General features: G+C 54.3%; 3 protein-coding genes and 1 pseudogene across 9 annotated transcripts in view; 2 read left to right on the top strand and 2 right to left on the bottom strand.

Moving 5' to 3' along the window:
- Positions 1-3,392, bottom strand: part of GGA1 (golgi associated, gamma adaptin ear containing, ARF binding protein 1) — a 19,298-nt gene extending 15,906 nt beyond the window's left edge. For 3 of the 4 annotated variants that reach the window (XM_054719498.1, XM_054719499.1, XM_008144651.3), the window contains exon 1: positions 3,291-3,392. In XM_054719498.1, coding sequence (XP_054575473.1) covers positions 3,291-3,333 — 43 coding nt within the window. In that variant the 5' untranslated portion in view covers positions 3,334-3,392. Of the gene's footprint in view, positions 1-2,314; positions 2,499-3,290 lie in introns of those variants that run through there. The other variant, XM_054719500.1, reaches the window with a different exon arrangement.
- A 15,095-nt stretch (positions 3,393-18,487) lies between these two features.
- Positions 18,488-23,622, top strand: LGALS2 (galectin 2). Its single transcript, XM_054718642.1, is given in 8 exon segments — positions 18,488-18,492; positions 18,697-18,767; positions 19,334-19,391; positions 22,110-22,162; positions 22,165-22,211; positions 22,214-22,267; positions 22,431-22,822; positions 23,586-23,622. Coding segments are annotated over 8 exon segments (717 nt in total).
- On the bottom strand, positions 23,381-46,073 carry CDC42EP1 (CDC42 effector protein 1). 4 transcript variants are annotated; one of them, XM_054719497.1, is made up of 3 exons: positions 46,050-46,073; positions 25,536-26,275; positions 23,381-24,626 (listed from the first exon to the last, which is right to left on the bottom strand). In XM_054719497.1, the coding sequence occupies exons 2-3, from the start codon at positions 25,996-25,998 to the stop codon at positions 23,941-23,943; spliced, it is 1,149 nt and encodes a 382-aa protein (XP_054575472.1). In that variant the 5' UTR covers positions 25,999-26,275; positions 46,050-46,073; the 3' UTR covers positions 23,381-23,940. The 4 variants fall into 4 exon arrangements, with proteins under 4 accessions (XP_054575472.1, XP_008142877.2, XP_054575470.1 ...); XM_008144655.3 differs by lacking the exon at positions 46,050-46,073 and adding an exon at positions 30,903-31,080; XM_054719495.1 differs by lacking the exon at positions 46,050-46,073 and adding an exon at positions 27,365-27,678.
- Positions 35,181-49,961, top strand: LOC103289084 (U2 small nuclear ribonucleoprotein A'-like; annotated as a pseudogene).
- Positions 49,962-69,500: the final 19,539 nt, after the last annotated feature.

Genomic DNA, 69,500 nt, shown 5'->3' with positions numbered 1-69,500 from the left:
TGCTCCCTGAAGAGCCCCCACTTTTAGAGACTGTCCTACTCCCCACTGCCCCGCCCCTACAGCTGTATGTCTGCCATGCCCACACTCCTGATTCTGCTCCTGGAAATAGTGTCCCCACGATTCTCATGAAATGTATGCTCAGAGGAGATCCAGAAGCAGGAGAAAAAGAAACACCTAGTTCCTCCCTCAGGAGCCTCCCTTGCTGGCAAGTGGGCCAACGGAACTAGGTTCTCAAACAAGGAGACAGAGGGAGGCAAAGGAGCCGCAGGAACTGGAGAGGGGACTCGGTAGAGCCCGGGGCCAGGGGAGGCTGCCTGGGAGAGGCAACACAAAGCAGGGAGTGGAGGGAGTTACCAGGCTGGGTATGCACGCCTCCGAACAGCCCCAGGGCCGTGGGAGAAGAGATGTAGGTAACTGAGCACCGGGCAGAGAATGACGGGCCTTGGTAAGGAGTATGGCTGAGGTATCACCTCCTCCAGGAAGTCTTTGCTAGCTCCCCCTCATCCTCAAGTTGGTATTGCTGCGTCGGCTCTTTCTCCTGTGTCCCTCAGCCCTGACCTTCACCATCGGCCCAAGCCTGCCACTGCACCACATCCAGCTACTTGTGTCCATGCCCATCTCCTCTGGGAAACGAATGAATGAGGGCTCAGCTGTAGGCAGGCAGGAGTGGTAAACAAGGCCACACAGTCACCTCCCTTAACGCCAACATCGGTTACACAACCACCAAGTAGGTCACAGAACTTCCCCAGGCCTCCGTTTCCCCATTTGTAAAGCTGGACTGAAATACAGACTGATTTGGGATGACGAAATGCTTTCCACAGGACAAAGCTATGGGGCAGCCAGAGGCAGATCTTCACTACTTCCCCAGAGCCTGTCTCCAAGCTTCACCCTGTCCTGGCCAGTTCTGCCCAAGCCTGAGCCAGAGCTGTGGAGGGAACAGAGTCCAGGAGGTGGGCAGGGCAGGAGCTGTGGACAGGAGGCTGGAGACCCAGCCCGTGGCAGCTGCCCACGGGGGCTCCTATGCTGTGGGAGGTGGAGCCCTGGGGGCCTAGTGACTGGCAGCCATTCATTCAATTCATATTTATTCGATAAACACTCTGCGTGCTGGGGCCACAGCAGTGAACACGACAAAGCTCCTGCCCTCCTGGAGTGCACAGGCCAGCAAGAGACACTGACTACTCAGATAACAGCCCACACAGAATACTGTATACTGCTGTAAGTGCTATGAAGAAACACAGCACAGAGAAGGTATAGAAAGGGGGGTGGGTGGGAGGCTACTCTCTGGTACAGCTGAGCAGGTATCTGAAGCACTTTCTCTCTGGGTATAAATCTGTTCCAGGAGCCCTCCAGTCCCTTAGAGAAATGAAGTCCTGCTGACCACCCAGGGTACCAGGAAGAGACACCCCCCCCCCATAAGTGTGGCCATCTACTCTGCCTCCTAGCCCCCCAACATGGCCAGAGGCTGGGGAACACCAGTCTGAGAGAACTGGGCTGGCTATTACCCACTCAATGACACCCGGCTGGGGGGGAGAGAGGGGCCCTGAAACAGGAAGTCCCTTCCAGTGTCAGACATGTGAGTCTGAGTGTGGACAGACAGGCGGGTTCTAGAGACGGCTCCTGAGTCAGAAGCCAGCAAGGAAGCTGTGCAATCATGAGACATCAGCTTTCTCCCCTGCATCTTTCTCAGAGCGAGGGCCTCTGGGTCCGAGGAGATCTGACCAACTTCTCTGGCCCTGGCCCCACCCCCAGGCCTATTACCTCTGGGAGGAAGGAGAGGGCACCTTCCCTGGCAGGAAGCAGGGAAGAACACCTCCAGGGAGGTGTGACTTTACCCTGTCACTCCAGTGGCGATAAATGTCATCATTTACCCATCGGAAGCTACTTTTAACCTCTAATCAGCCCAAGGGAAGAGCTTACAATTTTGCTAGGGCACAAAGGGAATGAAATAGAGGAAACAACGTAGGTCCCAATTTATTGGGGTCCAGCCTACTGCCAAAGCAGGTGTCCTGATTCCTCTCTGTTTCTCAGGTCAGACTCTTTGGTCTCCCAGAAAATTCCCATTGTTGCTAAACCTGACATTGTTTCATATCATCAGACCTCAAGTCCTTCAGCCTGTCACATCTGTCAGCCAGGGGCCTGCCCATCCCCCCAAGTTGCTGCCGCGACCTGGACACTTGTGGCGTTCTGGAACAGTCTCCATGGTGGCTGAGTGCCTCCTTTCCACTCCCTCCCTTTCCCCCTGCCAGACTGACACTGAAACTTCCCACAGGATGGTGTGGTTCTGGGGCTAACCTCAGGGGTCAACTCTGCTCACCCCTCGAAGCTTCCTGCTGTGCCCGAGGCCAAGGCGCTGAGCTGAGCGTAGACCCAGAGGCCTCCCTGAGGCCCTGGCACAGACATGGGTCCAACACTAGCCCAGGGAGAAGCAACCCACAGCTTTCTGGGGCAGAGTCCAGGAGCGGGGCTGTGAGAGCCAAGGATGTCAGCAATGTAGGGTAGGGAGCTCAGTGGAGAGCTCAAGTGTGAGGGGCTCAGAAGCCTGAGCAGTAGGAAGCAGTGTCTGAAGCTTCAGAGAAAGGGGTGCAGGGACCTTTGGAGGAAGTTCAGCAACAGCTGGGAAAGGAGTCTTGGGTGGAGGTGCAGAGGCTGAGGGGCTGGGCTGAGGGTAGTGATAGAAAACTCGAAATTACTTCTGGACTACGAGATGGGCCCTTTCAAGCCTGTAGGGTTTGGGGGTTTCTTACTGTGTGGCCAGAGCTTGGGGGATCAGATGAATCAGTGGGTCCTCCCTTCCTAGGCGAGGGAACCAGCAAATCTGAGAAGTTGCAAGCTCAAGGAAAGGACAGGAGGGAGTCAGGGCATGCAGGACCAGAGAGTGGAGGATTCGGGCCCCAAAGCGAGCAGGGTCCTTTCCTCCCGGGTGTGAGGTGCAGCCCTGCGCTCGCTTGCTCCCTCCCGGGACCCAAGGAGATGACTCGGTGGAGAAGTCTGGGCCTGAGTGGGTCGGAGGCTGCTTTCTCCGTCCCGGGGCTGCTGGGCGCAGAGTCGGGCGCAGTTCACTCTTCCCCGAGGGTTGCTGCCCAGGGATCGGGTGGGTAGTCAGTCCACCCAGTTGGTGGGGTCTTCCTTCATCTCAGGGTCGGAGGCACCGGTTCGGGGTACCGCCCCTCCCGGGACCGGGGCGGGGCGTGAGGAGGGGGCGCCCCGTACCCCGCCCCCGCCGGGAAGGGACCCGCCTCGGGCCCCCGGTTCCGGTTCCGGCCCGGCCCGCGCCCCTCCCGGACACTCACTGATTCGCGCCTCCAGAGTCTCCGGCTCCATCTCGGCCTCCATCCGCCACGGGCCCCCAGCCTCGGCACCGCCCCCCGCCCCCCTCGGCTCTCGCGGGACCTCCTCGGTACCACCCTCCGCCGATTAAAGGGGCAACGTCCGCCCCGACGCGCAGGAGCGGCGCATACGAGCGCTCGGTAGCATAGAGATCCGCGCGAGCTCCGCTAGAGCGTCACCTGCCCTTAACCCCTCCCCCAAGGGGCGTGACGTCACGGCGGACCCGCCGCCTGCCTTCTTGTTCGCGCGGCGCTCAAGCGGGAGAGAAAGCGGAGGAACTGGGGACTGAGGGCGGCACCATGGAAACCCCCCGGGACGCTCTAACTCGTCCTGCGTCACGGAGATGCCTGTGACCGCGTCCAAAAGAACGTCCTGCGGCCATGTTTCTGAGGGGCTCCGAGGTCACTTCCGGGACTCTGAAGTCACACCGGGAGCCCTGAGCGTGTACTTCCGCTTATTGCCAAAGTGGGCGTGTCCCTTAAAGGAGCCAAGTCGCTCGTTGGCTGCCAGACTACTGTGAAAGTCAGGAGAAAGCAAAGTTTGTTGATTGCTTGCAGTGGTCCAGGCATTGTTCTAAGCTTTTTTTTTGCATATGAATGCATTCACTTCTCCCAACAAACTCATGAGCCAGATAGTTTGCCTGCAGTCACACAAGTGGCGGAGCCTGACCTCAGCACTATTTCCTGCATTAATTCTGCAATCATTTGTTGCACTCTGCATTTCCTTTGCTCTGTGACGGACGTTGGAAAGGCAAGGCCAGGTATTTATTACACAGTGTGATGGGGGAAGCCCACGAGGTATAGGTAACACTGGAGGAGCCTCTATCCCAACTGGGGGTGGGGGATGAGGGGAGTCTTGTCTGGGGAGGGTTCACAGAGAAGCTTATATTTAACTTCAAGACAGATTTAACATATTCCAGGCAGGCCAAACCAAACGTTTCAGGGCACACAGGGAGAAAGTATGGATAATTCAGGGAATTGAAACTATTTCAATACGGCTCCAAAGGATGTTGGAGGTCCTGTGTTTAGATTTTTTTTTTTTTTTTTGGTAAGCTATGTGGAGGTGTCACAGGTGGTGACAAAATCAGGCTTTTGTTTTAGAGATGTCCTTGTGGCAACAGTGAGCGGAAGACCCTGGTGGGAGCTAGTCTGAAATCAGGTAGGCAGAATAGCAGACTTCCCAGCCTCGGTGCCTTTTCTCCCTCCACTGACGACCTCCTCATCTGCTTTCCCACCCGAGGCCGGGACGTCCGGGGACGTCACGCCCAGGGGCGTCCGGTGCCTGGCTCTCCTGGGTCTGGTTGCAGTTGGTCGCTCCCTGGCGGCCCAGCGGGGAAGCGGCCCGGCCCGTGATGCCCTCTCCAGCCACGCTGTGCTCTAGAGGGTTGGAGAATCTGGCCAGTCCAGTTCTGCTCGGCTGCGGCTTTGAGAACGACCTCGATTCACCTTGCAGAACGGCAGACCTCAGCTGGGAGATGGGGAGGGGGCGGAAGGGCGGGGTTTGTGATGGGTCAGTTTTTTCCCTAAACTCAACCATTCAGCTGACTAGGATGGTTTTTTCATTTCTTCTCCTCAGGCCATTGAAGTTACACAGGAAAGTAATATGTAAGTTTATTGCATTTCTCAATAAAAGTTGTAACATCTTATGAACTTAGAGCACTTTTCGTTTGTTTCTTTTTTTTTTTAAGTATATTTTCATTGATTTCAGAGAGGAAGGAAGAGGGAGAGATAGAAACATCAATGATGAGAATCATTGATTGGCTGCCTCCTGCATGTCCCCTACTGCACAACCCCAGCATGTGCCCTGACCAGGAATCCAACCGTGGGTGACCTCCTGGTTCATAGGTCCATGCTCAACCACTGAGCTCACCAGCCAGGCATCGTTTTCTTTTCTTACTAACATGAATTATTACAGAAATAAAACAACCACAATTACTGCATTGGTTTGGGGCATAGACACTGTCAGGAGTCACTTTTTGAAAACAGCAGAGATTTCATTTCACCTGCGTTCAAATTCTGCCTTCACTGCTGTCTAAATCCAATGGCCCAGGGCAAGCCACTCTCAACCGCCCTGTCTCTCAAGCTTCTCATCTGAAACCTGGTCGTGAGACTTCAATGGGAGGGTGTCTGCAACACACGATCCCTACTCACTCTCTCTGCTGAACTTTTCCCCTTAGCACGTACCTCCGCCTTTCATCTTCGTGTTTTTATCTCTCTCCCCAACCAGAATGAAAGCTCCATGAGGATAAGGCATTTCACCTGTTTGGTTCGCTGACGTGTCTTCTTTTTGCTTCTTCTTTAATTGTTATTTATTGATGAGAGAGAGAGAGATCAGTTTGTTGTTCCACTTATTTATGCATTCATCGGTTGATTCTTGAATGTGCCCTGACCGAGGATTGAACCTCAACCTTGGCATAACGCACCACACTCTAACGAACTGAACTACCTGGCCAGGGCCCGTACAGGTATATTCCAAGTGCTGCAGAGGAGGGCAAGATCAGTCACCGTTGGGGCAGCGGGAGGGGTGAGAGAGAGGAGGCGCCCTGGAGCAGGGAACTAAAGAAAAAGGAAGAGGAATTTGCTCCCTAAGATGAAGGGACAGTGTGTGGGAACCCAGGAAGTATGACATGCTGGAGGGGAAGGTGTGCGTGGCAAGAGAGAGCCGAACTCTGTGACCTTGGGCAAGTCACTTCACCTCTTGAGTCTTAGTTGGCGGAGGATTAGGGCTAACATGTAGAACACCTAGTATACAGGTGCGAAAAGATCTCTATAGCTTTTACTAGTATACAGTAAGCACTCAATACAGGCTAAATAAAGAAAGCTCCAAATGGCGATTACTATTGTTATATTGGGAGAGGTTCTCAATTCTATTCCCTAGGTTTGGGGCTTTGGTTCGACTCCTTTCTCTGCTCCTGTCCTCATTTCTCCCCTGGGAACTCTGCACACTGGCGCGTTGTCTTCCTGTCTTCCCGAGGGAAAAGGACTCCAAGTACAGCAGGAAAGACTTGGATAAGCTCCAAGAAAGGACTTCCTTGGGAGGAAGGGGACAGGGCGTGTTTCCCGAAGTTATGAGAATTCCGGAGCTGGAAGGAGTCTTGGCGATCACTTATCTAGTCCAGAGCTTTTCAGTGCACGGGCATCCAACGGAGGAAAGGGCTTTACATCTCGACCAGGGAAACTCAAGTTTCCTGGGGCCTGCATCACACAGGCAAAGTCCCCTATTGATTAGAGTGGGAAAAGAAATTCCTGTAAATTACAAACTTTAAAAAGCTGACAAGTGCCACAATCATAAAATCAGAACAATAAGACATTTTTACTTAACTACTTGACAGGCCACTAGAATGCATTTTTCCCTACAATTTGGGCTGCATACTCTTCATATAGCAGTGATTACACTATCTTTTCTCTAAGGAGGAAAAAAAAGTCAGACTTCTAGCCTGTTTAATCAAAAAGATGTTTGGCTCAGTGGGTAGAGCGTGGGCCTGTAAACTGAAGGGTCCCGGGTTCAATTCCAGTCAAAGGCACATGCCCGGGTTGCAGGCTCTATCCCCAGTGGGGGGCGTGCAGGAGGCAGCTGATCAATGATTCTCTTTCATCATTGATGTTTCTATCTCCCTGTCCCTTTCTCTCTGAAATCAGAAAAAAACAACAACATACGTACATATATGTATGTGATATTTTAAAAATGTTTTCAACTTTAGAAAGGTTTTTCTCAGCTTCATAATCTGTTACTAACAATGTCATGTAAACCTTAAATTTTTAATGTCAAATTGGGGAAAGCCACATTTTCTGTGCGGTTTCCTCAGGAGCTGCCGATTCTGTCAAGACAGAATGTGTTGTACGCTGACACACAACCCCGTGTCGTGACCTAGAAAACATTCGACGTCACGCACAGGCAGCCTTTCTCTTTGCGGTACTGCTACCGGCCCCTGTCCTACACAGAGGCATCTGCTCAATTGTTTTGCACATGATCCCCAACGAAAAGAACCTACTGTGTGGTGCATTGATAGCGACATCTGCTGTGTTACTGATCGTCTTCCCAGTGGCGTGGAGTTCCGTGGTAACGAGGCGCCAGCGGGAGCTGAGTCCGCCACCTGTAGTTTTCCGTGTCCGAGACTAGCTTCCGGCTCCATGCAACGCAGACCTTGCTTCTCCTCCACGGGCCACATTCTTCCCATGTCGGGAGCCTAGGATGTATGTTGTGCTGACATAGTGATGTGACCTCTGTCCCTGCACCTTTATGTCAGGACACCAGGTGAATCAGCAGAGGGGGTGCGAGTGATTAGACTCTCAGGTTGAGAACCGTTAGCAGGGTCGCCTAAGACCATCGGAAAACACAGATATTTACATTACGATTCATTAACAGTAGCAAAATTACAGTTATGAAGTAGCAACGAAAATAATTTTATGGTTGGGGGTCACCACAACATGAGGAAATGTATTAAAGGGTCGCGGCATTAGAAAGGTTGAGAACCACTGGATTAGAGTATTTCTGGAAACCATTCTTTATTATTTTTTTAAAATATATATTTTTATTGATTTTAGAGAGGAAAGGAGAGGGAGAGAGAGTCATTGATTGGCTGTCTCCTGCACGCTCCCTACTGGGGATCAAGTCTGCAACCAGGGCATGTGCCCTGATGGGGAATCGAACCATGACCTTCTGGTTCATAGGTCAGTGCTCAACCACTGAGCCACACTGGCCAGGTTGGAAACTATTCTTTAGATTAGGAACCACCTAACTATTCCTAGAAGCAACTACACCCCAAACTCAAACTAAATGTGTGTCCAACTCCACTTCCCATTCGTTGGATCTCAGATCAATGGGACCCAGGCTTCAGAAAGACAGAAGTGCTTTGCCGATATGGAACAATGTGGTGAGCTGGCACGGCCATGGCATACTCAGCCCCAGGGCACCTCATGTGCCGCACCAGCTCAGCCAGGTTCAGTGAGCCTGAGAGGGGGCGGTGAAGGATTGAGAAAAGACAGACAAGAGAAGAAAGCTGGGTCTGGGTGGGATGCTGCTCTCTCTGATGGAGAGCTAGCGACAGCCATGTCTTTATTTTATAGCAGATACCACGAGGCAAAGTAAGGGCGTGGTCAAGATGTTTACAACATTCTCGTAAGTTTTGATCCTACTCAACTACATGCACCTGATCTCTATCACGCCCACATCACTCAGGCACGTGGGGCCACGTGTTTGGATCACAGGTTCAAGCTTACAACTACAGCTGTTGGCTATAATTGTGCTGGGAGGGCTCTGCCCTCCAAGCTGGGACTTGCACGTGGCCATGAGAGGACTGTGCCCTCTCATCAGTCCAAGGCTTGAACCTGTCCAAACACTGTAGCCGCTCTCCACAGAACAACCTCCAAGACAGATGGTTCCGAAAAGAAAACAGGGCACGAACCGTGTGTTCGGCATGCTCGCACCGTGAGCCACATGGAATGCTTGGAAAGAAGCGTGAGCAGGGGCTTGCCTCTGGGCGGCTGGGCGGCTGGGGGAGACTAGCTGTTCCTGCAAAAGCCTTCTGACTTTTGTGAAGTGTCTTTTTAGTCACGTGCACCTTAATTTTTCACTTTTTTGAGGCAGATGCCTCGCAATTGACAAGCTGTTTTTCTTCCTGATTTAGACTGTTCTCTTAGTGGCCAGCAGGAGGCAGCAAAGGCTTTCTCTCTTGGAGGGAGGTTACCCCTGCCACAACCTCCTGGACACACGGTGGCCGCACCTGTGGCTGGCACTGACTCCAGAAGGGGCTTACGGAAAACAAGTGAAGTAAGCTGGCGTTGGGAACTCCAGGGAAGCTCTGACTTTTAAAAGAGCTTTAATGAAATATAATCCACGCAACAGAGGACTCACCCATTTAAAGCGTACAATTCAATGTTTCTTGGTAAGTGTGTGAGAGGTGCCATGGGTCAGCCCTGACTCCTGACCACCCTATGAATGAGTGACGTCCACCGTGTCCAGTCCTCAGCAGCCCTGCTCAGCGCCTGTGCACTCGTGCCGATGGCTTCTCTTCTGGAGTCCATCATCTCATCTCTGGTCTCCCTCTGGTTCTGTTTTTCCCGGCGTTATTACCCTCCCCAAAGGACCCTGCCTCCTCAGGATGTGGCCGACGTAGGGCAGCTTCAGTTCTGTCATTTTTGTCTCCACGATGTTTCAAGTTGCTCTGGGACCCACCTGTCCATCTTCCTGACAGTCCAGGGTGTCGTAGAGCTCTCCTCCAACACTATACACTGAGTGGCCAGATTATTATGATCTCTGAACGCATAATAATATGGCCACTCAGTGTATGTCCTATAATAAAAGGCTAATATGCAAATTGTCCCCTCAACCAGGAGTTCGACCAGCAGGCAGGCCGGCCAACCGCCCATGACCCCTCCCGCTGGCCAGGCGGGCCGGACCCCCCCACCCATGCACGAACTCATGCACCGGGCCTCTAATATATACTGAGTGGCCAGATTATTATGCGTTCAGAGATCATAATAACCTGGCCACTCGGTGTATATTTAAATGAGCTGTTTTTTTTCTATCAGCCTTCTTCACTGTCATGGTATCCATACATGGTCATTAGGAATAGGTATATCACACTATTAATTTTTTACAGGTGTAGCAAAATCAAATAGCCTAGCATTTTCTGCTTTAACCATTTTCAAGCGCGCTATTCAGTGGCATTCATTACATTCACACTGTTGTGCAACCATCACCATCTATTTCCAAAAGTTTTTCATCATCCCAAACAGAACGTCTGTGCTCACAAGACCATAGCTGCCCATCGCATCGCCCCCAGCCCCCGGTAACCTCTAACCTACTTTCTGTCTCTGTGAACATTCCTACTGTAGATGTTTCATGAGAGTGGAAGCGTACGGTAGGTGGCTTTTTGTGTCTTCCTTCTTTCACTGAGCATAATGTTTGCAAGGTTCATCGATGTTGTGGCATGCATGAGCCCTTTTTAGGGCTGCACACTGTTCCATCGTGTGTGTGTACCACCTTTTGTTATGGGTCCGTCTGTTGGCAGACACTTTTCCCATCTTCTGTCACTGTGAATGACAAGGCTATGAACACCGGTGGACAAGTATTTGTTCGAGTCCCTCTTTTCAGTTCCGTTCAACTCCCTTTCGGAGTGAAAGTGCTGGGTCATATCGTAATTCTAAGTTTAGCTTTTTGAGGAACTGTCAGATTACTTTCCGTAATGGCCACACCATTTTACATCCCACCAGCAACGTGTGAGGGTTGAGAAAGCAAGCAGGTGTCGGCTGCTTGCCGGGAAATGGACACACTCCGGTGAGCTGATGGTGCGACCTCTAATCCTGGTAGGCTGGGCTGAGGACATCGGGTCTGAAGAATGGGGAGGGAGAGAGGAGAGGGGCCTCACCGTGGCCCAATGCTTGGGAAACGCCCAGCAAATGCCAGTCGTTAGCTATGAACTACAGAGTAATAATACTGGTGCACCTACCATGTGCCAGACTCTGTATGCCACGCCCAGAAGAGACCATAATGTTCTGTGTTCTGCTTTTTATAAGCGGCCAGAGGAATGTTTTCCATAGAGAACACCTCTCTAAAAATTAAACAAGTAAAGCAAGCCCTTTAAAAAATATATATTTTTTTATTGATTTCAGAGAGGAAGGGAGAGGGAGAGAGAGAGAGAAACATCAATGATGAGAGAGAATCATTGATCACCTGCCCCCTGCACACCCCTTACTGGGGATCGAGCCCGAAACCCAGGCATGTGCCCTGACCTGGAATTGAACCGTGACCTCCTTCTGGGTTTATAGGTCGACGCTCAACCACTGAGCCACACCAGCTGGGCAAGAAGCTCTTTCTGTTTTGTGATGGTCCTGGAGTGCCCTTCCTCAGGAGGGCAGACCCCAGCCCTGGGCCTGGTTCCTCCTCCCAAGCCTGGGCCACCCAGTCTTCCTGTGGGCAACAGTCTGCTGCACCTGGATGGCTGCTCACAGTTGATGGGCTAATCTATGGGGTGGAAACATCTGGATTGCAACCCAGGGCAGGACCATGTCCTCCTCAGGGCACACGGGTGTTTCTTCTGCACATCCACCCAGCACCCAGTGTGTGTGCAGGTAGGTGTGACCCTGAGAATGAGACTCCTGGTTCAAAGGGCCCTCATAATATGCTGGGGGGTGGGGTGGGGGCGTGGGGCGAGAAGAAGTGATGGGGCTCTGAGTCCTTAGATTAGAGCATCTGAAGATACCCACCCTCTGGGCTCTCTGATGAGTGCTCCCTGCTGCTGATCTCAATCCAACCCCCCAGGCATCCATCCATCCATCCATCCATCCATCCATCTATCCATCCATCCATCCACCCACCTTTGTGTTAGGACCAACATGAGCAGGCCCAGCCAAGAGCTGGGGAAGAGTTCTCAGTGGCGAGAACAAGGACACAGGGTTGAGGCTGGAATGAGCTTGGTGAATTCAAGAGACAGAGGGGTCAGCTTGGCTAGGGGGCAGGTGGGGTCAGAGGCTGCAAGGGGGACAGGACAGATCAGGTGGGCCTCGTCAGACAGATGGGGGGTTTGGGTTTTATTCTAAGGAGAGAAGAAGCTACCGGAGGGAGGGTTTAGAGCAGGAGAGCAGGTGTTGCCATTTCCACTTCACAAAGACCTCAGCAGGTGGTGGAAGGGTTGTGGGGGCAGGAGTGGAGAAAGGGGACAGCTAAGGGGCTGTGGCCCATCCCCTCCTCCTCCTCCAAATTCCTTCCTCCCTCAAGGCCTCCCTTCAGTCCTAGGGAAGGCGAGGATGACCCAAGAGCTCCAGGGGACCTAGCGATCCTGGAGAAACGCCAGCTGGGAGTGCAGCCAGCAGCCAGGGTTCAAAGTGGGGCCACGGAACTTGGAGATCAGGTTCAACAAGGAAGATCCCTGGGCTGCGTGAAGCCAGGGCTCTGTGGAAGTGCCCAGGACAGATGGTCATCTGGGCAGAGCTGGAGCAGCAGGGCTGGGCATCCGCTCTGGCGGCCTGAACGTTCAACCAGGCTTAAACATAATATTTAATAACAGCAAACATTTATTCAGCACTGAGCGTGGGTCGGCGGAGTGCTCAGAGCCGCACACACATTCTCCCCTAGGGTTCACATCTACCCCGTCTGGTGTGACAGTCCAGTTCCGTTCCCAATTTTCAGGAGGCAAACAGAAGCCCAGAGAGGTTGGGTGAATTGCCCTCGAGCAGTGGTCAGCAAACTCATTAGTCAACAGAGCCAAATATCAACAGTACAACGATTGAAATTTCTTTTGAGAGCCAAATTTTTTAAACTTAAACTTCTTCTAACGCCACTTCTTCAAAATAGACTCGCCCAGGCCGTGGTATTTTGTGGAAGAGCCACACTCAAGGGGCCAAAGAGCCGCATGTGGCTCGCAAGCCGCGGTTTGCCGACCACTGCCCTAGAGAAAGGCCCCCCAGGGCCTGAGGCTAACACACCTGAAGAAGGACTTTGGGGACAGGAGGGATTTGACCTGCATGGAGACTGGACAGCGCAGATCATGAGCCCCAGCTCTGTCCAGGAGAGACAGGGCCCCGAACTTGCTGGTGTGAGTATCTGGCCCCCTTGTCATCAGCATCTTCTCGCTCCCCCATGATCTGGTCCTAGGCCCCCCGGGCTCTGGGAAGAGGGACACTGGCTTCCCAAGAAGACTTGTGCTCCAGGGGCAGGGGAAGGAGTGTGCTCGCCGGCCGGAGCTCAGGCCATTGGATGCTGGTCCCGTCTGCTGCTCATTGCAAATTCACCTGAGTGTCCGCATGGACACCTGCCTTCACACCTCAGGTCACCCATTTAGAAATTCTCTCCCAAGGGACGGAAGCAAGGAATAATACATTTTATTTACTTATTGTTGAGAATCTATTATGTGCCCTTAGGTTACATAAGTTAACTTTTTAAATAAAAAAAATTCTCACCCCCTCCCCCCACATAAGGAAGGTAATATTAGCTACCTTTCACAGATGAAGAAACTGAGGTTCCAAGTACTTGCCATGGCTACTCAGCTTGTAGGCAACAGAGCCAGGACTTGACTTCACCATTTTGATGTCCAAAACTCAGGGCTCTTTCTTTAAAATGTATTTTTTATTGATTTCAGAGAGGAAGGGAGAGGGAGAGAGAGAGAGAGAAACATCAATGATGAGAGAGAATCACTGATTGGCTGCCTCCTGCATGCCCCCTACTGGGGATTGAGCTCACAATCCGGCCATGTGCCCTGACCGGAAATCGAACCCTGACCTCCTGGTTCATAGGTTGACACTCAACCCCTGAGCCATGCCGGCCAGGCAAAACTCAGTGCTTTCCATGCCCCTGTTCCCTGTCATCTCTGAAAGAGGATGTTGGGGAGGGGTGAGCCGGGGTGTGCTGGGAGGGGTGAGCAGGGAGGGAAGCGGATGTGACTGATGTGTTGATCTGTTTGTTCTTTGGAAGGAAAAGGACAGGAGAGGAGATAGGCAGGGGTCTGAGAGGCCTCAGGACCAAAGTCCCCCAACAGCAGGAGGCCAGTGGGCAACAGATACCAGAAACCACAGCCTGAGGGACCCGTTAGGCACAGCAGGTGGGCACAATACCTGGGACCCAGGACCCTTTAGGGGCCACTGAAGTGTTTTAAGGTCTCGTAAAATTGGAAAGAGAAAATGAACTGAATTTGGAGGTTGAAGAAAATGTCTTCATATGTAACCATTATATATTCATTTGATGCAGGTGTAAAGTATAATTACATATATGTGTATGCATGTATGTGCATGTAGAATATATAAATAGTTTTTAATGTAGGGGCCCCCAAATGCAGAAGTACCTCAGGCACAGGAAAGTCACACTGGGGGGTTGTGAGAAGAACATGCCACAGGCCTGAGGGCTCGATGCAGTGCCAGGTGGGGGTGACTGCCTCCCGCCCAGCCAACACAGGGGGGACACGGGGCTCCTGATAGTGATAACAAATAACATCTGTTAACGAGGGACAAAATGCCAGCTTTACCTCCTTCGCCCTCACAAACACTTATTGTTCTCAGTTTAAGCAGGAGGCCGGACTCAGAGAGGTTAACTAACGGGCCTGAGGTCACGCAGCTGGTGAGTGGAGGAGCGAAGATTCCAGTCCTATTTCGTCCCTGCGAGGATTCCCTCCTGCCCCGGGAGCCTGGCCCTTTCTGGAGCCTCCACTGGGGTGCAGTGGATTGTTTTCTAGTTGTTTCCTGTGCCCAAGCTTGTCTGCCCCCCTGGACGTGGTCTCTTTAAGGCATGCCTGCCTGTATTTTATACTTTTCTACTATGGCGGCCCTCAAGCCCATGCATTTGAATAAAGTCAAAGTGTTTGTGTTACATGAGGGAGACCCTGTGTGGCCAGCTAGGGGATGCCTTTCCTGGCGCCCAGAGGTGTCCACGCCGGCAGCTTTGTTCTGGCTGCTCCTCACCACTGCCTCTTAGTGCAGCCTGGTGGCTCAGGAACAGTCAGTGCGGGCCCAGCACGAAGTCCTGCTTCTGTAGCTGCTTTATTCGCTTCACACTGTACCATGAGCAAGGAACACGACCACAGAGGGCAAAAAATGTGACTAAAAATTGTATTACTTATTGATTTTTTTTTTAAAGAGAGAGAGGAAGGGAAAGAAAGAGAAACACTGATTTGTTGTTCCACTTACCTACGCATTCATTGGTTGCCTCCTGTGTGTGACCGGACCTGAGATCGAACCCACAACCTTGGTGTATCAGGACGATGCTCCAACCAACTGAACTACCTGGCTAGGGCCCCCAAATGTGATTTTTGATGGCTGCATAATAGTTCGTTTATATTTTCGTAGCATCATTAGCTTCGCCAATCCTGTATTATTGATGTTTCATTTTCCAACTTTGCCCCAAAGACTATTAATATTATTATTTTTTGCTGGTTGGTATTGATTTATTAAGCACTTACTGTGTTCTGAGAACAACTTTCTGATCATCTGGCTTGATTCAAGGGTAACATTTGGAATACTGATGAGAACATCCCAAAACCTATCAGAAGTGGCCAAGGTGGTAGTCAGAGGAAAATGTATAGCCTTAAATGCACTTATTAGAAAAAAAGAGAAGATGAAAAATGAACGAACAAAACATTCAGCTTGAGAAACTGGAAAAAGAGCAATAAAATAAATGAAACACTAAAATAAAAAGTTAGTGAGCATAAAGGAAGGAAATAAAACCAATAGCTGGTTCTTTAAAAAGATCAACATAGTAGAATGTCTAAGGACATGCGCAGATTGCACATTCTTCATGAATATTATTTCTCCCACCAAGCTTCCGATACCAATTGCCTGGCAAAGTGTATTAGTTACTTGCTGCTGTGTATTTGCTAAATTAACCAGAACAGAGGGACTTAAAATAAGAACATGTTTCTCACAGTTTCTGTGGGTTAGAAATCCAGGTGGGACTTAGCCCGGTGTCTTCTGGGTCAGGGTCTCCATAAGGCTGCAATCATGGTGTTGGCTACACCAGCCACCCCAAAGCTTCAGTGTGGGAGATCCATTGCCAAGTTCACTCACATGGCTGTTGGCAGGCCTCAGGTCTTCATTGGCAATTGGCTGGAGACATCAATTTTCTTGGCACATGGACCTTTCCATAGCACTAGTCATGACATGGCTTGCTTCCTCCAGAGCTAGAGAAAAGAGAGAGAGAGAGAGAGAGAGAGAGAGAGAGAGAGAGAGAGAGAGAGTCTTTTTATCACCTAATCTCAGAAGGGTCATCCCATCACTTTTGCCATAGTCTAATATTCTATTAGTTAGAATAGAGTCATTGAGTTCAGCCACACTCAAGGGGAGCCAGTCATACAAGGGTGTGAACACCAGGGATGTCATCTCAGAGGCTGCCACTACCGAAAAGGTTTAGGTCCTTTCCCTAAGTGAGGGCAGTGTGACATGCCTTGATAGTCATCTGAGCAATGGGTTGGTAGACAAGGCAAGTTCTGCTACTTACTAGTTGTATACGTCCTGGGAACCTTTGTTCCCCATCTGAAAAATGGTTCAGAGGTAGGCATTATTAAGAGAATAAGGTTGGAGATGTGAGGGTAAATGATTTTCTTTCTTTTTTAAAAAAGAATATTTTTATTGATTTCAGAGAGGAAGGGAGCGGGAGAGAGAGATAGAAACATCAATGATGAGAGAGAATCATGGGTTGGCTGCCTCCTGCACACTCCCTACTGAGGACCGAGCCCGCAACCCGGGCATGTGCCCTGACCAGGAATCAAACTGTGACCTCCTGGTTCATAGATCAAAGCTCAACCACTGAGCCACGCCGGCCAGGACTAGATGATTTCCTTCCTTCCCTTCTTTCTTCCCTCCTCCCTTCCTCCCTCCCTCCCTCCCTCCCTCCCTTCCTTCCTTCCTTCCTTCCTTCCTTCCTTCCTTCCTTCCTTCCTCCCTTCTCTCTCTCTCTCTCTCTCTCTCTCCCTCTCCTTAAATACCATTCATTGATGTAAAACTTACACACAGAAAAGTACACAATTCAGAAATGTGTCCTTTGTCTTTAAACATTTTTTCTGAAACAAGTGACCTCTTACGTGTTTTTACTTTGTGCACTTTCCAAAAGCTTCTCCAGTGAGCTAGAATTACTCTTCTAATCAGAAAACACCAGCTTTACAAGGTGTAGTTTCTGTTGATCCGACAGTTTCTGTGTAGAAAGCATTTGAACACTCCTTATCTTGCTTGGGCTTCCCCATGGCCCTGGGAGAAAGGCCGAGAAGGAATTAATTTCCTTGTGGAGAAAATGAGGAAACCGCTCTCCTCTCTGGAGGGCAAGGGACTGCAGGTGGTGTCCTATGTAAGCACCGGGCAGCCAGCCACCCTTCAGCGGCTGGCACAGGAGGGCCCTGCATGGGCCAGCCTCCCGGCACCCCGCCCAGGGGCCAGCGCCAGCTCTCATGGAAAAGGCTCTGGCTCGCCAAACCAGGGCTCTCGAAAAATCCTACTCTGGGAACCCGCCCTAAATAAGTTGTCATGATGCGGCCAACCTTTGTGTGCAAATAGATTTTATGCAGCAGCAGATTTAATAGCCAACACTTAGGATTAATGTAAGTATTGAGCAGAAGGAAACTGGCTGAATAAATCTAGGCATTGGGAGGTGGCCGATCGCACTGCCGTGAACGTATAGCTCTGGAATATAGATTTGTGGGCTTCCGTGTTTGCTGAATGAAGTGGGATCAGCTAGAGGGGAGTCTAGGGTGTCAATCCGTGGCAAACCACCAAGGCCAGCAGAGTAAGCGGGTTTCTCCCGGTGGGGGGGTGACCAGCGCTGTTTTTCTTCTTAATTAATGGCTCTTACTGCCTGTGGTGAGCATGTCGATAAGTAATAGAAGATAAAAAAGCAAGAATAGACGTGGAGAGCAAAGCATGTAAATCCCTAGCAACCCCCAGCCTCAGCCCTCCCTCTCCCTTCTCCATTTTTCAACACTTTGTTGTAGATACTTCTAGATGTGTGTGTTTTTTTTACATCTACTGGGTATTGCTTTTATTGTATTTATTTATTTATTTTAATATATTTTATTGATTTTTTACAGAGAGGAAGGGAGAGGGAGAGAGAGTTAGAAACATCGATGAGAGAGAAACATCCATCAGCTGCCTCCTGCACACCCCTTACTGGGGATGTGCTCGCAACCAAGGTACATGCCCTTGACCAGAATTGAACCCGGGACCCTTCAGTCTGCAGGCCGACGCTCTATCCACTGAGCCAAACTGGCCAGGGCTATTCATTTATTTTTAAATATATTTTTATTGATTTCAGAGAGGAAGGGAGAGGGAGAGAGAGATAGAAACATCAATGATGAGAGAATCATTGATCAGCTGCTTCCTGCATGCCCCCCTACTGGGGATTGAGCTCGCAACCCGGGCATGTGCTCTAAACCGGAATCGAACCCGAGACCCTTCAGTCCGCAGGCTGACGCTCTATCCACTGAGCCACACCGGCCAGGGCCACTGGGCATTGCTTTTAAAACTTTCATGCACAGCCCTGGCCGGTGTGGCTCTGGTGGTGGAGTGTCGTCCTATGTACCAAGAGGCTGCTGGTTCTATTCCTGGTCAGGGCACATGCCCAGTTGTCGGCTTGCTCCCCAGTAGTGGGGTGCAGGAGGGAGCCTATTGATGTTTCTCTCTCTCTCCCCTCCTCTAAAAAAAATCAATAAAAACATTTTTAAAAACTTACATGTACAATCAGAAAAGTCATGGGGTAAGGGGAGGAAACAACAAAAGTCTTTAACGTGAATGTTGACGTCATAGAAAACGAGAAGCATAGAGTGTTTGACAAAGCGTAGCTCTGCAGCTCTGTGTAAGGATGAGGAACAGGGCTCAGGGACGCTGGCTGGCCTGCCCAGCTCACAGCCTGTGTGATTGGCTCCTGACACCCAGACCGGCTCTGTCCCCGCATCCTCAGGCTCCTGGAGGAGGCAGGAGGCTGGGCTGGAGGGAACCTGGAGGATGCTCTGGGCTGGGGGGCTGGGCCCGGTGAGGAGCCTTCTGGCTGCTTGTTCTGGGGACCTGGGAAGAGGGGACCAAAGTCCCCATTTATGGATTTGGGGGAGTTAGTGTGTAATATTCTAGGAGATAAGCTGGACCGGGAGGTGAGACCCTGAGCCCAGGCCTCCAGCACTGAGAGCCGCCTGTGGGAGCTGCTGCCATGTCGGTGAGGATGCTGGCTTCTCCGCCATCCGCACCTTCACCTGATGGGGATGGGGATGGGGTTGCGAGGGGAAAGTGTGACGGTCTCTCTCCAGGCCTCAGTTGCCCCATCTGTAGAGTGAGGAAGTTGGACAGATGGTCTCCAAAGCCCTTTAGCACCCAAGCTCTCTGCTTCCTCCAGCACCGTGCTGAGCCTGTCTCTTCCCCTCTCTAGCCTTAGTTTGCTCATCAGTAATACATTTCTTTTTAAAAATACATTTTTATTGATTTCAGAGCAGAAGCAGGAGGGAGAAAGAGATAGAAACATCAATGATGAGAGAGAATCATTGATTGGCAAGCCCCTACTCGGGACCAAGCCTGCAACCCGGGCATGTGCCCTTGACCAGAATCGAACCTGGGACCCTTCAGTCAGCAGGCCAACGCTCTATCCACTGAGCCAAACCAGCTAGAGTGAGTAATACATTTTTCCATTTTCTTTTTAAAAATTTTATTTATTGATTTGAGGGGGGGGGTGTGAAGGGGAAAGAGAGAGAGAGAGAGAGAGAGAGAGAGAGATCTGTTGTTCCACTTATTTATTCATTTATACTTTCATTATGCTCCTTGTTTGAGCCCTGACAGGGGACTGAACCTGCAACCTTGGCATATCAGGACGATGCTCTAACCAACTGAGCTACCTGGCTAGGGCTGCTCATCAGTCATACCAATAGCAGTAATAACAATAACTGCTAACATCTACTGAGCTTTATAAAGATGAAGAAACTGAGGCTCGGAGATTAAGTTGTCCAAGGTTATAATCTGTCAAGTGCAGGGGGTTGAGTGGAGGAATACTCTTTGAGGTTCCTGACTCTTTGATTTCAAACCTGGCGGTGCCTTAGCTTGCTGTGTGGCCTTGGATGAGTCACTGCCCCTCTCTGAGCTGCAGTATCCTGTGTTTGGGGAATTGGATCACAGACCACCCCTTCCGAGCTCTAGATGGTGTGTGAGTTTCCGTGTCGGCCATCACACATGCATTCTTTTGCAGTTTTGGAGGCCAGAGGTCTGACAGTGAGGTGTTGGCAGGGCCACACGCTCTCTGAGGTCTCTAGAGGAGGATCCTTTCTGATCTCCTCCAGCTTCTGGTGGTGGCGTCCTTGGCTTGTAGCTAAACTCTGTCTCTGCCTCCGTCTTCGTAAGGTCAATAGTCCTATTGGATTTAGGCCTCACCCTAACCAATAGCACTTGGTCTTAACTTGCTTAAGCAGCCAAGACCCAATTTCCAAATAGGCTCCATTCACTGGGTCCAGCTGGACCTGATGTTTGGGAAACCTATTCAAGCCAGTACAGGTGGGGTGAGAGTGTGTGTGACTGGAGGGATGCTCTCTGCCTCTCAGGGAGGACCTTCGGGCCCAGACTCTTTCCCGACTTTCTTCTTCTCCTGGTCATCTCGCCCGCTCCCTCTCTTTTCTCCCTCTCCAAAGACCTCCTAGGCCAAGTCTCTTATATTATAGACTAGAGGCCCAGTGCATGAAATTTGTGCACGGGGGTGTGTGTGTGTCCCTCAGCCCAGCCTGCACCCTCTCCAATCTGGGACATCCCTCTCACAATCCAGGACTGCTTGCCCCTAACCGCTTATGCCTGCCAGCCTGATCACCCCCTAACCACTCCCCTGCCAGCCTGATCGATGCCTAACTGCTCCCCTGCCAGCCCAGTCACCCCTAACTTCCCTCCCTTGCCAGCCTGATCGCCCCTAATTGCCCTCCCTTACCGGCCTGGTCACCCCTAACTGCCCTCCCTTGCCAGCCTGATCGCCCCTAATTGCCCTCCCTTACCGGCCTGGTCACCCCCAACTGCCCTCCCCTGCAGGCCCGGTCACCCCTAACTGCCCTCCCCTGCTGGCCTGATCGCCCACAACTGCCCTTCCCTGCCAGCCATCTTGTGGTGGCCATCTTTGACCACATGGGGGCGGCCATCTTGTGTGTTGGAGTGATGGTCAATTTGCATATTACCTCTTTATTATATAGGATTATAGATGGGGCAACCGAGGACCAGAAAGGGGCACAGCTGGCCTCAGGTCACTCAGCCAGTTAGGGACAAAGCGGGCACTAGACCTGGACCACCCACACCCCACCCCAGCTTCGCCTCCCAGTCTCTCTCTGGGCCTCAGACTTTGTTGAGTGTAGACAGGGGTGCTGGGCCTGTACAATCCCACAGCATCCCTATTGTCCAGCTGCACCCCCTGAGCCTGGCTAACAGTAAGTAACCATAATGAAGGTCACCCCTCAGTTTGCTTAGTCTGTGCCAGACCCTATCTCTGCATGCGGCTTCACACACACGATCTCGAATTCTCCCAACCAGCTTGAAGGTGGATGCGCTGCCTGTACTGAAAGCTAAACCCCAGGACACCACCCTCCTTACCCAGCTGAGGGGCTGGAGGCCAGCCTTTCACCACGTTAAACCAGAGGCAGCCACCAGGGGGCGCCAAGTGGCTTCGTTTGCATCCTCTCCATTAGAAGCAGACATTGATCCACCGGGAGGGTTGCAGCTCAGCAGGAGGCTCCTGTGTGTGTAGAACAGCGTCAGAATTTCCTGGCCCTGACCAGCATCACCTTTTGGTTGGGGAGCGGACAGGCAGGTGCACGGGAAAGGAGCCAAGAGAAAACTCACCCCTTTCTCCTACTTGGGTCCCTCAAGGTTGCAGGAAAGTGGGATACCTCTGGCCTGAGACCTCCCACTCAGGGAACTCCTAAGGTCTAACCCAGGCTTGTGAGTGATTGTCCCCAGAAGTCACACACCCCTGATCGCACACCCCTAAGGACAGGGAGCTCCCCGCCTTAGGTTCACAACGGTTTATGGCCAAACGTGATAGGTCTTCAGCAGCAAGGACAATTCTCTCCCTCACAATAGACACTCTCAGCTCCTGACGCCGTCACTGCTAGTGACCCTTCTGTAGAGAACCGCAGTCCTGTGCTTCTAGTGCATGTGGCACCCGCTGCCAAGTCTGACCGTGTTGTCACCTCCCTTCTTAAGGCACAGACCTCAACAAACAACTTTCTTTGGTGATTCTTCCAGCTTGTGGTTTACTAAGAGCCTGCAAGCCGAGCTGTGTTACCGGGGACTGGCCCCTAATCCTCACCCGTCCCCCGCCCTGTCCTCCCCTCCTCCCTTCCCCCCCACCCCCGTCCCCTGCAGCTTTGTGATTAATCTGGGCCAGGGGACAGAGAAGCCAGACCTCCATTTCAACCCACCATTGTCTGCAACTCGCTGGAGGGCTACAACTGGGGGCAGGAGCAATGGGGCAGGAGCAATGGGAAGATCACCTGTGCTTCAGCCCAGGGTCAGAGGTCAAGGTGAGGTCAAAGGGGAAAGGGGCCTGAGGACAATGTCAGAGGGAGAGCCCAGATGGTAGGGAGCCCTGGGCTAGACAGTGCTGGCACGTTGGAGCCACCAGGCCCTGCCTGGCCCAGGTCCAGGGTGCCTCCTGCCTCCCTGACACCGTTCCTCCCCCTGCAGTTCACCGTGACCTTTGAGAGTGACAAGTTCAAGGTGAAGCTGCCCGACAGGCACCAGCTGACCTTTCCCAACAGGCTGGGCCACAGCCACCTGAGCTCCCGGAGAGCGCTGGGTGGGTTCAACATCTCCTCCTCCAACGGGAATGACAGAGCCCTCGCACCGACTTCCTATGCTGAGCTTCTTCCCCGTCACACGGGACCAGCAGCCCCCGGTCCTGGCTCCCCGCCTGCAGTCCCTGCCCCTCTGACCCCTTTCCTCCCCAAGGCTAAGGCCAAATTAGGAATCCACCTTTGTCCAGCTGGTGTGGCTCAGTGGTATGAACCAGGAGGTCACTGGTTCAGGGCACATGCCCCAGCTGCAGGCTCAATCCCCAGAAGGGGGCGTGCAAGAGGCAGCCGATTGGATGTTTCTCTCTATCCCTCTCCCTTCCTCTCTCTCTCAAAAAAAAAAAAAAATCAATAAAAAATGAAAAAAAGAGAATACCATATTAAAAAAAAAAAAGAATCCGCCTTGATCCAGTCTTTCTGTGGCAGAAACTGGTTAGTGTTCTCCAGGCATGTTAATGACACAGAGGAGGAAACTGAGGCACAAGGGCACAGGGCTGCAAAGTCGGCGTTGGGACACTTCCAAACACCTCTGAGCACCCACTCCCGCCTACCTGGCCCCTGTTATCACCAGGGCAAGTGCCAAGCTGCCGTGTGGGATTAGAGGCGGGTACTGATCCAGGCACCTGGGCCAGGGGCTGTTCCCGGAACTCAGATAAGGGCTCCCACCTGGGCCTCTTATCTCAGGAACATTCCTTCCAGCTGGTTACTCATTACCCTCGTGGCCCCTCCGTGCGCTGGGGGCCCTGAGGGGTCCTTGGCTTCCAGACCCAATGCTGAGGGTGTGGAAGCACGTGGAGCTGACACCGTACTCCCGGGTCCCCACACATCGCGCAGGACACCGCGTAACAAAAAGCTTTTTAATCAGGACCTGGAGGCAGGTCTGGGGTGCACAAGAAGGTGGGGTCACACCTGATTTTACCTCGAGGCTTCAGGGACAAGTGGGGTTTGGGGTGGGCATGTTGGGGAAGCTCCAGGATGAGCCGGGGCAGGCGGTCCCTTTGGGAGGAGACAGAGGCCCTGTGTGGTATGCTCCCTACCCCCCACCCAGCAAGGACAGCTTCCCCAGCACAAAGGCCGCACTGTGAGGCTGGCCCTCCAGCCAGTGGGGGCGGGGCCGGAGGCATGGCCACCGGGTCCGGAGTGGCAGCGGGGGGTGGGGGGTGGTGGTGGTGGGGGAAGCAGGTCAGCCCGGCAGGGCCCTCGGAACACCCAGGTCCCAGAACAGGCCTGGCCTTCCTCCCATGTCTGTCCAGCAGAGGCGTGGAGGGTTTGGGGCAACTTAGGTTCTCCGTCCATCATCAGCAGGACCCAGGTGTCAGGCGAGGGCGAGCTCTGCGCCTGGGCTCTTCCTGGGCAGTGAGTGGTCTGAGGCTGGGCGGGGTCCTGAGCGCACGCTCAGCTGCTCACACCTTGACCTCGTCGTCCTCCTCGGCATCGGCGAACGCGAAGGTGTTTGCTTGCACCGTGCTGGGCACAGGGGCCCGACTGCCTGCCTGGGGTGCCCCCCACTCCTCATCCAGGCTCTCCCAAGAGGCCCGGCCCTGGGGCAGCACCTTCACCAGCTCCTGCCGAGCATCCATCTCAGTGTAGTGGCGGCTGCCCCGGCTGCCACTCCAGCCGGCTCCCCAGTGCCTGCCAGGGGCCATGTCAGCAGGTGCACGGGGACACTCTCCCAGGGGGCTGGCCCTCGCCTCAGCCACTGGGCCAAACCCAGCAGTTACCCCATTGGGGCAGCGTCCACGGGGTGGAGGGCTTGAGGCAGCGGCTGGGGGGGTTGCAGCAGCGGCTGGGGGGGTTGCAGCAGCGGCTGGGGGGGTTGCAGCAGCGGCTGGGGGGGTTGCAGCAGCGGCTGGGGGGCTTGCAGCAGGGGCTGGGGCTGGAGTCTCAGCTGCAGAGCCTTCTGAGAGGCTCATGACCCCCAGCAGCTCACTGAGGAGAGACGGCCCAAGGTCGAGGTCCAGGCGGAAGGACTGGAGGGAGTCAGAGCGGCGAAGCTCAGGTTCAGAGGGGAAGGCACTGTCATGGTCTCGGTCACGAGGCTTTTCCGGGCGAGCCACGCGGGAGATAGTGCAGAACCCAGAGTCCAGACCTAGAAGGGAAATGGGCAGCGGGGTCAGAGCTGGGGTCCCTGACCAGCAACTGGGGAGGGGAGAGCCAGGACCAACCCCAGCTTGCTCCGCGCCCTCTCTAGCAAGTCTCTCCCCGATCTGGACTCAGTTCCTCCCATCTTTCCAATACAGGGATCCCAGTAGTCTCTCATGTGACCCTGGAAGCTGACAACGGACATAATCCTCACTCCATTTTGCAGATGAAAAAAGTGAGGCTCAGAGGGGAAGGGTTGACGGAGGCCACAGTCTGATGCGGTAGAACCCAGCCTGAGGCTCAGATCCCCCTCAGTCTCAGTTCCCACTGTGAACTTGGCCATGCCCCTGCTCTCCTGACATGTGGCTGATGGCTGAAGGTGGACCCACCGAATGTGGGCTGGTCACAGTGATGAAACCAGCAGCCAGGGTCTGACTGCCTAGAAGTCACAGACCCAAAGGATGCCCTCCAGAAGTCCAGCCCCTGGCTCCAGCCCTCAGCGGGGTTCTGAGCAGAGACCCACCGGGGCGGAGCACTGGAGGCAACCGCGGTGGTGGGACAAGGCTGCAGGGCAGGGAATGGCCACTAGGTGGCAGCAGGAACCAGAACGCTGGTTCCCAGGTGAGCTGTCCAGGGGCACCAAGACAGCACCTGCCTCTCCCCGCCTCCCCACCAGGGCAGGGAGGGCCTCTGGCTTCTGTCCATGTGAGTGGTTGTCCAGATTTGTCTGTGTATTTTGGGGAGTGGGCTGGTTCCCACCCTCTGACCCCTCCCCCTCCACGGTCTGGGGTTTTGGGCCTGACCTCCATGGTGATACCAAACTGCTATGGGGAAGAGCTCCCTGGGAGGCTTGTTGAACCATTCAACCCTCTTCGTCTCAGCATTGGAAAAACGGGCAAATCACCCAGGCGCTCACCATAACTGGAGTGGCCGTCCGCGGAGCTGGCAGGGCTGCTGTTGAAGCTGAGCTTGCTCACCACGAGGCTGTCGTAGGCGGCCTGGTTGAGCTGGGGCAGGGAGATGGCGTTCTTGATGATGGGGGAGACGGCGGGCGGAGCAGGCGAGGCTGACGGCGGAGAAGCTATCCGCCGGGGCAGCACCCCGACTCTGCGCACCTGCTGTAGCTTCTTGGCCAGGAAGCTGCGGGGTGAACGGTGGGTGCCCCCGGAGCTGCCCCCGTGGTTGCTGAGGAAGGAGGTGTCGCCAAAGACGTCCCCGCCTCGGCCCACGTGCATGGTGTGCCGGAAGTCCCCGAGTGGCGGGCTGATCATGTCTGCAGTCAGCCGCCTCTTCCCGTGCGAGCTGGACACCCAGCCCACGGGCGAGAGCTTGCCCAGGCTCATGGTGGGCGCTCCTCCGGCCCCCTGGGGGCCCGGCATCAGCTCTGGCAGGTCACAGGTGCTGGTCCATGCCCAGCTGGGGCCTGGGACGGGCGGTGGGTCCGTGGCAGTTCCCTCCTTCTCGGTGTCAGGGGGGGACGGAGGCTGCCCCTGTTTTCCTAAGGTGCGGCCCCAAAATGCTGAGGCTGTGGGGGGCCCATGGCCGGTCTCTCCCTGAGGCCTGGCTCCTGGGCCCGTGGAGTGAGCTGCAGATGTTCTGTCCAAGAACTGGGCAGGCACGCCTTGTGGACAGCCCCTCTCCCGGCCAGCTGGAGACCTGAGAGAAAGAGAGAAAGGGGATGGTGGGCCTGGGGACCCTGGGCCAAATAAGAAACGCCAAAGAGCCCTGACCGGTTTGGCTCAGTGGCTAGAGCGTCGGCCTGCGGACTCAGGGGTCCCAGGTTCGATTCCGGTCAAGGGCATGGACCTTGGTTGCGGGCACATCCCCAGCAGGGGGTGTGCAGGAGGCAGCTGATCAATGTATCTCTCTCATCGATGTTTCTAGCTCTCTCCCCCTCTCCCTTCCTCTCTGTAAAAAATCAATAAAATAGATTAAAAAAAAGGAACGCCAAAGAGAACACGCTGACAGCCGACAACAGGGGTGGGGAGCCCCGACGAAGTGCTGACACGCACAGAGGAGGACACACGGTGGGCGTCCGCGGACAGGAAACTGAAGAGCAGGCCAAACTGAACAACCGAGACAGACATCAGGGCTGGGGTTGCCTTTGAGCAGGTATCGACTGGGAGCACCAAAGCTCACAGAGCTGTACACGTACAGTGTGTATGGCCATTCCACAGGGCCCATTTATGAAGCACCTACTAAGTGCCCACGACATGTTCATCGCGCATTTAACTCACACAGCTGCCCTGAGGGGGCGCTACATTAGAGGGGAGAAACAAGCCAAGAAGTGAAGTGACTTACCTGAGGCTACGCGGGAGGAAATGGTGAAGTAGGGCCCCCTCAACCCAGATCCCTTGAACCCCAAGCCACACTGCCTCCCGCGGGCAGGTTGAGCAAGGCACCTCCCTTCTCTGCAGGTTCAATTGTCTGCCAGTCCGAGTGGCCGGGAGGTGGGGGGTGCCCGGCAGAGCCTTTGTGAATGGCTGTGTAAACAGCCCACGCGGAGGTTCCGAAGGACCCTCCGCCTTCAAGGTGCTTCCTGAGAAAAGGATCCTGTGCTCAAAAGTGGCTTTTTCCAGATGTCTCCTGCCGGCCCGAGGCTCGGAGGAGGCCGGCAGGAAGGGACTTTGTCATCGTTTGTCACAGTGATGTCGGAGCCTTGTCATCAGGGAACGAGTTTAGGAAAAGCTCAGCTGGCGCCCAAAGCTAGGATTCCTTGCCCACTGCCTCCCCTCCGGATCTCACCACAGCCGCAGTCTTCTCGGAACTCCTCTCGGTCCGACCCTGTCCCTGCTAGTATCTTAGAAAGTGCCCGGCTGACGGGCACCCAGGGGCCTCTGGTCCCACCTCCGTCTTCCTGGGGCCCAGAGAAGGCCGGGCTTGCTCAAGGTCACATGAAGAGAGCCAGTCGAGACTTGAACTCGGAGCCTCTGACTCACAGAGCCTTTGACGGGCTCCCGGAGCTCGGTCTGGTCTCCCCAGGTTGGCAGCACACGCGGAGGGTGGGGCACCTGTCTGGCTTTTCCTGCCTTCCTCCTTCCCAGCACCCAGCTTGGTCTCTGCACGTGGCAAGTGCTAAACCAATACCGGTTTAATCAGGAGATCTTTGTGCCACAGGATAACCTTCGCGCTACAAGATCACCCCTTCCGAGTGAGGGTACGTGGGGAATTCAGTGGCCTCACCATGCGACCTTGGGCAAGTCACTTACCTCCAGGTGCCTGGGACCTCAGCTGACAAAAGCTGATAATAATCTTTAGCAAGAACACCTAGATCTGAGTCTCAACTTTTTTTTTCTTCTTCCAACTTTGCTGCCACCTCCAAGCATAAAAATCTCAATACTGCCCTTTGAATGTTATTTGAAATTCAAAATAGGTTAAATAACAAGATAAAAACAAAGGCGGCCATAAAACAAAGCTTGCTTTGTTTTCGGACTACATTCTCTTTCCTTCCCACCATCTGATCCTCCCCCAACCCTAACTCCTCCCCTGGGGGGGGGGGGGTGTTCTGAATCATCCCTTTCCCTGGCACCCCTGGCACCAAGAAGCCCGCGTGGAATGTTTGCTGTGGCTGTGAGGCGCGCTGCAGTTGGCCAACCATTACGTGATGTCATCTGGTTCTCCAACAGCCCCGAGAGCTAAGGGTCAGCCCACCTCACAGGGAGGGCCGGGGTTCGAGGGCAGGGGCTTGGCCACGGTCACAGGGCAGGTACATGGCACAGGCCAGGTTTGCCTGCTCTGCAGACGAGGGATGAATGTCTGGAAGAAGAAACTGGGGTGGGGGGATCATTCTGAAATGTCGTGTGGAGGGGTTACTGTGTCTGCTATGTGGCCACAGCCACTGCTCTCCTAGCCCCCCAGCTTCCTGGCTTCTTTTTTTCTTTAAATATATTTTTATTGATTTCAGAGAGGAAGGAAGAGGGAGAGAGAGAGAGAGAGAAACATCATGATGAGAGAGAATCATTGACTGGCTGCCTCCTGCATGACCCCTACTGGGGATCGAGTCTGCAACCCGGGCATGTGCCCGTGACCAGAATCGAACCTGGGACCCTTCAGTCCGCAGGCTGACGCTCTATCCACTGAGCCAAACCGGCGAGGGCCTTCCTGGCTTCTTGAGGCAGCTGCTCCTCTCAGCCAAAGGGGCTCCCGCCAAACCCCCGTGGCCACACCAGCCTGTCCCCCAATCTTGTGATGACCCCACCTCCCAATGCCTCTGGGCCCCTCCGGCCACTGCAGTAGGGAGACCCTGCCATGCTGTGGGCCAAGGGCAGGACACTGATACTGGGGAGCTGTTTTTCCCACGTGGAAAACAACAGCACTGAGGCTGGCCCCTCCCGGGAGCGCTGTAAGAGGGGGAGGTGTAGCAATCAAACCCAGACCCTGGGCCAGGGTCGCTCTAGGTTCAGATCCAACATCCTTATACTGACTTCTCTCATTCTGGGGACTCGTGGTGGCAGCTGCTCGGCACTCGATGCTGACCACATGGCATTGCTGGCACTCGGGGTGCCCTGCCTGGCCCGGGAGTAAGCAGGGCTCTGGGTGTCCTGGTACAAGTCCTACCTGCCTTCACTTCACGAGCCTTGGAATACTACCTGCTAAGGGTCACAACATCCATTTCACAGATGAAGAAACAAGATACAGAAGGGAATTAGCTTGCCCGGGGCCACAGAGCAGAAAAAGCGGAGTGGCTGGGAGCTTCCCAGGATTCAACCAACATCAGCAGTAAGTGCCAGGGGAGGGGTGGAGACTCCAGGGGTGTGAGGGAGGGTTGGAGGAGACCCTGGCCAGCCCCCCAGCCTGGGAAGGGCATGTCTGGGAGGCAGGCGACTCAGTTCTATACATTCAGGCAAGACTGGTCACCACGCAGCCTCGGGGTCCCAGGAATCTCCTACAGAGGAGAGTCAGGCCCAAGCACATGGTAGGAGGTTACTCAATGGTGGTAATGACCGCAAAGACAAGGTTTGAGGCCCCAGGCAGGGACCGTGTATCAGGAGCGGCCAATAGGGGCCGCTGTGGAGACACATGTGGTTGAAGGAGGCCCGGAGCGCGTCTGGATGCGGGGGCGGCAGAGGCGCGCTCGGGGGCGGCCGCACTCCGCACTCGGGCGCTCACCTAAGAGTCACCCAGCCTGCGGGGTCGGCCAGCCGCGCTACCTCGCATCCTGGAGGCCAGGCGCGTGCACCAGCCCCCTCCCTGCTGGGTGACGCCACGCCAGCCGATGGACGGCGGGACCCTATCTTGGTTAGGGCCCCTGGAATAGGGGGCAAACTCCGGGGTTGGGGGTGGGGGGGGGGGGTAGGAGGGAGGTTGGCTTCTCAAAGTCCATCCGTTTCAAGGTGGAGAGACGTGGAAACTGAGGCCAGAAAAGAGTAGCAAGCTGTCTGAAGTCTCAGCGGGGACCCGGACTGGGAGCGAAGTGTGTGTGTGTGTGTGTGTGTGTGTGTGTGTGTGTGTAGGGGAGTCGCTTCTAGCCCCACCACCCCAAGTTAGAGCCGAGTCAGTCCTCCCTGGGCGAGGGGGAGGCTGCGGGCCGAGACCCACAGACCTGGTGCCGTCCCCGCGCGTTCCGTGCCGCGGGCGCCCCCAGGTCGGCCCCTGGGCCTCCCGGAGCCAGCTTCCCCGTCTAGACCGCGGGATTCAGACTCCGCGGGGCTGGCGCGGTGGGGACCGGGACAGAGTGTCTCGAGGGCAGCGGGCCTGGAGGTCCGGGAAGGCTTCAGACATTAAACATGCCCCCGGGGCAGCGGCTAGAAGGCGGAGGGTCGCTCCCGGGGGTGGGAAGGGGACAGCCGGCTGCCGGGGCTGCTTGGCCGGAGGGGAACCGGACGGGATGACCTCATCCGCTGCTCGGCCTGGAATGCAGCGGTTGGGGAGGGGGCAGGGTGCTCCGTCCATCTCCCGGCGCTCCCCCCATTTCCCGCTCTCCGCGCCGGCCTCGAGGAGCCCGGCATTCCGACACACGGCCCCCTCCCCGTTCCTTCCCTTCCCAGGCAGGAAGGCGCTTAGACGGCCCTCTCTCTGCTCGCCCCCTCCTCCTGCCACCCCGTGTGCCGTTCCCCCCAAATCTCTGCCCCTCTCCTCCAGCCGGGAACACGGCTAAACCACCCCAAATGTGAAGTGTCCCCGCGCTGCCCCATGCCCAGCGCTCCAGGCCTTCCTGTTGGCACCCGGGCGCCCGCACCCGCCCCGGAGAGCCTAGGAGGGTGCAGAGTCTCGGGGCGCCGGGTCCCCCCGCCGCGTCCCGCCCACCCGGGGCCCGGGGACTTGCAGGGCGGCTCGCGGTTACCTTCTCTCCGCGCCCTGGGGCTGGGGGAGGGAGCGGACGCGGTGGCAGCGACGGCGGTGGCGGTGGCGGTGGCGGCGGCGCGTCCCGGCGCGCAGCTGGGGCGAGTCGCTGGGCCGGTCTGCGCCGCCCTGGCTGCGGGCTCCTCGGGCTGGCTCCCGGGCGGGGGCGGGGTGTGGGCGCGCGCCCTCCTCCCGCTCCCTCCTCCCGCCCGCGGGCGGGGCCGGCCCCCTCGGGGCCCCTCCCGGGCACCCAGCACGCCGCCCCAGCGGCGGCCAGAGCTGGAGGGGGAGTGGCGGGGGCGCCAGGCCAGCCGTCCCGGCAGGAGGAGCCGGGGAATGTGCGGGTTGTCCGGGCTGGCCAACTCGGGTCGTCTGCAGCCAAGCCCTCCCTGCCGCTCTGTGCGTGACCCAGGGGCACTCTGCCCTAGGCGACTCCCTCCTGGGCTCTCCAGCCACTTCCTGCGGGCGTTGGGGGAACCGGGATGCCTGACCTCGGAGGCCTTGAATGCCAGAGACCAGCTTAGGCCTTGAGTTCTACCAGCTGGGGTGGCCACTCCCTTCCTCCCATTCCTTTCAGTCCTATAGAGGCCCCACAGGTGCCAGGGCACGGACTTGAGCCAGACTGGGGACAGGCCATGCAGGCCAGAGAGGGGTGTGGTCTGGTGGGGTGGTCTCAATAACATGGACCCTGAAACCCAGCGGCGTGCCTTCCTATTCTGCCCGGGCCATGACGGACCTCTTCTGAGCCTTTGTTTCCCTACCTGTAAAATGGGATGATAAAAGCAGGCGGCATCAGCTGCTGTTACTAAGGGCTCTGCCCTGTCAGCACCTGGGAGGCTGGCTGAGCAGGTAAATGAGATCACACCCCAGATGGATGGGTCAGAAAGCTGGACTGAGCACCCTCCCCCGCCCCTGAGGTCAGGGGATCTGCTGTGCACAGGGCCCCGTGCCATCCTCAAGGAGGGAGAGAGATCTCTGACTCCCGCGTCATGTTTTTTTTTTTTTTTTTTGGTCCCCTCTGCTGCTGCCCGGGACTGTGAGCTTCAAGGAAGTCCTGGGCGCTGTCCTTGCACAGAGACCCCACCAGGCTCTCAGGAGAGGGGAGGGCTCACTGAGGTCACCAGAGGAGGTAATACTGAGTTAAACTGCAAGGGATGCATGGGCAAAGGGAAGGGCAGTGGAAGTGCCCACACACCTGGCAGGAGAGAGCACCAGCCAAGGATCCCCAGGAAGGAGGCAGGCGTGGCTGGAGGAAGTGGTCTGAGCTCCGACCTGGCTGGGGACGAGGAGTCCTGTGTACCCACAGGTGGAGGGTGGAGGAGACAGAGACGGGTGTGCGCAGAGTGCTGGGCTTTTTCATTGTCTTCCTGAATCCTCCTGCTGGCCACCAGGGGAGAGGGTTACTTGCACAACTGGAAAATGGGGAAACCGAGGCACGAAGAACTCCAGCACTTGCTCAAGTGGCACAGAGGTACGACTGAGGCTCCAGTCTGTGAGCTCTTTCCCTGGGGTCAGGCTTTGTCTCAGGGAGGATCGGGGATAGTCTCAGAGGTGCCGAAGAGCAGGGTGAGGGAGGAGGGGGGCTGTGCCTGAGAGGCAGGGACCAGTGGTGATGGCACCGTCAGGGGCTGGGAGAGAAACTGGGCCAGGTCTGAGGGGTTAACGCTGGGCCCGGGTGCAGCCTCCCTCACCGAGGCAGGGATGGGACCAGCAGGCAGCGTGATCAGGTGTGCGGTTTTTTTTTTTTTTTTTTTTTTAAATCCTCACCCGAGGATATTTTTCCATTGCTTTTTAGAGAGAGTGGAAGAGAGAAGGAAAGACGGAGAGAAATATCCATGTGAGAGAAACACATCGATGGGTTGCCTCCTGCACTCACCATGACCAGGTCCCAGGCTGGGGAGGAGCCTGCAACCCAGGTACGTGCCCTTGACCATAATCGAACCCGGGACCTTTCAGTCTGCAGGCTGACGCTCTATCCACTGAGCCAAACCGGCTAGGGCAGGTGTGCGTTTGAAAGCCCCTGCGTGAGCACAGAATGGACTGGGAGGACGGTGACAGAAGCAGGGACTACTAATAGCAGTAGTAATACCAGCATTTGTTGAGCATCAATGCCTACCTGGCCCTACAGCCTCCTCCATGCGTCACCACATTTAATCCTCAGGAGCGCCCCGTCGGGACTGCACTGCCTGCCACCGTGTCCCTTTGGCAGAGAAATTAAGTGACTTGCCCAAAGCCGCTCGCTGCGGCAGGATGTCCGTACTTCCTGGTTTGCTCAGTACAGTTCCAGATGATGCCTACTGTCCCAGCGAAATATTAATAGCACTTCCTTTCACTCTCAAAGGTGATCTGGTTAGACAATACATTACATGTCACTCTAGTGAGAGGGTCCTCAGAGCGGCTGGCAAAGGAAGCGTTTGCTGTGATGCCAGAGGCTCAGCACCCAAATCCTGGCCGTTGGCTTCCCAGCCATTGTGTGACTGTGGGCAAGGCACTGAGCCTCTCTGAGCCTCAAGTTTCTTGTCTATAAAATGGGTACAATTCCAGTGCAGATATTGGCTACTTGTGGGTATCTACTACTTCCTGTGAGCCCCAGAGAGGCAGCTAAGAAAGCGGTCTTAACGAAAATGGTTACACCCGGCCACACACTCACTCCGTCCTCTTTCGCTCTGGTCCGAGGGTGGGCAGGGGACCTTCCTACTATGTGTCAGACACTTGTCTCTGTTAGCTCACCGTGAGGCAACCTGTGAGTCAGGAATTCTGTGCCCCACTTTACAGATGGGTAAACTGAGGCTGAGAGGAGCTCTCATCCCTCGTTTCCGGATAGGAGTACCTCTCCATGTAGGCTGCGTTCCTGTTCCTGGCTCCACTCTTCATTTAAGGATCCAACTCAGTTTTTCCCTCTGGAAAATGGGAGAATGGGAGGGTCTGGGCATCCCTATGAAGGACGTAGGGATGGGCAATCCCCTTTTTCCATGGTTTCCTCCTCCCCCAATGTCCTGTGGTCCCCCTCCTTCCCCTGAGGCTGTGCACAGGAACGCAGGGGTTAACCCTGGCAGAGCTGTAATCACGGAGCAGAATGCAGAACAAATGCCTGCCAGCTGGGGACTGGGAGCTGAGAGGTGGGACTGGCTGCCTGGAGCCAGGAGCCCCCATCCCCTTGTCCAGGAGGAATGAGGGCCCTCGGGCCATAGTCACAGAACTCAGCTGCCCCCTCCACTCTCCCCTGAGGCTGGGTGGGCCAAGGCCTGGGGCTTATGGGAAGGAGACAGTTTCTGGGCAGAAGTCCCCTGTGGAGCTAAGATGAAGGGGGCAGGGCACAGCTAGAGAGAGGAACTCCCCCCTTGGGGACCCAGGAGTGCCAGTGGCTGTCCACCAGGCTCCAGGGAGGTTTGCAGTGGGAGCCTTGAGCTGAGCGAGTTGCCTTGGCCACATCCACCAGCCCCCAGCCCCGCCCTAGGGAGCAGGTACCCTTCCCACCCCAAAGTCTGGCTGGGCTTTGGGTCAGTTTATCATCTGCCCATTGATTTCTCTGCCCAGTCCTCTACCGCATAAGTGTCCATCCACCCCCAGATGCAATTGCTAATCCATCATCTACCTTGCCACATGCCTATGTATTCATCTACCCACCCCTCTACCCATCCCTTTATCTACCTCCTTACCCATCCATCTATTGACCTATGACCCACCCATTCAATCATCTAACCACTTACCCACCCCTCGGTTGACCCACTGTTTACAGCCCTGTCCATCCATCCATTCACTCCCTGCCACCCATCCATCCACCCGTACACCCATGTCCCTTTCCACCCGCATCCATTTTACCTACCTACACATCCACCCACCCACTCTATCCATTCGGCATTCCTTGAGCTACTGCCCACACCTGCCCACCTAACCCCCTTCTTGACCCCCCACGATTCACCCACTCATTTCCCTGTCCATCCCGTGATGCTCTTCCATGGGCTCACACCGGGCCTCTGCTGACCCGTGCTCCAGGCCCTCACTTTTCTCACGCGCAGAAACCTGCTCGCCTTCCTCGGCGGCTCACCCTTGGGCAAAACCTCCTTGAAGGCTGCTTTGAAACGTCACCTCCTCCCGGAGGCCCTCCTTCAGAGTGAGCCTCTCACCAGCACCTGGTCCGTTCTCTCTATTGGCATCTGTTGCCCTGGGCAGTCGTCAACGAGATGGTGATGCCTGTGGTCCGGGCACGTCTGGGGGATGAATGGTCACGGCCAACATGGGAAGGGGGTCCTTGTCCCCTAAACTGACTGCAACCACCATGAGGGCAGGTGCGTTCCTCCTGGGACCACTCCATGGACACTTCCATGGGCTGGATTCCTGGCGGAGGCTCAGCCGTGCCGGGCATTGCAGGGGGAGGGGGCAGTGCCGGTTCCTCCGCGAGGGTTGCGCTGCGGTCCAGTTCCCCAGCTAGGGGAGACAGGCAGTGGGCTAGGGGGCTACCCCTCATGCTCCCACCTCTATGACCCAACATGCATTTGCAGGCAGACAACCCCAAGTTCAAACCCTGTCTTTGCCTCTCATTAGCAGAGTGACCCTGGACAAGCCACTTCCTCGCCTGGGCCTCGTTTGCATCGGCTGTGATGAGCCATGAAGTTCACTGCCTGAGCTGTGGCTAACGGTCAAGGAAGGGTAGCTATTATTATCACTATTGTTATCATTTTCCTTCCCCCAGGGGGTGAGCTCACTTAACACACATAAGTAAGTGCTGTGGGCCAGGGCTGGGCTGGGTACCTTGTGAGGAGGCAGCGGTAAGAAATGCAGTCCCTGCTTTTAAGACAGAGGCCGGGATATTGGTGGTGATGAAGGGCCAAATAGTGGTAGAAGGGGCCAGGGAGGCAAGGGACACTGAGGAGGTCCAGAGAGGCTTCCTGGAGGAGGTGGCATTTGAGTTGGGCCTTGTGTCTTGAGGTGCGATTGCCCACAGGTAGAGCAGGCTTCAAGAAGATGATCTGGGCCAGCTGGCGTGGCTTAGTGGTTGAGCATTGACTTGTGAACCAGGAGGTCATGGTTCGATTCCCAGCCAGGGCACATGCCGGGGTTGGGGGCTCTTTCTCCAGTGTGGGGTGTGCAGAAGGCAGCCGATCAATGATTCTCTCTTATCATTGATGTTTCTATCTCTCCCTCTCCCTTCCTCTCTGAAATCAATAAAAAAAATATATATATTTAAAAAAAAAAGATGATCTGGGAAGTGTCCTCTGTGGAGGAGGGGAGAGAGGCCTTGACCATGGTGCTCTGGGAGGTGGGGTGTGGGGCGCCCTTTGTGACATGGGCTAGGCTGGGTCACCGTCCTGCCCCCAGTGAGGGCTGCCCTTAGTGGCCACAGACCTTGGGGTGCCTCGTTAGCAGAGGCCAGGCAGCACCCTGACTTTGAGAACAGGACCATGCTCTGAGGGAGCCAGGGATGGAGACCCCCCTGGAAGGAACCTTCCCCTTCTAGTTCCTGCCTCCTGCCCCGGAGCCCTTACAGTCAATGCTTGGTGGACAGTTTCAGGGCCTCAGAGGGCTTCGGGGGACATGGAGGCCCAGAGAGGGTAACACTTGCCCGGGTAGCACAGCGAGTCTGCAATGCAGCTGGGAGCCCTCAGCGGCTGCCACCCGCCAGGGGCCTTCAGTGTGGGTGGACATCTGTTGAGTGCCTACTGTGTGCCAGCTCCCAGCCTATCAGGACAAAACAGTCTCACAGTTGAGGCTCCGACAGAGCAGAGACTTGGCAGGGCTTCCGGGAAGGCTGCCTGAAGGAGGCTTCGCAAACCAGAAGCTGTGAGAGCCAGGCCGGTGCAACCAGTGTGTGTGCCTGGCGTAAGGGTGTGTGTGCCCCGGGGAGTCGGCCAGAGTGGTGACTGAGACACTGGGTGTCTGGGCCCTGCCCGGGGCTGGCTGGGGGCCTGGAGGCCAGGTGACGGCAGATTAGTCCCTGGCTGTCCAGTCCGGCTGTTTCTCGAGGTGCTGCCTGGGTGTGAATGGGTTCTTGGGAGGTGTGGGGTCAAGATGGGAGTTAATCCCAAGGGTATTTTGGAGGGTGTGGCCGCAGGCCCACAGGGAGGGCCTGACTCCCCGAGGCAGGCAGCTGTCAGGGCCCGATGCCCGAATCGCCTCTGGAATTCCAGGCTCTGGGAAAAGGGCTGGCTGCCTGGAAGTTTTCTCAGGGAGCCTTCCAGGCGGCCTGGGCTCCGCAGGGAAATGGGGGTGGGGGAGGGCCCCCCAACCCCGCCGGGCTCTTTCTCCTGGAGAACAGGACAAGAAGTTGGGTGGGGGCTGAGGAAGGATGCGGGGTGACCCTCCAGGACAGTCAGATGGATGGATGGAGGGGAGTGGGGGTCTGAGGCCTGAGGCTGCAGGGTGGGGAGGGATGGCAGAAGGGGCAGGGCCAGGGGACCCTGTCACTGTAGGGGTGATGGGGCCGGGTGCTCCGGAGCTGGGCCTGACGTCCAGGAGCCTGGATGGAAGGGCAGTGGGGAGGGTCCTCCAGATCTTTGTTCTCGACGTGAGGGGAGAGGGGTGGAGAGAGGAGGGGCGAGGGGGGGACAGGAAAAGTGTGTGAGGAGCAGAAACAATGGCCTATTCTCTGCCGTCCAGCCTGGCTCCAGAGATAGGCCTGTGGGCTGGAGGCCAGCCATGCCTTGCCCTGACCATCTCCAGTGTGGCCTCCTCCAGCAGCCCAGCCCTCGGGGCTTCACGTGGTCGTCTCTGGGTGGGGTGGGGGCTCCTTCCTCTCCCCCATGACCGTGGGCTCACTCCTGGACACGCGGGGCCATCTGCTTGTTTTCTTCTCACAAAAGCCAGACCACTTTGGTTGAAGGTTCTCACAAACGTGATCTCCTTCACATGGTGAACACAGAAATAGCCTGCCTGCAGCTGCTGCCTGCTGCTCAGAGCTGGGCCCGTTCCCGGAGCTCCTGCCCGAGTCCTGGGTCCATTCCCGGAGCTCCTGCCCGAGTCCTGGGCCCATTCCCGGTCGCCTCCCCGAGTCCTGGGTCCATTCCCGGAGCTCCTGCCCGAGTCCTGGGTCCATTCCCGGAGCTCCTTCCCGAGTCCTGGGTCCATTCCCGGAGCTCCTGCCCGAGTCCTGGGTCCATTCCCGGAGCTCCTCCCCGAGTCCTGGGTCCATTCCCGGAGCTCCTGCCCGAGTCCTGGGTCCATTCCCGGTTGCCTCCCCGAGTCCTGGGTCCATTCCCGGAGCTCCTGCCCGAGTCCTGGGTCCATTCCTGGTCGCCTGGCTGAGTCCTGGGCCCGTTCCCGGAGCTCCTGCCCGAGTCCTGGGTCCATTCCCGGAGCTCCTCCCTGAGTCCTGGGTCCAGTCCCGGAGCTCCTGCCCGAGTCCTGGGTCCATTCCCGGAGCTCCTTCCCGAGTCCTGGGTCCATTCCCGGAGCTCCTGCCCGAGTCCTGGGTCCATTCCCGGAGCTCCTCCCCGAGTCCTGGGTCCATTCCCGGAGCTCCTGCCCGAGTCCTGGGTCCATTCCCGGTCGCCTCCCCGAGTCCTGGGTCCATTCCCGGAGCTCCTGCCCGAGTCCTGGGTCCATTCCTGGTCACCTGGCTGAGTCCTGGGTCCATTCCCAGAGCTCCTGCTTGAGTTCTGGCTCCACCCCCACTACTTCTAGCTCCGGGCTGAGTCCTGGGTGCACCCCACTAAACCTAGCTCCTAGTTCCTCCCCCTTTCCTGGACTGACGAGAAGAGAAAGGTTATAGAAGTGAGGGGAGCTGATACTTAAACAGCATCCAGCACTTCCTAAGTGCCCGCTGAGAGCTTGGGCTCAGGGCTCCTTCTGTACTCGCGTTGGTCTAATCCTCACCGCGCCATTGTGCAGATGAGCAAACCGAGGCCCGAGAGGTGACGTCACTCCCTCAGCCTCTCACAGCCAGAGCGGTCCTCCGGGACTGCAGCCCAGGCCTGTGGTGCCCACAGTGGCCCGCTGCCTTGAGGGCAAAGGCTCGGAGATCACGAAGGGGCCGTGGTCCCCGGCTCAGGCTGTGGGCAGGACCTCACGCGTTGCACTCCCATCCTCCTGCGGCCAGAATTGCTCAGAAGCATCCCTGCCTGGTGGGTGTTGCCTCTACTTACACCTCTTTAGTTCATTTATTTATTTACATATTTTCTTACACCTCTTTTTTAAAAAAAATTTTTTTATTGATTTCAGAGAGGAAGGGAGAGGGAGAGAGAGATGGAAACATCAATGATGAGAGAATCATTGATCAGCTGCCTCCTGCACACCCCCTACTGGGGATCGAGTCTGCAACCCAGGCATGTGCCCTTGACCGGAATCGAACCCAGGACGCTTCAGTCCGCAGGCCAGCGCTCTATCCACTGAGCCAAATGGGCTAGGGCTTCTTACACCTCTTTAGTGATGGGGAGCTCACCCCAAGAGGACAGCCCGGCCAGCCAAGAATCTCTCTCTGAAATGGAGCAGAAATCAACTCATAAGCTCTGCTCACTGCTCCACCTTCCACCTGCCGGGGCTGCACACAGATGCCCCCGGCTGTCCCCCCTTTCCAAATGTCTGTCCGGGGGTCGGAAGACCTGGTCTCTGTTAGTCCCTGCTGTGGGTCTTAAGCAGGGGCCGAAGCCTCCCTGTACCTCATCTGTAAGACGGGAAAGATCGTGCCTGCGATCAAACACAGCCTGGGAAGGAGCGCCACCTCCCAGGCTGGGGTGTCCGATGTTCGGACGCCTCGTGCTTTTCCAAGTTGTTTCCTGAACTGTCACATCACAGCAAGCGCCTACTCGGCCCCTGGCAACAGGGCACGGCGCTTGCCTTTGGACTCAGGAACCTGGGCCCCCGCTCGCAGACGGGGACGCAATGGCTTGTGCCATTTCCTGTGTGGGGACTTGACTCCGACCACCCTCCGTGGATAAGTAGACCTCACAGGCCAGGAAACCCGCAGAGGGGCGGAGAGACCCATTCCGCATCTTTCCGCAGGGTGACTGGCCAACCACTCCACCAGGCTGCCTGTCAGACCTGCAGGGGTGAACCGGCTGCCTGGTGCCAGACAAGCAGGAGGGAGGGTCTCGTGGTGAGTGAGGGCTGGGGAGGGGGCAGCCCCCTCGGGGTCTCACTCCACCTCGGTGAGCCTGGCCGGTGGGCCTGGGCCGGCCGCTTGAGCCCCTGCCAGCCTGTTGTTGACTCAGCCGCCTCTCCTCTGCCAAGGCCGGCCGGGCCAGAGCTCCCGTGGGGAGGGTCAGCGCATTCTTTGGCTGGAGCTGGGGGTGGCTGGCACCTTCTGGTGCCGTGTGTGGGACAGATGCTGGGAAACTTTTTTTTGGGATCAAGGAGGGGGACACCGCAGGGTAGATGGGTTAGCCTGGGAACTAGGCTGCTTAAGCATTGGCTCAGCTTTCCATTAATGAGCTTGGCGATCTCAGTAAGACACTACCACATCTGTGTCCATCCGCCTCCCTGCCTCAGTTTCCCTGACCATCAAATGGATACAATGATAATCAGCCTGGCCCACCCTACCCCATAGCTTTTGGGAGGATCAAAGGAGAAAAACGAGTTGGGCAGGAGTGAGCACCCTTTGTAGTTCAAGGACCCACACACACGGGCTGGCCAGCCGGCCTGGCCTCCTCCTGGTAGCGTAAGGCAGTGGTCGGCAAACTCATTAGTCCACAGAGCCAAATATCAACAGTACAACGATTGAAATTTCTTTTGAGAGCTAAATTTTTTAAACTTAAACTTCTTCTAACGCCACTTCTTCAAAATAGACTCGCCCAGGCCGTGGTATTTTGTGGAAGAGCCACACTCAAGGGGCCAAAGGGCTGCATGTGGTTCGCGAGCCGCAGTTTGCTGACCACTGGTGTAAGGAAAGGGGAAGGGATGCAGGGGCGGCTCTCAGCAGTGACATCCTGCCTCCTCCCCAGGCTTGATAGTGACAACAACACTAAGAGCATGATGGGGATGGGGGGAGAGATTGACTGGGGAGCTTACATGCATGTATGCATACCTCATGGACACAGACACTAGTGTGGCGAAGACTTGGGAGGGGCTGGTGCGGGGAAGAGGGGGCCAATGGGGGAAAAAAAGAACAACAACAACAACAACAACAAACCCCAAAGGGGACATTTGTAATACTTTCAACAATAAAGATAATTAAAAAAAAAAAAAGAGTACCACCTTCCAGGTGCACAAAGTCCTTGAGCGTTTACAAAATCCTTCCACACCTATTAGCTCAGGCCACCCCACCACCTGCTGCCCCAGGGCCTTTGCACTGCTCTTCCTTCTGCCCAGCACACTTTCCCCCGAATGAGTGAAAGGCTACCTCATCCTCATCTCAAGCGTCACCTTCTTAGAAGCCTACTGGACCACCTGCCTAAATGACCTCCTTCCCCACCCTTTGCCCCATTGCACTCTCTTCTATGCGACCGCCAGGATCTTGTTTATAGGCAGAACCATCTCCCCAAGGGCTTTAAGCCCCAGGAGGGGCCATGACTGCCTTGTTCATTGCTGTGTCTGGAGATGGACCATCGCCTTCCATGGTATTATTGTCCCCTCTTATAGGGAGGAGCCTGAGGCTCAGAGAGGGTGAGTGACTTGTCCAAGGCCACAAAGCCAGGAAGGAATGGAGCCAGGTGGGGGCTCTTTTCAGAACTGCCCCACACCGGCACCGCCTGTATCCTCTGAAGGGCCAATCTGTCATCGCCACAAGGTTGAGCCAGTGCCTCCTTCCTTACACACTCGAGGTGCCATGCACCTCCAGTATCTGTCTGATTCCCTTTACAGAAGAATGAGATCCTGGGTTCAACATACAAAGTCTGGTTGCGACCCTAGCGGGCCTCTGGGTTAACACCTCGGCCCAGTGTGGGGGGCATCCCGGAGGCTCCTTCCCTGCTCAGGCAGGCTGGCCGGCCCAGTAGCTCTCTCAGAATTGCTTCGGCAGCTGCAGGGTGGCCGGATGCCCCACCCCCCTTGCCTCTGGGCCCTGAGCCCAGGCCCAAGGCGGATCTGTGGCTGGCACTGCTCCTTTGGTTTGGGGTGGGAACACCGCAGGGATTTTAAAAATAAAGGGCCTTGAGACAGTGGCCTGGCTCAGCCAGCTCTGGGGCAGGGTGGGGGCCAGAAGGGACAATGGGATGCTGAGGTTTGGAGGCTGTCTACCCGCAGGGAGCAGCCAGGCCCGGGGAGCCCCATTCTCCCCTGCCGGCTCACAGTGTGGCTCTCCCAAGAAACTCCCTCCCCACCTATAGAAACAAAGGTCTGGCATGTTTACCGAGCACCTACTGTGTGCTAGGCCTCAGGACCGCAGGGTGGGACCCTGGCCTCTAGCCTCTCTTTTCCCCAACTGTGCTGCTCTCCCCATTGTGGGCCCCTCTCCCTACCCAGCTTCAGGGCAGATCCGTTATTAAGTGCCTACTATGCGCCAGACAAGCCTGGCCTCTATGCGCTTGCGCTTTTCTTCTCTGCACTCACACTCCCTCTGGCCTCTCCCATCTCGGGCTGTTCCTGTCTCCCTCTCTCTCCTCTGGCCCAGCTAACAGGAAGCAGCCGGAGAGGTCAAGGGCCGCTGGGCCTCCAGAGCCCAGCATCTGCACACACATGGGCCTGTCTGCAGGGTGGGGGGGACTTCCTGTTTATGAGAATCACAAGGACCCCCGGGGCGGTGCCTCGGACAGGCCTCCTGGCAGCCCTTGCAGTCTAGACCTCAGTCCCTCCCAGAGAGGCGCCCCCCCCCCTCCCATATCCCTACAGGCCCCAAGCAGCCAGCTCAGCCCCAGGCTGCTGCCCTCTCCCTACATGGGGAGGGTGAGAAGGGAGGAGGACTGAGGAGTCTTCGGAATGTGGGAGTCGAATGTCCAGAATGTCCGCAGGAAGCATCCAGGCTCCAGAGCCCAGCCCCCCCTTGTCTGGGCGCCCTGCCCTGCTTTGGTGGGGGAGGGGCTGAGGCTTAGGGAGCGGGAAGGAGGAGGCCAGACCCCATCCTGCCCAGCTGGGCCCACAGGCTTCTTCTCTGGCTGGAGCCGGCGCTGGCAGCCTGGTCTCTCATCGGTGGGGAGAGGCGGTAGGTCTGCAGCTCACTCCGGCAGCCTTGGCTCCGCCCTTCTCCTCCGCCTCCATGCCTCAAGGCCTCCATGCCTCACTCTGACCGAGATGTTAACTCAAACCTTAAAGAGTCCCTCCTGTTCAAAGCCCCAGATCCCAGCAGGGACAGGGGCAGGGGCAGGTGGAGGGGTGGGGCTGGCCAAAAGTGCAAGCAAACAGCCCTGTCCTCCTCCCCCTCCAGGCAGCGCTGGCCATTCCTGTGGTTGCCTAACAGGTATTGACCAAGGGCCTGAGGGTCAAGGCCAGCTGGAAGAGGCCAGGAAGAGAGAGACCTGTCTCTCTTCCCCTACCTAACCCAGAAGGAGGTGAGCAACACCTGTCTTCTCTCTCCCCTCCATATCCCACGCTCCCAGAGTACCTGGGGACAGACCCTTAGGATGCCGCACCATCGGTGCTTGAGGCAGTCACCCCCCTAGAGGGCAGTGCTGGTGAGGAACCAGCTGACACAGAGGAGGTAGTCAAGGAGGGCTTCCTGGAGGAGGGCGCCCTCTCCACATGGAAGCCTAAAATCGGGAAAAGATGTGTCTGCCCCAGGAAACAGCCTGGTTTAAAAGCACTGCATTTCCAGAGAAGGGGGCTGGAGAAAGGTGCAGGTGAGGAAGTGAGAGGAGATTTGTAGGAGCGCGGGATGGGGTGGGGTTAGGGGTGGGGGATGAGATCATTTGTCCTCAAAGCCTGGGCTCTGGAGCACCCCCTTTTGTCCTGGGCCAGGAGACAGAGGGGAATAGGGTAGAGCAGTGGTCGACAAATCGCGGCTCGCGAGCCACATGCAGCTCTTTGGCCCCTTGAGTGTGTGGCTCTTCCACAAAATACCACGACCTGGGCAAGTCTATTTTGAAGAAGTGGCGTTAGAAGAAGTTTAAAAAATTTGGCTCTCAAAAGAAATTTCAATCGTTGTACTGTTGATATTTGGCTCTGCGGACTAATGAGTTTGCCGACCACTGGGGTAGAGGAACCAGTGACTTAGTGTGGCTGTGTGGACACGGTGAGGGGAAGGGCCTGGGGACTGGGACTCGGACCCTGGCCTCTAGCTCTGCGAAGCCTCCCAAAGCGCAGGCTTTCCAGCTCCTGAGAGGCCTGCTCCGGGATGGAGCATCCACGCACGTCCCCAGGGCACTGGGCTGCTTGCACAGGCCACGCTGTGGTGGTGGAGAGTCCTGGCGCTGCTGTGCGACCTGGGCAAATTACTAATTCCACAGCCGGCCTCTACCTGTAAAATGGGGCTACAGACAGGACCTGCCTCAGAGGGCTGTTGGGGGATGGGATGAATTTAGCAAAGCACCTGGCGCTCATGCGTGCTTATTCCAGTTAACAAGCATCGCTACTAAGAGGGAAAAAGGGAAAGTTGGTTTTCCTCCAAGGACATGCAGGCAGGTGGGTGGAAGGTGTGTTACGAGAAGAGTCTTCCAAAAAAAAAGAAAAGGCTTGATCCTCAGCCCCGGGGATTCCCAGACTTGCCTGATCCAAGGGACCCTCTGGGCTCTTGTTAAAAATATCAGCTTCCCGCCCCCACACTCTGTCCTGGCAGGTGTGGGTGGGACAGGCCTCCGGACTTACAAGGAAACCCCAGCCTTCTAGAGACAGGTGTGGGGAACATTCCTCTCTGATGACAATGAGGATTCACTCCAAATGCTTCCTTCTCAGAACCCATTCCTTCAAAATACCCTTTAAAACGCTGCTCTTGCCCAGCCAGTGTTGCTCAGTGGGTGAGCATCGACCTATGAACCAGGAGGTCACGGTTCGATTCCAGGTCAGGGCACATGCCCAAGATTCGGGCTCAATCCCAGTGGGGGGTGTGCAGGAGGCAGCTTATCAATGACTCTTTCACATAATGGATATTTCTATCTCTCTCCCTTTCCCTTTGAAATCAATAAAAATATATAAAATAAATAAAACAAAAGGCTGCTCTTTATTGAGCATTCACTGCCTATTCTAAGCCCTTTTTATGTTAACTCCTAGGATCCTTACAGTCTTATGCTGTGCAGGTACTTAGAGTTGCTCCCATATTACTGATGGGAAAACTGAGGCCTGTGGAAGTTAAACTTGCCCAAGGCCATAAGAACGCTGTGATTGACTCGTTGGGAATCAACCTGGCATTTGAACCTGGACTTGGACCCTTGACTATTGGGTTGTAATTTCCCCACTTGCCACGAGCCCCTCCAGGTGCCTTGGGGTAGGAGCTTCGAATCCATACTTACCACCCCTTTGTCCTCTAAGGCTGTGGCCCTTGAATAAAAAAATGACTGGTCAAGCCCAGCCAGGAGGTCACAGTTCGATTCCCAGTCAGGGCACATGCCTGGGTTGCAGGTTTGATCCCCAGTGTGGAGCGTTCAGGAGGCAGCCGATCAATGATTCTCTCTCATTATTGATGTTTCTATCTCTCTCTTCCTTTCCCTTCCTCTCTGAAATCAATACACACACACACACACACACACACACACACACACACACACTAATAAAAGGGTAATATGCTAATTAGACTGGACATCTTCCGGACATACATCTGGATGTCCTTCCGTACAAAGCCATGGTGCCGGGGGCCGAGGCAGAGGCGGTTAGGGGCAATCAGGCTGGCAGGGGAGGGCAGTTAGGGGTGATCAGGCAGGAAGGGGAGCAGTTAGGGGCATCAGGCAGGCAGGCAGAGTGATTAGGGGTGATCAGGCAGGCAGGCAGGTGAGTGGTTAGGAGCCAGTGATCCCAGATTGCAAGAGGGATGTCCAAGGGGTCCTGGATTGGAGAGAGCGCAGGCCGGGCTGAGCCCCCCCCCCCCCTGCAAGAATTTTGTGCACTGGGCCTCTAGTATATATATATTTAAAAGGACTGGTCCTGCTGTAACACACCCTACCTCCCCCCACCCCCCCACCCCGGGGGAGGCAGAAAGTGGGATTTGACTTCCTGTGTCCTACTTACTTCCTATGGGTGGCCTCAGGTACTTCCTACTCCCTGAGCTGGTTTCCCTGAATCTAAAATGGGGTGCAGCACCTCCCTGGGTGTCATTAATGAGTTGCCCAGACCAGGGTTTGGGAACGGTTCAGGCTGTGGGTCTCTGAGACCCGGGCAGGGAGAGGGGGACAGTCTAGGAGTTGCTCAAACTCACCTGCACTGAGGTCAGGCCCTTCTCTGGTGTCAGGGAGACTCGGGAGGTGGGAGGTCTCACAGGGATGGCAGCACTGGGGTGGCAGAAGCAGGGGAGGCGGGCGGACGAGGAGCTGGCTTCTCCCTTCCCGCCTGACACCCTAACACGCCCTGGCTGGGCCGCTAGTGATTCACCAGCTTTAAGCCCTGGTTTCATCTGTAATCAGGAAGTGGGGCACTAGAGAGCCTGGGGCGTTTTCTGGGGAGCCCAGTGCCATCCCAGAAACCTGGGAGGAGGGCCTAGGAGGAGGAAGAGGAAAGAGAGGAGGCAAAAGTCCTGGCTTCAGAAAATTTGCATAATTTATTCTTTTCTTTGCCGGGGATGAGAAATCCTGGGGACCCAGAGCCCTGGAAACCATTCCCTCACTCACCCTAGTTTCCTGAACCCCTTGCATTGTGCCCGTTTCCTTGGGCCCAGGGAAGCAAAGTGAAGTTTTCCAGGAGCTTCCTGGTGGGGAGACCACCATGTAATCGTGTTTACAAAATTCAGAATCCACGGGCAGAGTGATTAGTGTGGGGTTGGGGGTGGCGGCCTGGATAAGGGGCGGTTTCACAGTTCTGAGGCCCCACCAGGAGGAATGGGTTCCCATTCTTCCGCCACTTCTGGGCGGTTCTGCTCCCCTCGGGCCCTGAGCTTTCCCACCCGTGAGCTGGATACAGTAACGGTGCCTTTCTCCTGGGCTTCCTAAGAGAATTTAAAGGGTTAACATGTGGGAAGCACTTAGAACAGCACCTGCTGGGTGGTCAGCCTGTGATGCAAAGGCCCAGAGTTGCAGCACATCCATGAGGTGTGGGGCGAGGGGGGAGGGGCATCTGAGGTACTGTCATTCCCTTGGGACATCCTCAGGGCAGCAGGGAGCTTTGCAAGGCTTCCGAGCAGAGAAGTGAGGTGGGAGGTCAGAGCACCAAGGATACAGAGTGGTGATGGACATGGACGGGAGGGGCGAGACTGGGGCAAGGAGACAAGTGAGGAAGTGGCACAAGGGTCCTGGTGAGAGATGGGGAGGCCTGAACTGAGGCACCAGGAGACAAGGACTAGTGGGAAGCTACATAGCTGAACCGACAGTGATGGTACAGCGATTGAGCAGACACAGTGCTGAGGTGGAATCACAGGGTGCTGGCACCCACTGATTCAAGATATGCTAATATCCTTAGGATGTTCAAGGAGGGCCTTGAAGAGCATACTGGTATAGGAGTTTCCCAGGGAACCCACGAAGGCACAGCAGCCCAGACAAAGGGCCACCAAGAAACCTGGGAGGTCAGGCCCTTTCCTGGTGTCAGAGAAAAATTTAGAGGCCTGAAAGTCTGTGTTTGGAAAGCAGCAGTGCGGTGGAGTCTGGAGTTGGGAGGAAATAGTGGGGTCAGGAGTGGGGGGCCTGTTGGGGTGTGGGGGCAGCAGGAAGAGAAAGTGGGCATCTGTATCAGCTTCCCGTGGCTGCTGAAACACATGGCCACAAACTGCGTGGTTTAAGACAACAGGAATGTACACTCGGGGCTCTGGAGGCCAGCGTGTGACATGGGGCTGCGTCGCAGGGCCACGCTCCCCCGGGAGGCTCCCTCGCCTCCTCCGGCTTCTGGCGGCTCTAGGTGCTCTTTGGCTGTGGCCACATCACCTGGCCTTACCAGTGTCAGCGATAAAGACACTTGTCATTGGATTTAGGGCCCGCCAGGGATAATCCAGGAATGGCTTGAGAGCCTTGCCTTAGTTACATGTGCAAAGACTCTTTCCCCAAATAAGGCCACATTTACAGATTCCAGGTCGACCTCTCTTCTGGGCCACCATTCAACACAGCACAAGATCTGAGATTCTAATCCCAAACTCTAATCCCAGATGGAGAGCATTTGCCCTTTCCCCTCCTTCTGGGCCTCCCAGCCCCTCCGTTACTGCCTCCCTGAGCTGGACCCCGAGTTCACCCTGCTCCCACCCCATGTATGTCCTTGTGTGCAGAAGTAGCTCCCACCCCCGCTCCTCCCCGGCTTCCCTCGGGTAACCAGAGCCCCCAGAGACGGGACCTCGCCGGACGCGCGGGGAACGGGACCTCGCCGGACGCGCGGGGAACGAGCGCCACCGTGCGTCTGTCTCGGAGCAGTGCGGACGGAGGCTCCAGCCGGGTCGCAGCCCCGCTGACGGCAGGTGCCGGCCACTTACTCTCGCTGTCCGCTGTCTGCCCGCCACTCCAAGGCCTCAGCATGAAGTGGGGTTATTACCCTCATTTTTTTTTTTTTTCCAAACGAGGAGGCCCCGCTCAGAGAGACTGTGACATGCAAGAGTCACACAACCTTCCACTCCCATTTCACTCCAAAGCCTCACCTCGCTACCCCCCAGCAGAAACCAAACACGTGCGCGGCGTTGGGGCGGGGCCTGTAGACGCCTGCGTGCTGCACGGCTTCTCGGGCCTCCGTTTGCCCATCTGTGAAGGGGGCGGGGTGCACGTGAGACCCCCTGCCCCCAGGCTCCTTACAGTTCTCAGACCCCAAGAGACACTCGAAGAACCTAGAACCCAGCCTTTTGCTGAGGCGCCCTGTGGACCTTCTTGCTTCCGAGTACTTTCCAACGTTGGCCTCCCCCCCGCCTCCGCCCCCGCATCCCGAATTTGTTAGGTTTTCTTTTCTCTAAACGGTTTCATATGTGCGAACTATTTGATAATTAAAAACAAAAACAAACACAAAAAACATACTGCCCGGCTGGCGTGGCTCAGTGGCTGAGCATCGGTAGACTTATGAACCAGGAGGTCACGGTTCAATCCCCGGTCAGGGCACCTGCGGGGTTGCAGGCTCCATCCCCAGTGGGGGCATGCAGGAGGCAGCCAGTCAATGACCCTCTCTCATCATTGATGTTTCTATCTCTCCCCTTTTCCTCTCTGAAATCAATAAAAATATATTAAAAATAAAAAATATACTCCCTGGGTAAGAACCTTACCCAGACCCCCAGTTCCCCTCCGAAAGGCAATAAGCTGATGGCAGATTCGTCCACATTCTTCTAGGGATGATGTGCGCAGGAGCACATACATGGGTATACACACCCATACAGGAATAATTACTGTCCCCCCTAATTTTTTAAGAACAAAAGGTGGTGGGCGAGCCTGAGGCACGCGGAGAGGTCTGTCTGGCGAGAGGGAGGCCCCGGGCGGGCGCCGCGGACCGGGGAGCGGAGGCGGCGGGACAGTGGAGCTGATGGAGCAGGCGGCGCACTGCACCAGCGCCGCGCGGGACGCGAATTGGACCTGCGGGGATAGAAAACTCCTGTCATCGAAGATCTGGGTGCGACCTTAGACCAGTTTGATGCCATTGATTGTTTTGACAATGAAATCCGAAAACTGGACGGCTTCCCTCTGAGACCGAAGACACTCCCGGTGAACAGCAACAGAATGTGCCGCCTCGGCGAGGCGCTGGCCCAGCCCCTGCCCTGCCTCGCGGAGCGCGTCCTCACCAACCGCAGCCTCGTGGAGCGGGGCGACCTGCACCCCCTGGCACCTCTCCAGTCGCTGACCCCCCCCTGAGTATTCCCAGGGACCCCGTGACCAACAGGAAGCACTACCGCCTGTGTGTCCTGTACAAGGTCCCCCAAGTCCGCGTGCTGGACTTCCAGAAGGTGAAGCTGAAAGAGCGCCAGGAAGCAGAGAAGATGTTCAAGGGCAAGCGGGGCGCACAGCGTGCCAAGGACGTGCCCGGAGAAGCCAAACTTCCAGCGCAGGTGCTGGTTTGCCCACGGACAAGCAGAAGGGCGGGGACGTGGACGCCATCAAGAAGAACGCGCGGGCGCTGGGGAGGCGGAGCGGCTGCAAGGCCTGCGGCAGTCCCGCCAGGCCCCCGGCAGGGGGCGCCGCAGCCCCAGCCAGACGGGGAGGAAGACGCCGTCGCCAACGGGTCCTGAGCGTCCACAGGGCGTGGGGCCCGGCCGCCGGGGACCAGGTCCTGCCTTGAGCGTGGGATGATAGTGTCAAGCTTCGCCGGAGGGCTCCGAACTGCCGCAGTCGTTCCTAACACACATTCTGGGACCTAAATGCCGGATTCTCACAGAGAGTAAAAGTACAGAGCGCCCAGTGCCTGCTGCCTGGGCTGTGAGCGCAGTGGGTGTGCGCACGCCTTTAAGCTGGGAACGCAGGAGGCATCGTTTCTGACGAGGCCCCCGTCCTCTGTGAAATGTTTGGATGTTTAATCCTTAGTAAAACTGGGTTTTAAGCGGCAAAAAAACCCAACACAAAACAAAAGCAAAAGATGGCATGCAATATACATTTCTGCACTTGCTTTTGTCACTTAATGACGTTTTTGCATTGACTCCATGTGATTACATACAATTTACTTTGGGGGTTACAATATTCTATTGAAATACAACATATTTACACACAAAATACGTAAGAGTATACAAAGTGAACACAACATGGAGCTAGCACGCAGGTAAAGACACACAACACAACCAGCCCTCTTGGGCCCCCCTGACTCCCCGCAAAGGGAGCCACTGTCCGACCTCTCTGACTTGATCTGGCTTTGCTGTCTCTGTGGAATCAGCCCTCTTCTCCTTTCATTCAGCGTCCCGCCTGTGGGATCCATTCGTGTGGTTGCCTGTAGTTGTACAGTATTTATTCGCATTGCTGTGTGGCACTCGGGTATGTGACTGAACAGATTTCATTTTATCCGTTCAACTCTTTTTAATTTAATTTAATTTTTTACAAAATATATTTTATTGATTTTAGAGAGGAAAGGAGAGGGAGAGAGAGGTAGGAAACATCCATGATGAGAGAGAATCATTGATTGGCTGCCTCCTGCACGCCCCCTACTGGGGATTGAGCCCCCTTGGCCGGAATTGAACCTGGGACCCTTCAGTCTGCAGGCTGACGCTCTATCCATTGAGCCAAACTAGTAGGGCTATCCGTTCTACTCTTAATGGATATTTGGGAAGTAGCAAGGTCTTATTACAAACAGTGTCGCTGCAAACATCCTAGCCCAGCGTGGTAGGTGTCTTCTGCTGAGCATGTGCACCCATTTCGGTTGGGTGTGCACCTAGAAATAGAACCGCTGGGTCAAGGTCTGCCCGTGTTCTGTTTCAGCAGGAGCTGCCAAGAAGCCTTCCAAAGCGATGGTAACATTGACATTCCCACCAGGTTTTGATTGCGCCACCACTCAGCCACACGCGGTGTTCTCTGCCTCCTTCACTTTAGCCACCTGGCGGGTGTATAGTGCTAATATTGCATTGTGGTTTTCATTAGCCTGGTTACTAATGAAGCTGAGTACCTCTTCATGTTTAATTTTTAAAAATTTATTGATTTGGGAGAGAGAGAGAGAGAGAGAGAGAGAGAGAGAGAGAGAGAGAGATTTGTTGTTCCACTTATGTATGCATTCATTGGTTGATTATTGTATGAGCTCTGGCCGGAGATTGAACCCAAAACCTTAGTATATCAGGATGATGCTCTAACTGAGTACTGAGCCAGGGCATTTTTCATGTGTTTATTGGCCATTTTGGGTATTCTCTTATATCTGTTCAAGTAGTGTGCCCATTTGTCTATTGAGGTGTCTGCCTTTCTCATGTTGATTTGTAGTTCTTTTATATTCTCAGTAGAAGTCTTTTGCTGTATGTACGTATTGCAAATATCCTCTCTCACTTTGTGGTTGTCTTTCTTGTTTGTTTAACATAGTTACTTAATATAGGCCAATGTATCTCTCTCTTTTTTTTTAAAAAAAAAATGGTTAGTGCTTTTGTTTTCGGTTTAAGAAACCTTTGCCTGTACCAAGATCATAAAGAAGTTTTCCTGTGTTTTCTTCTGAGGCTTTATTGTTTTAATCTTTCACATTTAGGTCTGAAAAAAATAATTTTTTTATGGTGTGAGGTAGGGGTTGTGGTAGGCTGAAAACGGGCTCTCAAAAGATGGGCACATCCTAATCCCTGGAGCCTGTGAATGTTTCCTAATGCGGGGAAGGGTTTGCAGATGTGATTAAGTTAAGGCTATTGAGATGGGGCAGTTAGCCTGGACTTTCTGGTTGGCCCCTAAATACCATCACATGTATCCTTAGAAGAGGAGAAGCAGAGGGAGGTTTTATGCGCCCACGCGCAGATGGAGCAGAGAGAGGCGGAGGGATTTGAAGTTTCTGGCCTTTCCATTGGACTGACAGCCATTCATCCAGGGATGCGGGCAGCTCCAGCAGCTGGAAGAGGCAAGCAACGATTCTCCCCTACGGCCGCCAGAGGGAGCCTGGCCTCGCCAACACCTTGATGTGGCCCGCGATCCTGATTTGGGACTTGTGGCCTCCCGAGCTGTAAAGGTATAAAGTTCTATTGTTTCAAGCCACAAGTTTGTGGTGACTTTTTTTTTTTTTTTTTACGGCAGCACAGGAAGCTATGACAGGGGTCAAGATACAATACGCTATCCGGTTGACCAATGTACGTCCTATCCGGTTGACCCAGCGCTGTTCCCTGAAGGCGACATCATCCCTCTCCCACTGCTCGGCCTGTCGCTTGGTCACAGTCGGGTGTGGGCTTCGTTTCTGGACTCGGTTCTGTTCCGTCAGTCCGTCTGTGCCTGTACCAACACCACACTGTCTAAATGCCTGTGCTTACACTCGCTCTTGTATCTGGTGCAATAAGTTCTCCAGTTTTGTTCTTTATTGTTGTCTTTTACATAAATGGCCTTTCCTTTGCATCGCCACATAAATGTTAGAATCAGCTTGTTAATTTCAGGGAAAAACACTGCTGGGAGTTGGATTGGGACGGCATTGAATCTGTAATTTGAGGAGAATTGAAATGCTTATAATATTGTCTTCTAGTCCATGAAAATGATACATCCCTCAGTTTATTTAGATCTAATTTAATGTCACACAATAATGTTATTAAAATTTTTAATTGAGATATAATTCACTACCTACAATTCACTCGTTTAAAGTATACAATTTAGTGGGTTTTGGTATGCTTATAAGGTATAATCATCACCACTATCTAATTCCAGAATATACGTCACTCTCAAAAAACTTCATAGTCATTAGAAGTTATTCCCCACTCCCCTTCCCCCAGTCCCCGGCAACCTCCAGTCTACTTTATGTTTCTGTGAATTTACCTGTTCTAGGTAGTTCATATCAATGGAATCATACAACATATGGCCTTTTGTGTTTGGCTTCTTCCACTCAGCATAATGTTTTCAAGGTTCACCCATGTTGTAACATGTATCAGAACTCCATTCATTTTTATGGCTGAGTAATATTCCATGACACACATTTTTTTCATTCATGCATCAGTTGATGGTCATTTGGGTTGTTTCTACTTTTGGGCTTTTATGAATAACTAGAGGCCCGGTGCACGGATTCGTGCACCGGCGGGGTCCCTCGGCCTGGCCTGTGCCCTCTCACAATCCAGGACCCCTTGGGGATGTCGGACTGTTGGTTTCAGCCTGATCCCCACAGGCCAGGCTGAGGGACCCCACCGGTGCATGAATCTGTGCACCGGGCCTCTAGTATGCATATAAGATCTTTGGTTAATCTCTTCCCGCCCTCCCCCTCCCCCCTTCTTTCTGAGGTTCATCAGTCTGTTCCATGTTTCCATGCCAGTGTATTGAGCATCTGTCCCCCTGGTGGTCATTGCACATCATAGCTACCAGTCAAACGGTCCAACGGTCTAATGGTCGCTTAGGCTTTTATATAGATAGATATTGCTATGAACATCACATGTGGGTTTTTGTGTGGACATATATTTTTAATTATCTTGGGTATATTACATCTGAGGGTGAAATTGCTGGGTCATATGGTAACTCTATAAGTAAATTTTTTTCTTAATCCTCACCCAAAGATATTTTTATTGATTTGAGAGAAAGAGAGGAAGGGAGGGAGAGAGAGAAAAACACTGATGTGAGAGAGAAACATCTTTTGGTTGCCTCTCACATGCATCCTGACTGGGGATCGAACCCACAGCCTAGTTATGTGCCCTGATGGGGAATTGAAACTGTATCCTTTTTTATTTTAAAATAAATATATTTGTATTAATTTCAGAGACGCAAGAAGAGGGAGAGACAGGAACATCAAGGATGAGAGAGAACCATTGATCGACTGTCTCCTGCACGCCCCTCACTGAGGATCGAGCCCGCAGCCCAGACATGTGCCCTGACCTGGAATCGAACCATGAACTTTTGGTTCATAGGTCGATGTTCAACCACTGAGCCACACTGGCCGGGCTCATGGTGGTTTTATTTGGATTTTCCTGGTGACTACTACACAATAATATTTTGTAGTTTTCAGTGTGGTGGGACTTGCCCACCTTTTGTTCAATTTACTCCTAGGAAGTTTCTGTTTTTGATGCTCTTATAGATAGTTTCATTTCTAAAAATAGATTTAAGGTTTTTGGGCGTAGTTTTAGGTTAACAGCAAAATTGAGTGGAAAATACAGAGAGTTCCCATATATCCCTGCCTGCACACACACACAGCTTCCCCCACTGTCAACATCCCATTGTTTCAAACAATGAAACTACGATGACACATACTCACCCAAAGCCCATGGTTTACATTAGGGTCCACTCTGGGTGGTGTATATTCTACGGGTTTTGACAAATGTGTAAATACGTGCGTCCATCATTATGACACCATTCAGAACAGTGTCACTGCCCTAAAAATCCCCTGTGCTCCTCCTCATCCCTCCCCCAAACCCTGGCAACCACCGAGCTGTCACTGTCTCCATGGTTTTGCCTTTTCCAGAATGTCACGTAGTTGGAATCATACAGCGGTAGCCCTTTCATATTGGCTCCTCTCACTTAGTCACATACATCTGAGGTTCTTCCGTGTCTTTTCATGGCTTGACAACTCAGTCGTTTTTGGTGCTGACTAATATTTTGTTGCCTGGATGCACCATAGTTTATTTATCCGTTCACCTGCTAAAGGACATCTTGGTTGCTCCCATGTTTTGGCCATTATAAATGAAGCTGCCATAAACATGCAGGTTTTTGTGTGGACTTAAGTTTTCAGCACATTTGGGTAAATACCAAGTAGTGTGATTGCTAGATCATATGGTAAGATTATGTTTAATTTCGTAAGAAACTGCCAAATTGTCTTCCAATGCGGCTGGACTATTTTGCATTTCTACTAGCAATGAATTTCTGTCGTTCCACATCCTCGCCAGCATTTGGTGTTGTCAGTGTTTTGGATTTTGGCCATTCTAACAGGTAGAAGTAATATCTCACTGTTGTTGTTGTTGCTGTTTTAATCTGTTTTTATTGATATTAGAGAGAGAGGAAGGGGAAGGGAGAGAGAGAAACATGGATTGTCTGCTTCCTGCACGCCTCTGAGCCTGCAACCCAGGCGTATGCCCTGACCCGGAATCGAATTGGCAACCTTTTTGGAGCATGGGACAACACTCGACCAACTGATTCACACCGGCCAGGGCTCTTATTATTATTTCAATTTGCAATTCTCTAGTGACATATGATGTTGAGTATCTTTTTATACATTTATTTGTCATTTGTACATCTTATTTGGAGGTGTTCAGATCTTTGCTTCTTTTTTAGGTGGGTTGTTCATTTTCTTATTGTTGTTTTAAAGTTTTATATATTTTATTTTATTTATTTATTAACTTTAAAAATATTGATTTTAGAGAGGAAGGGAAAGAGAGAAGAGAGAGAGAGAGAGAGAGAGAGAGAGAGAGAGAGAGAAATAGAAAACATGTTCCATTCATGCACTCATTGGTTGAGCTTGTATGTTTCCTGACCAGGGATTGAACCCCAAACCCTAGTGCATCAGCAAGAGCTACAGTTTTTTTAAAAAAATTGATTCTTTACAGAGAGGAAGGGAGAGAGATAGAGAGTTAGAAACATCGATGAGAGAGAAACACTGATCAGCTGCCTCCTGCACAGCCCCTACTGGGGATGTGCCCACAACCAAGGTACATGCCCCTGACTGGAACCGAACCCGGGACCCTTCAGTCACAGGCCGATGCTCTATCCTCCGAGTCAAACTGGTCAGGGCTAGGGCTAAAGTTCTGTGTATTGTAGATATCAGTCCTTTATCAAATATGTCTTTTGGGATATTTTCTTCCGGACTGTGGCTTGTCTTCTCATTCTCTTGGCTGCGTTTTTTACAGAGCAGAACTTTTAAATGTTAATGAATTCCAGCTCATCAATCCTTTCTTTCATGGGGGTGCCTTTGGTGTTGTATCTAAAATGTCACTACCAAACGAAGGTCATCTGGATGTTTCTCCTATGCTGTCTTCTAGGAGTTCAATGGTTTCAGTTTTACAATGCTGTTTTCTGTGTGTGGCCAGTGGATAGAATACAGTTGATTTTGTACCTCGGCCCCATCTCTAGTGACTTCGCTGAATTCACACAAATTGGTTGAGAGACGTGTGTGAAAGTCTCTGACCCAGGTCTGTCTGTTCCTCCTGTTAGTTCCATCAAGTTTTGCTTATATTTTGAAGCCCTGCTATGGGGTACATACAAGATGTTTGAAATGTCCCTTTCATTTCTAGGGTTGCTTCTTCTCTTCAAGTCTCCTCGGTGACACTGGGGCAGCGGCAGCGGGATTCTTTGGTTATTGTTTGTGTGGTATCTCCTTTTGTTTTAAACCTTTCTGTCTTATATCAAGTCATGTCTCTTGTAAGTAGCATATAGTTGGGCTGGCTGGTTTTATCTAGTCTGATGATCTTTTCTTTTCCTTGAAATATTTGGAGTAATTTTTAAAAAACGAAATGTTTCAACTTATCAGCATGAATTGACTCTTTGCTATAGAAGATGAGTTAGCTGTTTTACACTCCCCCCCCACTTCCTCCTGACCCACTTTCCAGCTACTATTTGTTGAAGTTTATAACATTTAAATTCTGTGTTTTCACTGTAACGTCTTGTTTGGTTTTTCTAAAAAATACTAGGGGCCCAGTGCACAAAATTTGTGCACTGGGGAGGGGTTCCTCAGCCAAGCCTGACCCCTCTCACATATTGGGAGCCCTCAGGGGATGTCCTACTGATGGCTTAGGCCCGCTCCCCATTGGGAGCGGACCTAAGCCCCAGTCTGGCCTCCCTTTGTGGGAGGCGACCAGGCTGATCAGGGGAAGGCGCCAGCCCCATCACCCCGCTGCTGCAGCCACTGCCAGTCACCGCAGCTGCCAAGGTATTTTCATCAACACAGACTCCAGTCCCTTTACCATGAAAAAATGACAACTTTCTTAAGCATTTTCAAGATGTGTCTTTCATAGGATATGACATTTCTTTATTTTTCTTTTTATCCTCACCTGAGGATATGTTTCCACTGATTTTTCCCCCCTTCCCTCCGATCCCAGGCTTGGCCCCTTCCCAAGCCTAAAGCCTCCACACCAGGCTGGCTGGGAGTGACCTGGGTACCAAGGAGGTTCCCGGGACCCAGGTATGTATGCAAATTAACCTCCATCTTTGTTGGGTTAATTTGCATACTCACTTTGATTGGCTGTGGGCGTAGCGGAGGTACGGTCAATTTACATGTTTCTCTATTATTAGGTAAGATATTTTTATTGATCTCAGAGAGGAGGGAAGAGGGAGATAGAAACATCAATGATGAGAGAGAATCATTGGTTGGCTGACTCCTGCACGTCCCTCACTGGGAATCAAACCATGACCTCCTAGTTCATAGGTCGAAGCTCAACCACTGAGCCACACCGGTCGGGCTGTTTAGCTTTTTAAAAATCCAAAATGTGTTTATTGGGATGGTCCCCCCTCACCTTGATTCGGTGCTTTCGGGGCTGTTTGCTCCTGCAGGAGCATCCTCTGCAAGCCGGGCCCCACCTCCTGCCGCCCAGGGCCCAGGAGCAGCCACACAGGGAACCAGGAACCCCCGTTGGTGCAGGGCCAGAGGCGGATCATTTTACAGCATCTGGGCATCTCACACCCCGGACGTGATGGACGTGACGTAGGGACTGGGCTCTGCCCCAGGCGCTTCCTCATCTCCTCTTCTGGAGAGGGAGGCAGGCGGTCCTCAGCGAGAGGCACGTTGTCTGGGAGGGCGTCACCGCTGGAAAGACTTCGCTTGTTTAGTTTTTGTTGTTGTTGTTAATCCTCACTCAAAGATATTTTTCCATTGATTTTTAGAGGGAGTGGAAGGGAGGGGGAGAGACAGAGAGAGAAACATCAATGTGAGAGAGATTGCCTCCCACACGTGCCCTAACGAAGGCCAGGGATCGAGGCTGCAACTGAGGTACATGCCCCTGACCAGAGTCGAACCCAGGACCCTTCAGTCTGAGGACCGATGCTCTATCCACTGGGCCAAACTGGCTAGAGCGCCACTGATTTTTTTTAGAGAGAATGAATGGGAGGAACGGGGAAGGGTGGGAGAGAGAGAGAAACATCGGTGTGAGAGGTACATCGATTCATTGCCTCCTGCATATGCCCAGGTTGGGGCGGAGGATCAAACCTGCAACCCAGGTGTACGTGCCCTTGACTGGTCATCAAACCCATGACCCTTTGGTGCTCAGGCCGATGCTATAACCAGTGAGCCACCCGGGGGCCAGGGCTCAATTGTTTCATTTTAATTCTCTGGTGATGTGGGTTTGAGGCTCACCTCAATCCTTTTCCCACAGCTTCTCCATTTCCAAGTTCACTTGTTTAGAGTCGTCTCTCAGTTGGCTGATTGTCATTATCAAGTTGTTTTTCAAGAAGGGCTCACGTGTGCTTTATGCTGTTGCTTTTCACTCATCAATACAAAGTCACTCCATACAGATGTCCGCGTGGAATAAAGCACAACCGCAGAAGGCAATAGCCAGGCTCCCGGGGGGCCCCCCAGGGGGCGTGGCGTTTGCTTTCACGTCCTCTCTCCTGGCTCTGTCTCAAAAACGTGGCTCCTCGGGAGATTTCCTTTAAAACAGTGGCTTCCACTTCACCCCCAATAGATGGACGAAAATGGCGCTGACCACCTAAGGGGGTGGCGAGGACGTGGAACTCGCGCCCCCCGACACTGGTGGGCGTGGTGGATGCTGACACAAGCACGCAGAGCCCCGGAGGCTGAGGGGATGCCGACCCTGTGACCAAGCCGGCTTACCCTTGGGTGTGACGCCAACCGGAAGGCGTATACCGTACGTGTTTATCAGAAGGCGTGTACCTGACTGTTCACAGCCCCAAACAGGAACTACCCAAACGCCCATCAGGCAGTGTAGCCGCACACAGAACGCTGTTCAGTAACGAGAATGGACAATCGACAGACACGGGCCCGCAGGGAAGACACGCTCTTCTGTCTCTGGCGTCTTCCATTCGAATGGAAGACGCCAGAGACAGAAGAGCGTGCCCTGCGTGATTCCGTTTTGTGAAGAACAGAAACAGGTGAGACCGATCCACGGTGGGGGGGGGGGTGAGGAGGGGGGACAGCCAGGAGGTCCTGCTGGGCCTGGAAACGTCACGCCTTGACCGGCGTGGTGGCCACCTGGGTGTGCGCGCAGTGAAAATCCACTGAGCTCCCACTAAGATCCACGCCTCTTCCTGTCTCTCTCTTTTTAAAAAAAATATATTTTATTGATTTTTTACAGAGAGGAAGAGAGAGGGATAGAGAGCCAGAAACATCGATGAGAGAGAACATCGATCAGCTGCCTCTTGCACACCCCCTACTGGGGATGTGCCCGCAACCAAGGTACATGCCCCTGACCGGAATCGAACCCGGGACCCTTGAGTCCGCAGGCCGACGCTCCATCCACTGAGCCAAACCGGCTTCGGCTCTTCCTGTCTCTTTGAGTAAAATGTTTTCAAAGCTTTAGGAAAGAGTTTTAAAAAACTATATATTTTTATTGATTTCAGAGAGCAAGAGAGAGGGAGAGAGAGATAAAAACATCGATTGATCGGCTGCCTCCTGCATGCCCCACGCTGGCGATCGAGCCCATACCCTGGGCACGTGCTCTGACTGGGAGTCACACTGTGGCCTCCTGGTTCATAGTTGCTGCTCAACCACTGAGCCACGCCAGCCAGGCTAGGAAAGGGTGTGAGGCATGAGGTCGCCTCCACCAGGGCCTGGAGACCGAACGCGCCCTGCCCGCTCACAGCAGGCGCCTGGCTGACGCCTCGATGGCCCCATCGCCCACGGTGACAATACGTGCTTTCTAGGAACGCCCGGCACAGTGTTTTCCACGCCACACACACTCTTCCAGGACTTTGCCAGTCCTCCACCACCAGATACAGTATAGGCCCTGTCTTCCCCTCCCTCCCAACCTGGGCGAGCTTGTGGCTGCTTTGGCCAACAGCGTGCGGCAGAGGTGCCACGGCTGACGTCCAAGGCCAGGTCGTAAAGGGCGATGGCCTCCGCCGGCTCCCTTGTGGCACACGTCTTTGAAACCGCCACGTGGGAAGCTGGCTGTCCTGATGCCACCATGGCGTGGAGACCCCGCAGCGAGACCCCAGGAAGACAGAGACAGCTGCCCGAGGAGCCCGCTGTCCCGCCACTGGCTGCCCTCTGAGCTGTGCTGACGGATGCCTTGGGAGCGGAGACCAGCTGTCCAGCTGCAGAGTGAATGGCGGTGGTTTTATGCCGTGTCCTGGGGTGGGTTGATATGCACCAGTAGGTAACGGAACACCGGGAAACCATCCCCCAGGCCTCGTCCGGGCCCCTCCACTGCAGTCATGCCAGCTGCAGCCGGGTCCACTCCTCTCGCCAAGGCGGCAGAGGGCTCCCTGTCTGTGGTGCAGGAATCTGCCCCACTCTACCAGGCCCAGTTTCTGCCCGCCTCCTCCAGGAAGGCTTCCGGCCTGCATGTTGGTCAGTGTTTAAGAGCAAGTCACTGGTGGGGGAATGGAGATAATGGGGAAGGCCGTGCATGTATGGGGGCAGGAGGTATAAGGGAAATCGTCATACCTTCTGCTCAATTTAGCTTTGAACCTGAAACTGCTCGAAAATAAAAAATCTATTAAGAAAAAAAAGCAAGCTGACTCCCAAACCAGACTGAGTCTGGGTTCAAATCTCCTATCTCCCACTTCTCAGCTGATTCCTTGGACAAGTTACTTAACTCGGAGCCTCAGTTTCCTCATCCATAAAGTGGGGACATAATAGTGGCTACTTCCCAGATCTGCTGTGAAGGTTAAAGGCATTACTATACGGAAAACACTCAGAATGAGCCCTGCACGCACAGCACTCTGCAACGTTGGCAGGTATTATCATTGCCCAGACCCTGGGGTCCTGCCCTCTCTGCGTTCCGGGAGCTTACTCAGTGTGTGAGATACATCAGAAGCCTAACAGGTATTATTCATTCATTATTTCTACCCAGATCTCTGGAGTGCCAGCTGTGTGCCAGGCGCTGGGCTAGGCTCTAGGGGTGCAGCAGTGAAGGAGGTGGGCACCACCTTTGCCCTTGGGGGGCTTGCATTCTGTTGGAGATGGAAGTAGACAAATACATCAGCGTCGACGGATTTCCTTGAGAGCTTCAAAGGGCAAACAGGAAGTGGAGACAGAAACATAGTTGAGGACAGGGAAACCTCTCTAGGGAGGGTGCATCTCTAAGCACAGACTTCAAGGTGATGGAGAAGCCAGTCTCGAGAAAAGAGGAGGGAACAGCATTCTGGACAGAGCGGGCAGGACTAGCGCTAAGGTTCCTGTGGGGTCCAGGTGTGCTGGGACTTAGGCAGAAGGCAGAGGAGATGGGGAAGCTGGAGAGCAATAAACTCTTCTAGAGTCATAGGTCTCCCCAGCTGGTAGAGCCCTCATCGATTGCAACAGCCAGCACTATACTGGGCACCTACCATGTCTGCATACCTACCATGTGCAGGACACCTACGAGGTGCAACACTCCTACCATGTGCAGGACACCTACCAGGTGCAAGACACCTACCAGGTGCAGCACACCTACCAGGTTCAGGACACCTACCAGGTGCAAGACACCTACCATGTGCAGGACACCTACCAGGTGCAGGACACCTACCAGGTGCAAGACACCTACCATGTGCAGGACACCTACCAGGTGCAGGACACCTACCAGGTGCAGGACACCTACCATGTGCAGGACACCTACCAGGTGCAAGACACCTACCATGTGCAGGACACCTATCAGGTGCAGGATACCTACCATGTGCAGCACACCTACCAGGTGCAGGACACCTACCATGTGCAGCACACCTATCAGGTGCAGGGCAATTTATGTGTATGACCTCATTTCATTCTCACAACAGTCCTATCAGATAGGTACTAGTTTCTTCCCCATTTTAAGGAGACTGAGGCTCTGACACACACACACACACACACACACACAAACACAGGGGAGGGAGAGAAAAAGAGAAACAGAGAGAGAGAGAGAGAGAGAGAGAGAGAGAGAGAGAGAGAGAGAGAGAGAGAGGTTTATATGCAGCTTCATTTTACTTACGCCACGCCCACTGCATGTGGCAGAAAGGAGTCCAGGAAGGGGGTTTCAGCTCCCCAAAGCCCAGTAACAAACAGATTTACACCCGGTTTCCTTGTGTGCTGGAGGCTGCTCATTCACCAGGTTCCTGGTTGGGACAGGGTAGCTCTGCCCATGGCCTTGCTTTCTCGCTCGCCCCTGGGATGGGAACAGGCCTGCCCCCTGGGGATGCTGTTGCGTGAGATGGAATGAGTTCAGCACCCAGCATGGGGTTGCCGTTCCCTCAGTGTAGCCAGTGGGTGGATTATTCACCTGCCTTCGGGCAGGACCCGCCCCCTCACCTCATTGCCTCTGCTGTGGGGTGGGTCTGAGTCATGGGGACAGGGGAGCCGGGCAGGTGGCTGGGAAGGGTGCAAGTTCCAGCAAGTGAGAGGAATGAGGGGCCCTTTGGCAGCATAAGTGAGGATTTCCAAGCCTGGGCCTTTGCACTGGCTGTTCCTGCCGCCTGGACCCACCCTTCCCTCTCTTGCCTCTTCCTCTGCTTCAGTTTGTTTTTATTGTTAATCTTTCCCCGAGGATATTTTTTCACTATTTTTTTTTAGAGACAGTGGAGGGAGGGGGAGAGGGGGAGAGAGAAATATCAACCTGAGAGACACTGATTGGTTGCCTTCCGGGTGCTTCCCGAAAGGGGCCAGGGCTTGAGACTGCAACCGAGGGATGTGCCCTTGAGCAGAATCGAACCCAAGACCCTTCAGTCCGAAGGTCGACACTCTAACCACTGAGCCAAACCAGCTAGGGCTCCGCTTCAGTTTTAGATGTCTCTCGGCAGAGGTGAGGCTTCCCTGTTCTTACCACTTTAAGCAACTTTTGTTAAGAAGATCGAAGGAGCTAATTCCAGAAAATGTTTGTACGTAACATGTCCCATAAATGGGGAGTTCTCAAAACTGTTTGTTGTCACTGAACACCAACTTCGTGCCAAGCACTTTACATAAAGTCATTCATTTAACCACACACAACCACTATTGTGTCCACTTCTCAGTCCCACCCAGGGTCTCGGTCCCCCTGAAGGGGCGGGGCTGGGATTTGAACCGTGGTCTGCACGACTCCACAGCTGGTCTCAGCAGGCAGCAGAGGAAGGCACACGAGCCTGCAAGCCCACGGCGCCCCAGTGACTCAGAGCAGGCAGGTCCCCAGCCGGCCCTTTCCCCCTGACTCAGCCGGATGATTCCTCAGGCCTTTCTCTGGAATTCCTCAGCTGGGGTGTCCTCCCCGGAGAGCTGGTGGCAGCTGGAGCTCCCATGGAGGCCCTCAGCGGTGTCTTTCATCCCCTTTGGAGTCATGGGCGTCAGGAGGAGATGGGCGTCTCCCTCGGGATGGGCGTCTTCCTTGGATGGTTGCATGGTGCAGAGGGGGAAATAGAGGCACAGAGAGGACCGGTGATGTGACCAGGTGGCTGGGGGCCGGGCAGAGAAGCCCAACTCCAACTCTGGCCCCTTTCTCTGTCTTCTCCCAGCTCCCTGCAGCCCGTAGCCCAGCCCGAACCCCCAGCCAGGGACCCCCCCCCCCGCCTCAGCTCAGCTCCCAGCCCCACGGGGGCCCAAGGAGAGGCAGGCACACAGGTCTCTGATCCCAAAAGTGATGAGGGTGAGTCACCCTTTATACCCCAGCCCCTCCCCTATACCAAGGCTGCTGGGGTAGCCATGGGGGGAAGGGAGGGTGGGAACAGGGCCACCCCCTCTTCCTTCTGCCCCTGCAGAGTCCCCAGCCTTGAGGACAGTTTCTGCCGGCCATTCCTTCCTGTGTCTGCCTTGGAGAGCCTGCGGCTCGCTCAGGCCCCTGCAGCCTCCAACCTCAGTTTCTCCAAATTCTACAAATGGTAGCATTTATTTCCCCACAGTTTTACTGAGCTTTATGAACATAGCACTGTATTTGTTTCAGTTGTACAACATAATGATGGGTGTAGGTATCGATGGCGAAATGAGAAGCAATATGTGGAGTTAACATCTATCAACTCACACAGTTACCAGCTGTTTTTTTTCTTGTGGTGAGAACTTTTAGGAGTTACTCTGAGTAACTTTCAAATATACAGCACAGGATTGTTCACCACAGCCCCCCTGCTGCACATTCCATTCCCCAAACTTACTCGTCTTGTAACTGGAAGTTTGTGCCTTTTGACCCCTTTCACCCATTTCCCCCACCCCTGGCAACCACCACTCTGTTCTGTTTCTGAGTCCTTTTTTTTTTTTTTTTAAGAGTCCACACATAAGTGCGATCATACAGTATTTGTCTTTCTCTGTGGGACTTATTTCGCTTAGCACAATGCCCTCAAGGTCCACCTATGTTGTCACAAATGGCAAAATTTCCTTCTTTCTGTGGCTGATGTAAAATGGTAATTTTATTTTATTTTTTTAAAGATATTTTTATTGATTCCAGAGAGAAAGGGAGAGAGAGATAGAAACATCAGTGATGACAGAGAACCACGGATCGGCTGCCTCTTGCACGCCCCACACCGGGGATGGAGCCTGCAACCCGGGCACGTGCCCTGACCGGGTATCGAACTCCTGACCTCCTGGTTCATAGGTCGATGCTCAGCCACTGAGCCAGGCTGGTTGGGCTAAAATGGTAATTTTAAAGGCCCTTCCAGCCTAGACTCCTGTGACTGGTTACAGCAGACTCCCCAGCTCACCCCCTCCTATCCCCAACCCCGTGGAATAGGTCCCAGGGATTGGACCTCCTGCACAGAGGAGCCCTCGGGGGACACTGAGCAGCGGGGAGGGGAGAGACACTACACGGATTGTGCTCATTTACTTACTTATTTTTAATCCTCACCTGAGGATGATATTTTCCCGTTGATTTTTAGAGAGAGTGGAAGGGAGGGGAGAGACAGGGAGAAACAGTGATTGGTTGCCTCCTGTATGCGCCCCGACCCAGGCCAGGAATTGAGCCTGCAACCGAGGTATGTGCCCGTGGCTGGAATTGAACCTGGGACCCTTCAGTCCGTGGGCTGACGCATTAGTCTCTAGCCTGTACTCAGGCCGTATGAGGAAAGTTTAGGAATTTGCCCAGGATCACAAAACACACGTTATACTGGGATTTGAACCCTGGGCAGTCCGGCTTTAGTGTTGTGCAGCCCATCCAAAGGAATTCTCCCCAGTTCTGGGTCTATTCACCAGCCTTCTGTTGAACACCTACTATGTGCCAGGTCCCGTGCTGGCCCTGCCACATCTCGACTGGTGGGACCCAGGCCCTGCTCGTGGTGAAGAGATGGCCAGAAGAGGTGTGCTCAGTCTGCAGGCTGGGTTGGGGAGCCCAGGTTTACCACACACACCCCCACATTTACAGTCCAGCACGAGAGAAAAATCAAGGCTCCAATTCCGGGAATGTGATCGGAGGCTGCCGAGGAGGAAGAGCGAAGGTGCCGGGGCCAGGGGCATCCTGGGAGGAGTGAGTGAAAAGCAGCTCCCGCCTCCGGGGGCTGTGTGGCCGGTGTTGGGGAACAGTAATAACACAGCATCATGCCTGATAAAAGGGAAGCCGGAGCCTTGACAATGACTTGCATGGCCTTCTGCTCGGTCCCTTCTCTGACTTCCTCCTTTGTCCTACTCCATTTCTCATCCTCACTATTTTTGGAACATTCCCGCCCACTCCTGCGGACCAAGGAAGTTTCTGTTCTTGGAGCGGAAGCAGCGAGGGGCAGGTAAGGAAAGTGAGGTGTCCGCTGGAGACACGCGCTGCGGAGGAAATGGCACCGAGGAGTTGGGGGTGTGTGGGGGTGCTCTGCCTGTGTGGATGCTCCTGACCCAAGGAGGTGGGTGACATTTAACCTGAAGAGCTAGAAGGAGCCCTCCCTGCCAGGAACTGAGGGACAAGCATTTCAGGCAGAGGGAACAGGCTGGACAAAGGCCCTGAGGTGGAAAAGCTGATCAGTTCCAGGAACAGAGTGAGGCTGGTGAGTGAGTGGGGCCGTAGGAGAGAGGGCTGGGGCAGCTGGCATTTGCATTTTGTTCCAATTTGGTGGGGGGCTTTTGGAGGGTTTTAAGCAGGAGAGAAAACTGTTCTTTTTTATTTTTAATATATTTTTATTGATTTCAGAGAGGAAGGGAGAGGGAGAGAGATAGAAACATCAGTGATGAGAGATTCATCAGTTGGTTGCCTCCTGCATGCACCACACTGAGAACGGAGCCTGCAACCTGGGCATGTGCCCTGACCTGGAATGGAACCATGACATCCTGGTTCATAGGTCAACACTCAACCACTGAGCCACACCAACCGGGCAAAACTGTTTTGTTTTTAAAGTGATCCCTCTGGCTGCAGAGTGGACTGAAACCAGAGCCCTGTGAGTAGGTGGGTGGGTGGGTGGTAAGTGGCTCGGACCAGCTGGGTGAGAGGTGGTGGGACGGGGACTGGTTTAAGACCTGGGGACATGCTTTGCTATGAAGTAGGAAGAAGACTGATGATGTCCCTGTACCCATTTCACAGATGAAGGAACTGCAGCTCAGAGGCAGTCCCTGCACAGGGGGCTATGCTGCCCATTTTACAGACGTAGAAATTGAGGGGCAGGCATTTGTCCACAGTGATCTAACAAAGGTCAAATGTAGGTCCCTAGGGCACTTTCTCTGCTTCTAGACAATTTCTCTCGCCAGGTGTGGCTGGGATTAGTCAGCGCTTGGCTTTGCAGAAGGAAATTGAGGCTCCCGAGAACAGCATTCCTGGTAGTGAGTCTGGGATAGGACCCAGGGCCTCTGATAGGAGGTCTAGACCCCTTGTCTCCCTGCCACGGTGCCTGCTTCCTGGTGTGGCTGGAGCAGAATCCACAAGAGGACAATAATGGAGGTGATGCTTAATTGCGCATTTCCACCCTCGGTGCTGCGGATGCCCGGGGACCGGATGCAGATGAGGAGGCTCTGCTTTGTGGGGAAGCGGGTACATCCCCAGCTGCCTCCCGCGTGGCTCGATGCCCTCTGTGGGGGAGTGTGTGTGTGTGTGTGTGTGTGTGTGTGTAACTGCATGTGAACATGTCAGTGTGGTGCCCGCAGGAGCTGCAGCTTCTTCAGTAGTGTTGGGCACCCAGCTACCCCCTGCTGGGTCTCCAAGTCCCCTCCTTGCTCCGTCCACATATCTGCAGGCCCCTTGGTTTCTGTGCCTTCTCTCCGGGCCCTGCTTAGGCTTCTTGATGAGAAAATAATTAACCACAGTCTCATTTTCCAAGGCTCCCACCCTGTTCCCTGGCCAAGTTAAAAATATTCACAATGAGGAGGGCTGGGGGTGGGAGGAGTACCAGAGGCTGAGGACACGGGGCCACAGAGAGGAAGGGGTGTGTTGGGAGGGAGGCCTGGTGTGTGTCTGAGCACAGAGCTTGGGAGAGGAGAAAGAGGGGCTGGGGCCGGGCTCCGGCCGCCTCCCCCTGCGGCCTCACTGTGTGAATCTGGGCAATTTCCTTGCGCCCTGTGGGGCCTCTGCTCCCTCCTCTGAGCACTGAGGAATTTGCATTACACTTAAGTACTTGCAAAGCATTTCCCCTGGTTGTAAACAGGTGATCTCCCCCCAAACAAAAACAAACAAAACAAACCCACAAATGGCTGTGGGCAATTAAATTTGGGAACCGGCGCCAGGATATATAAAGTCAAACCCAAATCCTTACTGCAGAGCTTCAGAACCTTTATTTGTTGAAAGCTTTGTTTTTATGGGTAATTAATACGCGTGCACATGTCATATAATTTTGATGGTATGGAAGGAGTTTGGGAGCTCACAGCGCTTTCCGGTACCAGCTCTGCCCCCCTGCCCCTCGCTCTCAGCAGGCACCATGGGCAGTCTCCAGTGCTCAGAGATGGTATCCGCTGTACCAGCAGATAAGGGTGTAGAGTTTCTCATGGTAAGTGACCACGAGTTTCTCAAGAAGGAGGGAGGAGTCTGGATGCAGGATTTAAACAAAACATATATATATTTTTAAATTGATTTCAGAGAGGAAGGGAGAGGGAAAGAGAGGTAGAAATATCAGTGATGAGAGAGAATCATGGATCGGCTGCCTCCTGCATGCCCCCCACTGGGGACTGAACCCCCAACCCAGGCATGTGCCCTTGACCGGAGTTGAACCCAGGACCCTTCAGTCCACAGGCCAAATATCCACTGAGCCCAACCAGCTAGGGTGGATGCAGCATTTTAAAAACTTACTTGAGCCCTAGCTGGTTTGGCTCGGTGGATAGAGCGTTGGCCTGCGGACTGAAGGGTCCCAGGAAGGGTCCTGGGTTCATTAATGGTCAAGGGCACTTGCCTGGGTTGCGAGATCGATCCCCAGTGGGGTGCGTGCAGGAGGCAGCCCATCGATCGATGATTCTCTCTCATCATTGATGTTTTTTCTCTATCTCCCTCTCCCTTCCTCTCTGAAAGTCAATAAAAATATATTAACAACAAACAAACCACAACAACTTCCTTTGACCACCCCCCACTCCCAAGCATTTCTGGGTCCAGCATCGGGAGGAACGTTCTTTGGGAGTGTGGGGTCCCTGGTCCTTATGTTCTCTAATGAGATTTAGAAAACCCCTCACCTGGGGATATTTTTCCATTGATTTTTTTGGAGAGAGTGGACAGGAGGGCGAGAGACAGAGAGAAACATCGACATGAGAGAGACACATCAATTGGTTGCCTCCTGCACGCACCTAACCAGGGCGGGGATTGAGCCTGCGACCGAGGAGGGTGCCTTTGACAGGAATGGAATCTGTGACCCTTCAGTCCTCAGGCCGATGCTCTATCCATTGGGCCAAACCAGCTAGGGCTCTAATGAGATTTGTGTAGGCGGGGCGGTAGCGGAGTTCTGAGAGTTCAGCCTCCCTTCCCTGAGAAGGTGACAGTGACCTCTGTCCGTTGCTGCGCACCCAGGGGCTGCCCTGAAGCTTGGGGGAAGGTACCAGGGCTGGCAGCCCCTGTGGGGACACTGAGACCCAAGAGGGCAAGCACTTGCCCAGGTCAGAAGGCCGGCCAGGATCAGGACCTAGTGCTCCCAGGTAGTGCTCCTACTCGCAGGGCCCCACAGCTGAGCAGGGCCGTAGAGGTCCCTGCGGGGAGAGACCCCTGGGAGCTCTCTGAAGCCGGGGACCCCTGGCGCCCACTTCAGGTCATTTCCTGGGAAGGGAGGAAGCACATAGGATGGTGAGCCGGCGTGTGGCAAATGCACACGGTGGGTGA

The sequence above is a fragment of the Eptesicus fuscus genome, chromosome 7, assembly GCF_027574615.1.
Source record: "Eptesicus fuscus isolate TK198812 chromosome 7, DD_ASM_mEF_20220401, whole genome shotgun sequence".
Taxonomy (NCBI): Eukaryota; Metazoa; Chordata; class Mammalia; order Chiroptera; family Vespertilionidae; genus Eptesicus; species Eptesicus fuscus.
Note: the sequence above shows the minus strand (reverse complement) of the source record. Positions and strands in the feature narration are given on the sequence as shown.

Excerpts from the sequence above, each read along its gene's own strand:
- CDC42EP1 (XM_054719497.1), bottom strand. The coding sequence starts at position 25,998 with ATGCCGGGCCCCCAGGGGGCCGGAGGAGCGCCCACCATGAGCCTGGGC. Across the intron at positions 24,627-25,535 it reads GGACGGCCACTCCAGTTATG|GTCTGGACTCTGGGTTCTGC; the intron begins GTGAGCGCCTGG and ends TTTCCCTTCTAG.